At 40.2% G+C, this 69,047-nt stretch overlaps 3 protein-coding genes across 3 annotated transcripts; all 3 read right to left on the reverse strand.

The window, feature by feature from the left end:
• Positions 1 to 7,209: 7,209 nt before the first annotated feature.
• Positions 7,210 to 14,203, reverse strand: LOC139309901 (vomeronasal type-2 receptor 26-like). Its single transcript, XM_070934088.1, has 5 exons — positions 13,895 to 14,203; positions 12,468 to 13,262; positions 9,866 to 10,078; positions 8,976 to 9,102; positions 7,210 to 8,120 (listed from the first exon to the last, which is right to left on the reverse strand). The coding sequence occupies exons 1-5, from the start codon at positions 14,201 to 14,203 to the stop codon at positions 7,210 to 7,212; spliced, it is 2,355 nt and encodes a 784-aa protein (XP_070790189.1).
• Positions 14,204 to 21,370: 7,167 nt separating this feature from the next.
• Positions 21,371 to 36,131, reverse strand: LOC139309902 (vomeronasal type-2 receptor 26-like). The gene is made up of 6 exons (XM_070934089.1): positions 35,856 to 36,131; positions 33,590 to 33,787; positions 32,105 to 32,317; positions 29,132 to 29,258; positions 27,770 to 28,015; positions 21,371 to 22,275 (listed from the first exon to the last, which is right to left on the reverse strand). The coding sequence occupies exons 1-6, from the start codon at positions 36,129 to 36,131 to the stop codon at positions 21,371 to 21,373; spliced, it is 1,965 nt and encodes a 654-aa protein (XP_070790190.1).
• A 21,343-nt stretch (positions 36,132 to 57,474) lies between these two features.
• LOC139309903 (vomeronasal type-2 receptor 26-like) lies at positions 57,475 to 59,613 on the reverse strand. Its single transcript, XM_070934090.1, has 3 exons — positions 59,592 to 59,613; positions 58,759 to 59,381; positions 57,475 to 57,759 (listed from the first exon to the last, which is right to left on the reverse strand). Exons 1-3 carry the CDS (start codon positions 59,611 to 59,613, stop codon positions 57,475 to 57,477), a joined length of 930 nt encoding a protein of 309 aa, XP_070790191.1.
• Between the last annotated feature and the right edge of the window lie 9,434 nt (positions 59,614 to 69,047).

Raw genomic sequence — 69,047 nt, forward strand, 5'->3', positions numbered from 1 at the left:
CTAAGATGTCTCTCCCGTCTTCGTAGAGAACTTTATTTTTTATACAGTTTTACACAAGCAGATAAAAGGTAGCACAGTAACAGTATTCTGATTGGATAGAAGTTATTCACACCCCTCTCAAGTTGCCATCTTCTCTAGGTGAGCTTATATTAGATCATCCACATTCAAGGCAACAATGAAGTAATGCAGTAAGCAGGAAAGACCCACAGATCACCAGCCGGCAGTGTGCTGCTACAGCCTGGTACTATGACCTTTGACCCACTGACCTACATTCCACTCTGTTTTGTTTTATTTGTGAAGCCATCCTCTTACGAGGGGCCAGAAAAAGGGTTATTATCAGGAGAGGAATATCCCTGCAGTTGTTTATACAAGGCATAAACCTGACCCTGAGGCAACGTAAGAGGTGGTTTTGGGCGAAATGCAGAGATACATATGTTACAAAAAGAGGGAAGACACTGAACAAAACAACACCCACCAATTAAAATAGTACAAATGATGACTGAATAATGTAGGATGTTTCCCAATAAGCCTGTCGGTAACCAAGACCAAAGGCTTTCCCACCAAGATCCTAAAGTATCAATTTTTATATCAGAGGCCAAATTATGTAAAATGTTAAGTTGATGCTGAATCTAAAAGATGTTGATACATCTAAAATGTTAAAGCAACAAAGTTACATTTTCAGGAACTGATATAAATCAATTTGCGTTAGGGGGTGAATGATACTCAGCTTCCCCCCAATGAGCTATAGTCTTCCAATCAAAGTTCCCTTTGAACAAATACTCACTCAAATTAGTAAAGTTTTGAATTACTACAGCAGGGGTACATACAGCAATTAAACATGTAGAAAGCAAATTTTCCATATCATACACTTCAGACAAACAAAAGGCATCCATTTTTTGTAATGTTTGCAAGCTGCACCCATATGTCTTGTTTCATGTGTTGTTCGAGCGATGTTTAGATGGTATGACAGCTGCTGATGCTAAAGTACAGTTATTAACAATCAAGCACAAACAAATAATGACTACAGAATTGGCAGTTAAAACCACAAAAATGGCAGCGCACAAATTCTCGGGTGTTTGTTCCACTTGTTGCTGCTTCAGCACTGCCTGCGCTTTGGTGGTCAAATTCTTTACATCTCCCCATGTCACTGGATGATTGGCATGACAGGATCGGGTTGGTCGCCGCGCTGTCTGTAGAGTCATCTTTGCCATCTCTGGGATAGGGTTCAGGGGTTGGTGCCATGACATCGTTGGCTGGATGAACACAACGTGCTGGTACCCACAAAGGTCCTGTAGATGTAAACACAGGAGCCTAACCCCACCCCCAAATAATCAAAGGAATCGGTCCTAACCATGTTTTGTCTGGTAATGCTCTATAATATACCAGAGGAGGAGGCAAACTTGTTTTTTGTTGAAAATGCCTCTGATAAGCGGTTGAATTAGAAATTGAAAAATTCAATTGATTCAAAGTAAATAAAACTTTTGTAACCTGTTGTGTTACCCATGACAAATTTGGGACCCGAGAGCCCTCCTTTTTTATTTGTTTGTGAAGGCAGTCCTTAAAGGACCTATTAGCACATTCCACAATAGCTTGACCTGTGGAATTATAGGGAAGACCATGAGTAACAACAATATTCCAGGTTGTACAAAATTGCAAAAAAGCATGTGAAGAATAGGCAGGCCCATTATCTATTTTTAAAGAAGAGGGCTTGCCCAGAGCTGTAATGGTTGAAAAAAGATGAGAAATAACATGATTAGCTGTTTCCCCTCATTGAGGGGTAGCCCAAATTGCTCCAGAATAGGTATAAATAGATAAATGAATATATTTCCAAGGAGCTAAAGAAGGAACATGGGTAACATCCATTTGCCATAATTGATTAGAGGTGAGACCACGGGGATTAACTCCCGTGTCTCCTGAAGGGGATACCCCAGAGCATTGGGGGCAGGATGAAACAATTTGCTTAGCTTTCTCTAGTGGAATATGGCAAGCTTGTACCAGCGCCCTGGCATTTTGATGGAAAAAAGAATGGCTAAAAAATGGATCTGTAAATAAAGTAGGTAAAACATGAACAGCAGGATCAGCATGACTGTTGCCTTCAGAAAGAGGCTCAGGAAGGGATGAATGACTGCGTATGTGAGAGAAAAAATACAAATGCTTCCGGTCTTGTAGTAGTTGCTGTAAAGTGAGAAATAAAGCCATAAGGTTGGAGTCAATCCTGGGCGTGATATAAGCACCTGGAAGATTAAAAATCAGTTGACATACATACTGAGAGTCAGAGAGCAGATTGAAAGCTTGTTGAGAAAAAGTGTGGAAAGCTAAGATAGCTGCAGACAAATCTGAGCGCTGAGATGAAGACTGTACTGTAGTGTAGGAAACTTTCCAGATGTCGTCACGAGGATCCTTATGAGCAATAGCTCCTCTCGTTCGTCCTCCATCAGAGAAAACCGTAAGAGCTTGCGGTAGTGGAGAAGAAGAAAGTAATGAGCGAATAGGAAAGGAGGAAGTATTAAACAAGCAAACCTAGGATCTTTAGGCAGATGATATGAAATACAGTCTATATAGTCAGTTAGAGCACACTAAAGAGATAAATTATTCTGAAAATAAAAGTGAAAGTCAGATTTTGAGATAGGAAGAACAATATTTATTAAATCAGTTCCATTTCTTTGACAGGCTCAAGTATGCCCCAAGGTTATAATTTCAGCCATGGCTTGAATAAAGGGTAAAACATTTTTAGATGGTAATGAGACAAATAAAGCCATTCAATACAATATACTTTTTGCTGTTCTAAAGCAGCCAATACTCCTGTGGGCCGTTTACTAGTAGGCAATATTAACAGAGATAACTGACAATCTCTATGAGGGATTCAATCCACAAACTGAATACTCAAGATGTTATTAATTTTCTCAACTGTAGCAAATACTACAGATGGAACTATAATTAAATCTCCTGGCTTTTTTCCTTTAGTCACTAACTCAAATAACGGACTAAGTAAATGCATAGGTAAAGAAAAATATGGGCGGACCCAATTAATAGTACCCAATAGTTGTTGCAAATTTACTAAGGAAATAACTTTGGGTAACTTTAAACAAGGAAAAGCTGGAGCAGAAAAAGACTTATGTCCTAAGGAGTGTGCAGTTGTATTTTTTCCGGGGCAATTTACAATCCATTTACACATAAATTATTTTGTATTTCAAAAAGCCAATTAGGTTGTATTTTTTGCATTCCAATTAAAATGTCATCATGTAGATGATATACCAGGGTTTTGATCCCTGATGAAAGAGAGGGCGAGATGTTACAGACATGCCCCCCCTTGGATTTTTACAGTCTCTTTTAAAATAACCAGGTTTTCCACAATCATAACTCTTTCCTTGAGGTTTGCTGCCTGGTGATAAAACAGTTGCTAACAAATTAGTTTTATAAGAAGATGTTCCTATATCTTGACATGGTTTAAACATATCTGCCAAATCAAGATCTTTTCCCGGCCCAACAATTGCTCTTCGGCATTCAGAAGTGGCATTGTCTTTTGCCATTTGCCTCATGTTAGAGAAGGCTTGTTGACATTTGCCAGAAACAGGCACTTTTCCAAAGGCTTGATAAGCACATTCAGAAGAAACTTGCTAAGTTGCAGCCGGTAGACAAACAGAAAGCATATCAGCAATTTCTTCTATATTCCACCCCCTTTTTCTAACTGTTTCTTTAAATTCTGCCTAATGGGAGTATAACTAGCTCCTTCAGAAGGAACTGATGGTTCAATTAAAGATGGTTTTGAGGTGACAATTTTAACTTTATAATCAGGTAGAGGGCTTGTAGTTAATTGTTGCCCTTCCAAAGCAGCAGAGCCATACTTTTCTATTCCTTGATGACATTAATACCATTGATGTAATATTTGCACTGAAGCCTTAGGTTCAAGATGTAAAGCTTGCCCTATCTTTATTATATCTCTCAAACAAGGCGTCCCCTGTTCCGGATAAAAGGGACAACATTTCCCTGTCTCAACTATAAATTCCTTTTGTCAGTCTGTGCATCGTCATGCCAGACTTGTGCAATCCCCCGCACATGAACTTTCTGATATTGAGACAGATTGCAACCAACACTCACCATTAGGGATCCACATAGGATGAAGGTACCAGGGGTCTATATTTCCAGACAATGATGAGTATCTTAAGGCTGTTGCTTCCTGCGAAGGGCCGTCCCAGCCCGAGGTTACCAGGGACAATGTTTCCCTATCTCAACTACCAGTTGCTGCTGATATTGAGATAGATTGCAGCCCATCACTTACCACTAGGGATCCCGAAGGATGAAAGGCACATCAGGGGTCTATTCCAGATGATGATAAGGGTGTTAAGGATGCTGCTCCCCATGGAGGGTGTCCCTGCTTCGGGCGCCAGATGTTGTAAATCAGAGGTCCAGGCTTTTGCTCTGTTTCATGATGTCTCCCAAGATGTCTCTAAGATGTCTCTAAGATGTCTCTCCCGACTTCGTAGAGAACTTTATTTTTTATACAGTTTTACACAAGCAGATAAAAGGTAGCACAGTAACAGTATTCTGATTGGATAGAAGTTATTCACCCCTCTCTCAAGTTGCCATTTTCTCTAGGTGAGCTTATATTAGATCATCCACATCCGAGCCAATAATGAAGTAATGCAGTAAGCAGGAAAGACCCACAGATCACCAGCCGGCAGTGTGCTGCTACAGCCTGATACCGTGACCCTTGACCCACTGACCTACACAGATACACCCTTGGAGGCCCTGTTCTCTAGTGGTTATCCTTCCTGTCACGACTCATCCAGAAAATAGATGAAGATATATCAGCAACCAGGTAACTTTTGCTGTCCTTCAAGGTGATCTCTCCTCCAAAGTCTCCTGGGCAAGGTCACCCAGAGCTATGGAGGCACTCAGTCCCTTGAACCCTGTCTAAAGTTAAGACTAGGGCCTCTTTGTGATTTTCTTTTATTTTAAATCTTTGTTTATACATCTTATATCTGAGCTGATTTTAAAATTCCTGAAGTATCTGAAGTGAAATTCTATTTCCCATCTGTTCTAGACAGATTTTGGATGAGAGGTGACTAAAAGACAGGAAAGTGATATCTTGTATCATTGAGTAAATAGGGAGAAAGTTAAATAAAGTTAAAGGAGGGATTTAAAGTTTCTTTTTTCCCTTGACACTCTCTGTGTTGTCTTTCCCTATTCATGTAAGACACTAAAATCCTCTATATTTTGAAGTTTCTTGGTTTGTCAAATAAAGAGTGGGCTGTGAGGTCTGCAGGTGAGATGGTGGCAGTGCCTAAAGTGTAGCCCACATCCACCCAGAAGCTAGTTTGAGGGGACCAATTATGATTAATGGTGATCTAAGTGATATCTAGAAGGGGACAAGAGAAGGTTTTTCTTTGTCTTGAACTGTTGACTTGTCATGGGCAGGATGAAGTAGAGCAGAAGGGAGGTTCCGTTAGGTTAGTTGCCTAGCAACAGAACAAAGATCCCGATCAGTGACAGTTGGCTGCAGCAACTGTCAACTTGGAATCTAACCTGGCAGCAGCCATTTTTTTTTCTATTCCACATGGAAGATTCAGAAAAATTCAGCCCTGTCCACCATGGAGGAATTGGTTGGTGAAATGGACAGAATTTGTTGAGATGGGCAAATGGATTTCTTTTACAGGTAATCCTCAATTTCCGACCTCAATTGAGCCCAAAAGGTATGTCGCTGAGTGAGAAATTGGTTAAGTGAGCTTTGCCCCATTTTATGACTTTTCTTGCCACATGGCTAAGGGAATCACAGTCAGTTGTCAAGCATCCGAATGTAAATCAAACTGTGTGTTCAAATGCTGCAAAGATCATAAGTGTGAAAAATGGCCATAAGTCACTTTTTTTCAGTGCCATTGTAACTTTGAATTGTCATTAAGTGTTGTAAATCAAGGACTACCTGAATTAAAGGGCGATGTACCTTTATTGGTGACTGAAACACCTTTAGTGTCTTTTTGCATAAAAAGTCCACAAAAATCCTCGTACGACTTATTCTTTTAATGATTGGACAGGATAGACTATAAAAAGAAGTTAGTTACAATGTAACAAGAGAGAGAGAAAGAGAGAGAGAGAGAAGTTAAAATATAATTGTACTTATAATTACTGTGAAGAATATTGGAAGTTACTTCTTTATATTTCTATAGCTTTATTTATATCATTCTGTTTTTTTTTTAAACCAGAATTTTTTTCTTGGTGCGCTTTTAGCTTTTATTTGTTTTTTTTCTCTCTGTTTCTTTTTGGTTCTATTCTAATCAGTTCACATTAGCTTTTATTAGGAGAGCTCCACCCAGTGCTGCAAAGACCTCTACTTCTTTTTTGCCATCCAAGAGATCAACCAGCATTTCCACCTCCTTCCAAATGTCCACCTGGGTTAAATTCTTCATGACAATTATTTGAACCCCAGAAGGACTTGGGATGCTGTGCTGGACCTGCTCTCTGCTGGGGAGGTCAAGGTTCCTAACTTTAGCTGTAGAAGGCAGAAAGAGCTTTTTATTGTCCTTGAAGGGACCGAGACTGACACCTTCTCTCAGATTGCAGCCCTGTTTGCCACCTACAAAATCCTACAGGTATGTGGGATTAACATTAAGTTCTGTGTCCTACATGGCACAGGGATCGGTAGAAAGAGGTGCAATGACAGATCAGAATGAGCAGATAAGCACTCCCACCGCCCACATTTCTATCTGCAAGAGGAGAAATCATTTGCTTCTTCATAACATCTACCATCTTTATAGTAATTTATAATAATGAGCCATGATGGCACAGTGGATAGAATGCAGTATTAGGTTGATGGTGCTGAGATCTTGGGTCCAATAGGAAAAAGAATCCCAACTGCAGATAAATTAGCATACAACTAAAATAATGACATTTTTACAGCCCCCACTGCATTTATACAATTATTTCTGCCATATCAACAAGGTTCCCATTGTACAAATGTCATGTTTAAAATATTTTGGTGGGGGCATTTTCAGGGCTCAGCTAAGGGCACAGGATAGATCTGATGATTCATCTAGTCAAAGGAGCTAAGTGTCCATCTTGCAATTAGCTGGAAAAGGAAGGAGGACACTATTTTCTGACTGGCCTTTAATTTTTCCAAGCAAAATCATTGGTCCACTCATGTATGGATAACATCTTGCATCATATTCAAGGTTTCAACTCTTGGAAAATTTTGAGAGCAAAAATTCTTATGTTTCACATTTCTGCATTTGTTTTGGCCATAAGCTGCTTCTTTGTATTCAAGTCTGGCCTCAGAATGATAATGTAGCACTTGGGGATGAAGATGCAGCCCAGCAGACCAGCACTGGAGGACAAGATGGAGAAGACCTGAACGGCCACCATGTATTTCCCTTTGGTGCTCAGATAAGTGGGCACAAAAGTCATCCAGACACTGCAGAAGACCAGCATGCTGAAGGTGATCAGTTTGGCTTCGTTGAAAGCTCCAGGCAGATTCCTGGCTAGGAAAGCCAGTGTAAAGCAGATGGCAGCCAGGAAGCCCAGATAACTGAGGGTAGTGTAGAACATGACAACAGACCCTTCGTTGCATTGCAGGATGATCACTCCAGGCTGGGAGTGAAAGTCAGAGTCAGGAAATGGAGGAAAAGCTCCAAGCCAGATGGAGCAGATGATAATTTGCAGAGCAGCGGAAGAAAGGATGATGGAGTTGGCCCAGCTCTTCTTCAACCACCTTTTAAAGCGGTTTCCTGGTTTTGTGGCCAGGAAAACAAACACAACTGTGATTGTTTTGGCCAAAAGAGAAGAAATAGCCACTGAGAAGATGATGCTGAAAACCATTTGTCGGAGAAGGCAGGTGGCTTTCCTTGGTTGACCCATGAAGAGAAAAGGCGTCAAGAAGCAAAGCAGGAGGGAGACCAGGAGGGTGTAAGAGAGGTCCCGGTTGTTGGCTTTGACAATGGGAGTTTCTCGGTATTTCATGAATAAGATTAAAACAAGGCCTGTAGTTAGGAACAAGAGTAGGGCAACAGAGATGAGGATGAAGCCCAAATATTCTTTATAAGACAAGAAGGTTGTTACTTTGAGGAGACATTGAACTCGGACCTCATTTGGATATTGATCATCTGAACACTTGGTGCATTTTTCTGTATCTGAGAAAATAAAAAGACAATACTTCCTTAAATTTCTGTCCTTTACATTTCAAGGAATACCTTCTTGAGAGAACAGCAGCATTTTCCAAGATGTATTTCTTAATATCTCCTCAGGAAGAAGGTAGGAAGAACATCATTTTCTAAAACATATAAAGCTAAGGTTCTATGAAATTGGGGAAAATCTTATGACTTTTTCTTTGCTTTCCTGTGCAATCTGCAGACTTTTCATAGTAAACCAGATTATTACAGGTAAATAATCAATTATAAACAATCATATTATTTTACGGCACACTTTTGGGGTCCTTCCAGATGGTACTTCTTAGTACTCTGAGCACTGGGCTTAGAGTATGTCTATCTTCTGAAATGTAATTGGCTGGCAGAGAAAGCTAATCCTGCAAATTATCTGGAATGACTATGGGACCAGAGGTAATATTGGTGTAACGAGATGCATCAGTAATTGTCCACACCACCTCATTATGAATCAGTGATACCTTCCAGTGATCCAAAAGGGGAGGCTTATTGAAAGAGCATTGCAATAATCCTTTCAGGAAATGGACCTAAGACAATTCTCTCAGTTTCTATAAATGTTCATAGAAAGATAAATGTGGAAAGGCAGATCCAAACTAAAAAATGGAAGAGGTATTTTGTTTGGCAATAACAAAACTTGTCCAATATGCCATATTCTCCAATCCTTATCAAGGTCTCTACTATTTTTCATTTTGATAAAAAAAAGTTGTGCAATTTCAAAATATACAAAAAAATCAGTTGAAGTTAATTTTATCCTTTAACTTTGACTTTAGTGAAAATTGTGAATCCACTTCCACAAGGGCTGTCCTTTCCTCCAGTGTCACCCACCTTCCTGAGTGGAGATGGTCCCCTCCGGACAAGGAACACAGTCATAACAGCAAAATGGCTCTCCTTCTCGCTTCTGCTTGACAAATCCAAGATGACATTTTTCCACACATTTGGACTGAGGAAGAGACTAAATAGAAAAACAATGAATTCCAAAGAAAATATGTTAGCACTAACCATCCTGACATGCTGACATGCTCTTGAAATAAGAGTAAAAGTGACTGCTCAGTTTCTTGTACTGTAGTGATGTGAGATAGAGGCCTCAGAAAATGTAAATCAGGAATCTTTTGCTGCAGCACATATGAGCCACATGTGGGAATGTCTAAGGCCCAGCTAGGTATCCAAGATAAGATCCTTTCTGCTGAAGAACTACAATTAGGTAACAACAACTGCCATAGAAGAACAAAATCATATTTGTTATTAATTAAATTTGGAGCCTCCATTCCCCCCTCCCAGTGATTTAAGGTAGTTAACAAAATCAACAATTGTATTCAAGGGGTTGTAATGGGTAACTCTGGTCAGGTCTGGGTTGCTTAAAAATGTCTTTCCTTGCTGTTTAATGGGACACTGACCCAATCATTGCAAAATTCCAAAGTTTATTTCTTACTGGAACCAAAACCATTCAGTCTAAACCTGAACTCAGGGACTGGTCAACAAATATGCCTTCTTGTTTGGTATTTGAGGACAAGGAAGAAGCAAACCATAATCCCTAGCATTTGAAAGCATCTTTTATCATTTTCATGCAGTTTCTCCATTTCAATACTTATTTATTTATTTGTAATTAAATTTATATTATATTATATAGCTACAGTACATAGGCTTAGCCCAATTAAATGGGCTAAAGGGTCAAAACCCTTTGGAAAATAGAGAAAAGACATCAATATTTCTCCTACCCTGTTGTGCAACTTTAGCCATGACATATGATCTTGGTTGATAATAATTCTCTGCCTTTCCAAAGTCACCAGTTGGTCTTTCATGAGATTCTTCTTACGAAGAAACACCCAGCTAATGAGCTTCAGATCAGCCTTTACATCACCATTTTGGTCCAAGTACAATTTGAAATTGGAAAAATTGCAGAACTCATTCTTCTTCAGATAAGGATGGAACTAGAATGGGAATATCAAAGAATTTCAAAAGCAACAATTTTGGTAACTGATCACTTTTTTGTCTGTTCTAAACGGAATCTTTCTTTTACAGTCATCTAATTTCCAAATATTCTTAGTAGGGAGAACACATTGCTATCTTCAAAAAATGGAAAACCAGCAAAGTTTGTCAATTATATTTTGTCAATATATGTTCTGAAAACAATATAATTGACAAAATTTGTCAATCATAGGAAACTTTCTGAATCAGGTCACAAATAAATTGCACAAACATAATAATTATGAATTCCATGGGAACAAGCAACTAGCCTACATTAAGAGAATATCTATCTATCTATCTATCTATCTATCTATCTATCTATCTATCTATCTATCTATCTATCATCTATCATCTATCTATCTACTCTATTTATCTATCATCAAATTTGTATGCTTCTCATCTTGCAATGCAAGACAATCATGCATATCTGAAAGTACAAATATCCCATCAACTCTTTTTACACTTGAGAAGTTATGGTGGATCCTGTCTGAGTTTCCATCTCTGCCTATTATTCAGTTGTGGGCTCCTCTTCCCCTTCTATGGTTACACATTTTTAAAATATTGTGAGAATGCTGGTGATGTAACTTGATTTTAGCAAAGGATTAATGAACTAATTTGTGATGTGATAATTAGAAACCTACTTAAATGAGGAATTGATGGTATAATGGATGGTTTAACAATTAAGTGACTAAAACTGACTTTGAAATTATATTCTTTTAAAAAAGATGAAGCTTTCAAAGAAACTTTTATGATTTTGTGATAGAGAAAAGTACATAAGTAAAATCCAGTAGAAAAATATCTTATTTCAGCAACTACAACAGACTTGAGCACCTCATATAAGAACAAAGCTGAAGATAGGAGCTACAATGTTGACCTTTTATTAGCATTTCATTTGAACTTTTCCCATATAGTTAAATACATATAGTGGTCACTGATCATAATAAATTAGAATTGGTAATATATTAATTTGATTTGATAAAAATCATATAATTAATTTCATGATAATGTCATTCATGATTTTGATGAAAGGGAATTGAAAGGCTAACAATTGATAGCTGATATTAAATTTGGTGTCTAAATGTATAACTTAGAAATAGATATAAAATGATGTTTATCAAAATGAGCTGAAAAGTAATAATCCCTGAATGGAATTTAAAAGAGAAACAAGTACAAAGTCTTCAACATAGAAGAAGAAAAATGTGGTTTTACATTATATTCTGTAAACCACCTTGAGTTGCCATGGGCGAATAGCCGGCAATATAAAGTCAATAAATAAGTAAGTAAGTATGTGCATAAGTAAACAAACAAACAAACAAACAAACAAACAAACAAACAATAAATAGAAATGTAGAGCAAGAATGATGAACAATATCAAACTTGATAAAAATATTTATGAAAATGATCTCAGAATAGTAGTTGATTACAAATGTAAATGTGAATCAGCAGTGTGATGTTAATGGAAAGAAAGCAAATGCCTCCATGAGTATATCAGGAAGTGAATGTTGGGTTTTTGGGGAGAGATGGATGGAAACTAATCAAGGAAAGGAGCAATCTCAAATTAAGGAGAAACTTCCTAACAGTGAGGACAATTAACCACAGCTTCAGAAGTTGGGGATGCTTCATCACTGGAGGTTTTTAAGAAAAGAGTGGACAGCCACCTGTCTGAAATGGTATAAGATTTCCTGCTTGACCATGGGGTTGGACTACAAAATCTCCAAGGTCCCTTCCAGCTCTATTCTGATTGATTAATTGATTGTTTGATTGATTTTCCAACTAATAGAAGCTCTTAGGTAGAGAATAACTGAAAGATGTTACACAAACACTTAAGATCTATTCAATGTTATTTTAGACAGGGGTATTGGAAAAAATGAATTAGGTTACAAGAGACAAGATTCTGACTGAATAAAAGGGAAAAAGTCTTAAAAGAAGTGAAGTTTTACTGTTGAGCCAGAGAAGCAGAGAAATTCAGCCATCTCTTCACTGAATTTCTTAATGGAAGGACCGAGCAGCCATGAGTCAGAAAAGATTTAACTGGAATTTCTGCAGGGAAGAGAGGTTGGATTAGATGATCTAAGGGGCTCCTTCAGATTTATTAAGGTAAAATTCTATGATGCTAATCACAAACCCATACATGCAGGAATTTATTTTAAAATGTACACATCATTTAAATATTAGTAGTGCTTAATATCAATCTATTTGTCATAGTTCCCATTCTTGTGAACATTATTGCCTGAGTGATTAGGTTGGCAAAACGTGTTGGAGTCCTGTAACACAATTAGATTGATATGGTCTCCATCTTTTCCTTTTGAATTCCTTTACCAAAGGAACTAAGTCCTTGTTGGAAACCCATACCTGCCATGGCTGCAGCCTTGGAGTCCCCAAACTCCCTTTGCCCTCCTCCCTTCTCCTCCTGGATCTGGAGGAATACGCTGCATTCAAGGCATGATCCAGAGTCTTAATGGCACTGTAAAAATGGTGGAAATTCGTGCCCCACACCATGTTCTTTTTCTTTTGGGTCCCCAGTGGTGATTTCTCAGTACATCTTTTCCGGCCTTTGACAGAAAAGACATGTTTTGAAAAAGAACAGACATATGACTGATGCCCAGAGGGTGGATCCAGATAGAAACCACGTATAAAGGAATCCTTTATTGGCTGCTTTTTTCCCTCAAAATAAACAGTCCAGATACTATTCACGTATTTGAGAGCACTGTGTTCTCTCAGTGGATGTAGTCCAATGAGTGTTGTGATCCAGACTTTCCCTTCAATATGTCCTGGCAAACGCCTAAGTATTAAGTGAAAGGGAAGAATTCTTTCAAAAATGGCACCATATTCCATGTAGTGAATGTAGACATTGACTTGTCTCCATTTAGAGAGGGCATTGCCATGGAGTGCTGTAAGTCGGGTTGTTGAGAAATATTGTGATATAACAACACAGATTCCATTCTTGACAAGCAAAGGAGTAAAGATCCTCATGAAATTCTCTCCATTTTCTGTGTCTGAAGCAAAGAGACCAACCAGGGTCCATTTGAAATAGAGGAGCACTTGGACAATTCCTGGGTAGAGGATCCCTTTTTTGGGAAAAAGCTGGTGATAAAAGGGCAATTGACTCTTATCATGCAGCGAATCTGAAAATAATTCAAAATTGATCTGAAAAAGCAATGAAGAATTGGTACATTTGGGGTGAGATCAGTTCCAAAATATTAGCTTTAAACAAATCCAACTTGGTTCTCATAAACTTATTAGAATAGTTTATTATTGATTAGTCATTAACCCATATGAAAATAAAGAATAAAAACAATATAACATTAGGAAGACTGTGTATAACCGTGATGGTCCACCTATGGAACGTGTGCCAGAAGGGGCACATAGAGCCCTCTCTGGGGGCATGAACGCCATCTCCAGATGCTCTTCTGGTTTCCAGCGCATATGTGGTTTCTGGCATGGATTTCTGGCCAGCTGGTCTTCAGAAAATGGCCTGAAAACAGCCCGAAAAATGGCCTGAAAATGGCCTGAAAACAGCCCCCCAAACACCCAAAAAACAGGCAAGTGCATGCCGGCCAGCTAGTCTTCAGTTTTCCAGGATATTTTTTGAATAGTTCAGCTGAAAAAAAATCTTTCACAATGGTTTTATTTCTCTTCAAGCTATTTATGATGAATTTCTTCAATGGCCATGGTGAAAAGGAGTTCTTCAGTTCCAAAATGAAAATATGCTTGGATCTATCACATATCAACCCACCACCCCATTCAATTTACAAAAAATAAAACATAAACTTACAAACCTGAGGGACTTTGTAGGTGTTTCCTAATGTTGACATCTGGATGGAGATGTCATCAGCAGCGGTATCAACAAGAGCCAAAATGTTGTCCTTCCTTCCACAGCTGTAGTTGGGAACATTGGCTTCTCCAGTAGAGAGCATATCCATCAAGGCATCTGAACTCAGAAGTGTGTTCAAATAGTTGTCATGGATGTTGTAGCCAAGTGTGAGATTGTGCAGAAGCCTGGAAATATTGTTGATCACTTGAATATTAAAAATGTAGCGTAGTGCTTTAAAACTATCCAAAGATAAACTGAAGTAAAAAATGTTCATGTTAGCATCAACATCATTAATAGCAATTACAAAAATGCTTTTCCAGTTTAATCATTTTTGTCTTCACAAGCTTTCTGAGTTTTAAGCCAACACTGATCCAAAATCAAATACAAATGACCGTCACCCATCACCATTTCATTTTAATGAGTGCTGGGGAGATGAGAGGGAGATTATACATGTAACAATCACAAAGAAAGCAGCAGTTCCAAGCTTCATCTGCTGAATAACTAGCAGTTTCAATTATTAAAGTAGAACCATCATAATATGAAGAGGCTGTTTCATATGTGATCCGAAAAAGCAATTCTAAAATCAAGCCATTCTCCATTCCTATAAAGATCATTAATTGAATATGAATGAGAGGTTATAAAAATATAGAAATGGGCTAGGCAGAGGCAACTACAAACCATTCAATAACCACTTTAAACTTTAAACCAAAGTTGGCATTCAAGTCATAAAACAGGATTAGAGCAGGAAAGTGATAGAATCTGGATATCTTCAGCAGGTTTTTTCTGTCCCATTTTTGGATTTGAAATTTTCCCGTCCACAAAATAAAACAGAAGCAATGGAAATCAAAATTATTCAAGAAATTAGACAGGTTCTACAATACAGGCATGAGTGAAATAAGAAGAAATGAACGAGAGTGTTAGAACTGCAAATAGAGGGAATGCAACTCCATCACACTGAATGACTTACGAGTCAAAGTGACAACGAGGAGCTGTGTTGAAAGGCAATGTTGTTTTATGCAATATTTTTCTTCCAGTGTTGATGATACTAATGAGATGGTCTCCAGGCCTGTAATAGCTCCATGGTTTTTCTCCATCCTGGTGCTCGAAATTCAGTGGACACTTCATTCTAAGCTTCCCAGAGACTGGCTGGGACACCAGCAGGATCAACAACAGAAGGAGAAGATCCATAATTTATGGAGCTGAATCAATCCCCTTCCCGTTCCTGAAAAAAGAACAACAAGAGGAATTAGATGAATTCAAAGCACCTTCACAATATCGAAATAGTGGCTTTCCTGATTCAGACAAACCAAGATTCACCTGGAAGAGAAAGTACATTCAAGAGCACATCTCCTGTCTGTCCCAAAACATGTGCCATAATGTGTGTGACTGAGGCATTTATCCTTTTCTGAGGCAAGATCCCTTCCATGTTGTTTCAGTCTGATGTTTACCTCAGACGAGGTCTCAAAGGTCAGAATTTTGAAAATTACAGCAAGAAGCAATTTCTCCTCTGGGAATCATAAATTCTCCATTTGCTGAGGAGTAGCTGGATAAAAACATTAGTGAAAAATAACAAATCCACCCCCAAGGTCCCTGTTCTTTAATGGTTGCGATCCTTCCTGTTAGGTCTTGTCCAGAAAGTGATGCTGGATGAAGTTAGTTCAATACCCAGATAATGACTCCTGCTGTCCTTCAATATAGTAACTTGTCTCCAGAGAACATTGGGGAAGGACATACAGAGCTAGATAGTTTGGTGACATTCTAGATTAGTGACACTTAACTCTAGAGCTGCCTGTCTTCTATTGGCAAGGAAGCAATCAGTACCCTTGAGCCTGTCTCATTTAACATTTATGATTTTCTTTTCTATTGCATCTCCATGTATGAATCCTGATTGGAGCTGATTTCAAAATTGCTTGTGATCGGAGTGAAGTTTTATTTCCCATCTTTTTAAGAAATACCCATTTTTGGATGAGAGTCGATTAAGAGCAGGAAAATGACAGCCTGAGGACTCTACCACTTGTTTAATAGGGGAAAAGAATAGATTGAATTTTTTATTTTTTTTCTTGATGGTCTCTCTGTTATCCTTCTATATCCATGTTATATATTGAGAAGCTTTATGTTTTGAACTTTGTTATTTTACTAAACATACAGAAGGCTGTGAGGTCTACAGCTGTGGTGTTTATGGAGAATCTTAGTCATCCAGGTCATGGTTATCCCAAATATGCTTTTTCAAGAGGTAACTGGACTTTCTGGTTTTTCTTTGAAGTTGTTTTGCTTCTCATCAAAGAAGCTTCTTCAGCTCTGAAATTTCTTGGATGAGAAGTAAAACGTCTTCAAAGAAAAACCATGAAGTCCAGTTGCCTCTTGAAAAAAAGCACTTTGGGGACATTAATTGCAATGTAATATGTAATGTCAGAAACAAAAGATTTTGACCCTTTAATCTCTGTCTTGAAAATTCATCACTCTTTTCCATGTTTTGAAATGTCGATCTCCCCACCCCCCCTCCACTGTGATCTTTTTCTCTCTTAGATCATTAAGGATTTAAAAATTTCTAAAGAATTCAAATAATTTTTAATTTTTTTTTAAATTGAAAAGGAATTTGAAAAATTGAAAAAAGAATTTAAAATTGAAAAATTGAAAAAAAGGATTTTAAAACATTGAAAAAAATTAACAATTAAAAAAATAAAATTAAAAAATTTGAAAACATTTTTTTTTAAATTTAGAGATTTTAAAAATATAACCTTAATTCTTAGCTCTTAACTCTCTACTCCCTGGCTTGAAAATTTATCATTTTCCTCCCTGCTTTCTTGCCCTAAAAATGGTTTCCTTTCCTCTGTCAACCACCAGAAGGCATACGTGAACCAAAGTTTACATTTTCTCCAAGAAACTAGGAACACTGATAGGCTAGGTAGTGCTAGGGAAGATAGAGCTAGGGCAGTCAGTTATCTGACAAGTGACAAAGGGTATGGCTTGCCAACACTGTCAGGAAAGCATCGTCTATAACAATGTTTGTTTCAGGAGATTCCTCAGCAGAAGGCAGAAATTCCGTTCAGCATCGCAGCCCAGAGAAACTGGAACTGGAGGCTAAGAGAGAAGAAGCCACATGAAGGATGGAACTTGATCTGTGAGTTAAATGAATGGAGACTGCTCAGAAAGAGAACATCAGGAGAACAAGGAGCACCAACATCATTTAGAGTTGTTGAAGTTGCAACATCACTTCTTTCTCAATTACCATTATCCTCCCAGTACAATCCAAACCTCAGAGAAATGAAAATATTGATTCCAAAAGAACTATGAAAGCGATGAGATTGAGACCTTTGTAATTTATTTTAAAGAAATCTGTCAAACTCTTGGGATTCCAATGGCCAGGACATGGCTCATATTTGTCCTATTTTGAATGGTTGCTTAAGCCAAATATTGGCTAGCCCTCATGCTGAGGAAAATATGGACTACCAACGGCTAAAAACCATAAATATTAATTATGAATTCATTTATTCTATTGTTTGATATTATCTTAGATTTTAATTTCCTTAGTCTTACACTGTTCATAATTTTATCTAGTTTTAAACAACATAAATTGTCAAACAGTTGCAAAGGAAGCAGATAAATACAATAATAATGAATAAGTAAATATTATAAGCCTTAGAAATCATTTCACAACTTTTATCATTAGATGCTCCTTAGTGTTTAGATCTGGTCTCAGGAGGACCATGAAGCAGTTGGGGAAGAAGATGCAGCCCAGAAGACCAGCACCAGAGGCCAAGATGGAGAAAACCTGCATGGCCAACAAGGACTTTCCTTTGTTGCTTAACTTTTGATGCTTGACTTTTTATTTGGAGCCGTGTTGAAAGGCAACATTTCATGCTAGAGAAAGGGATGTTAGTGAAAAATCACAGATATATCCTTGGAAGCCCTGTTCTCTAGTGGTTATCCTTCCTGTCAGGACTCATCCAGAAAATAGATGAAGATATATCAACAAACAGGTAACTTTTGCTGTCCTTCAAGATGGTCTCTCCTCCAAAGTCTCCTGGGAAAAGTCATCCAGAGCTATGGAGGCAATCAGTCCCTTGAACCCTGTCTAAAGTTAAGACTAGGGCCTGTTTGTGATTTTCTTTTCTTTTAAATCTTGGTTTATTTACCTTAAATTGGAGCTGATTTTAAAATTCCTGAAGTATCTGAAGTGAAATTTCATTTCCAATCTGTTCTAGAAATAGAATAGTTCAGAAATATCAGAGTTTGATTGAGAGGTGAGTAGAAGACAGGAAAGTGATAGCTTGTATCATTGAGTAAATTTGGAGAAAGGTAAAGGAGGGATTGAAAGTTTTTTTTTCGTTGACACTCTGTATTGTCTTGTGTGTAAGACACTGAAATCCTCTATATTTTGAAGTTTCTTGCTTTGTTCAATAAAGAATGGGCCATGAAGTCTGCAGGGGAGATGGTGGCAGTGCCCACAGTGTGGTAGATGGTGAGACGTGATTTCTTCCCACATCCACCCAGAAGCTAGTTTGAGGGGACCTGGGATTTGAATTGGTCTTTTTTACTTAAAGTTCTGGAAGATATGAACTTTGCTGAGAATTTTATTCAAGGAATTTAGTGTCAGAAATCTCCAATCATGATTAATGATGATCTAAGTAAACCATGTGGTATCTAGAAGGAGACAAGACAAGGTGTTCCTTTGTCCTCTTTGCTGTTCTTTTTGGCTCTTGAAGTGTTGACTTGTCATGTCCCAGGATGAAGGAGAGCAGAAGGGAGGTTCCGTTAGGTCACTGATGGCTAACCTTTTTGCCCCCCAAAAGTGGGGGGAGTGCAGGGGTCGCACGTGTGTGTGCCCACACTCTTAATTCTATGTGCCCTGCCCCCGTGCATGCGCACACAACCCCCTGCACTCCCCCCGCTTTTGGCACACGGCACTGTGGGCCCGGTAGGCCCATTTTTCACTCTCCCCAGGCTTCAGAGCCTTTCTAGGAACCTGGGGAGGGTGAAAAAGGCCTTCCCCACACCCCTGGAGGCCCTCCAGAGGCCGGAAATAGTATGTTTCTTGACTTCCGGTGGGTCCAGAAAGTCCAAAAATCACCTGGCTGGATCACGTTCCCACCAATATGGCTCTGCTTGCCACCTGTGGCACGCGTGCCATAGGTTCGCCATCATGGCGTTAGGTTATTTGCCTAGCAACAGAACAAAGATCCCGATCAGTGACAGTTGGCTGCAGCAACTGTCAACTTTGAATCTAACCTGACAGCAGCCATTTTTTTTTCTATTCCACATGGAAGATTCAGAAAAATTCAGCCCTGCCCACCATGGAGGAATTGGTTGGTGAAATGGACAGAATTTGCTGAAATGGGCAAATAGATTTCTTTTACAGGTAGTCCTCAACTTACGACCACAATTAAGCCCAAAATGTATGTTGCTGAGTGAGAATTGTTAAGTGAGCTTTTCGCCATTTTATGACTTTTCTTGCTACATTGGTTAAGGGAATCACTATCATCATTAAATTAATAACATTAATTTTATTAAGTGAACAATAACTTAATTAACTTAATTAACATTAAGTGAATCTGGTTTCCCCATTGACTTTGCTTGTCAGAAGGTTGCAAAAGGCGATCACATGACCCCGGGTCCCTTCAACCGTCATAAATGTGGGTCAGTTGTCAAGCATCCGAATGTAAATCAAAATGTGTGTTCAAATGCTACAAAGGTCATAAGTGTGAAAAATGGCCATAAGTCACTTTTTTTCAGTGCCATTTGAACTTTGAATTGTCATTAAGTGAACTGTTGTAAGTCAAGGACTATGTGAATTAAAGGGCAATGTACCTTTTTTGGTGACTGAAACACCCTTAGTGTCTTTTTGCATAAAAAGTCCACAAAAATTGTCATACGACTTATCCTTTTATTGATTGGAAGCTCCTCTTTGAAAGCTTTTTCAAAGCTCCTTTTTCAAAACTCTTTTGCAAGCTCCTCTTTGAAAAACAGATTTGGCAGGGAAGCTCAGGCTTTGTTTGACACTTTTAGATATATATCATTAGAAGGAAAGTCTGGTTCAGATCCAGGCTGGGTCTCCCAAAGAGCACCACAGTGCAAATGGCTTGAGGCAGAGGCGGAGTTCATTTGACACGGTCGCTTTTATAGACCAACTTTTCTACTGTCCCCAGAAAGCACATGAACTCATCCTTCCTTCTGGGGGTTACTGGAGGGCAGAAAAGATCCAGTAGAGAGGAAGACTTTGACTTCAGTCCTGGGGGAGGTTTAATATTTATCTTTTGTCAGTCAGTAGTGGTGACCACAAGGATGGGGAGTTTATGTGAAGAAATTATGTGTCATTTAAATGAGGAACTTGTAATATCTAAAGAGGATAAATATCCATTTCCTTCCAGTACTACACAGACCTCAGGGGAATGGGAATACTGATTCCTATAGAGGTTTTAAGGAGACACGTTTGAGACCATCCAACCCTGGCCCCCCGGAGGCCCTCCTGAGGCCAGAAATGGTCCATTTCCCAACTTCAAGTGGGCCCGGAAGGCCTGTTTTTTGCTCTCCTCAGGCTCCATAGGCTTTTTTGGAGCCTGACAAAGGTGAAAATAGCCTTCCCCACCACCCACCCCCGGATGCCCTCCAGAGGCCGGAAATGGCCCATTTCCCAACTTCCAGTGGGACTGGTGGGACCAGTTTTTTGCCCTCCCAGGCTCTAGAGGCTTTCTAGGAGCTTGGGGAGAGCAAAAACGGCCTCCCTGCCCCCCAGAGGCTGGAAACAGCCCATTTCCTGACTTCTGGTGGGCTCGGAAGGTCAAAAATCAGCTTTGGATGTGGCAAAGCCAGTTCTCCTCTAGGCAGCTCCTGGAGACGGTGGGCTCTCCCTGCAGCTCCCTAGTTAAGTCAGGATAGTGACGTTTCAGGAATATCCTCCTGATATTATATATCTAGCATATATTCTTTTCCCATTCACATAGTACAATGCGGAAAGCTATCCATTTTGGGGACTAGAGTATCATGTGGCTTCTTTGGATAAGAGACCATCCTCTGGTATGAGGATGTTTTCTCTGTCTTCCCTGGATCAAATATTCACAGAAGCTATTGAGCTTTCCAGATGTTGTTTTGCTGTTGGATCATTACTTTTCAGTTATGTTCAGAAAGGCTGTTGGAGCAGTGATGTTTCAAGACCAAGTCCTGAAATTCTGAGGTCCAAATTCTATAATGGAATCTAACACCTGCAACTTAACTAGGGTAGGTCATTTAGAGTATTGCAATCAGGATGGGGTTTAATTATTCAGTTATTTTACTGTTTGAAGATTATATTGTATTTTAATTTGATTACTCTTAAACTCTTCATATTTCTATTCATTTGCTTTTTAATAACCTTAATTGTCCAATTTATGCAAAAGAAGAATACAAGCACATCAAAAACGGCAATGAAAAATGAAACGTCATGAGCCTAAAAACAGTTTCACTATTATTTCCCTACTTTTAGCATTAGGTATTCCTTTGTATTTAGATCTGGCCTCAGGAGGAGGATGTAGCATTTGGGAAAGAAGATGCAGCCCAGCACCCCAGCACTGGAGGCCAAGATGGAGAAGATCTGCACGACTACCATAGACTTTCCTTTGGTGCTCAGGTAGGCGGGCAGGAAGGAGACCCAGACACTGCAGAAAACCAGCATGCTGAAAGTGATCAGCTTAGCTTCATTGAAGGCCCCAGGCAGGTTCCTTGCCAAAAAAGCTACAGTGAAGCAAATGGTGGCTAGGAAACACATATTGCCAAGGACAACATAAAACATGGTGATGGAGCCTTCATTGCATTGAAGGATGATCTCCCCAGGCTGGGAGTGGAGGTCAGAGTCAGGGAATGGGGGAGAAATTCCCAGCCACAAGGCACAGATGACAATCTGGACATCAGAACCAGAAAGGATGATGGAGTTGGCCAAGCTCTTCCCCAACCACCTTCTCATCCTGTTTCCTGGTTTTGAAGCCAGGAAGGCCAATACCACTGTGATAGTTTTGGCCAACACAGAAGACACAGCTATTGAGAAGACAATGCTGAACACTGCTTGTCGGAGAAGGCAGGAGGCTTTCCTTGGTCGGCCAATAAAGAACAAGGAGGACAAGAAGCAAAGCAGGAGAGAGACCAGGAGGATGTAGGAGAGGTCCCGGTTGTTGGCTTTGACAATGGGAGTTTCTTGGTATTGAAGGAATATGAGTGAAACAAAACCGGTGGTTAGGAACAAGATTAGGGCAAAGGAGATCAGGATGATGCTGAGGGTTTCTTCATAGGACAGGAAGGTTATTCGTTTGGGGATACATTGGATTCGGTTCTCAGTTGGATATTGATCATCTGGGCACTGGGTGCATTTTTCAGTATCTGACAAAACAGAAAGCAATATTACTTTTATAGTCTCTCCTTTCACATCTCAAGAAAGACCTTCTTTGGATGACAACTGATACTGAGAGACAGGAACTCTATAGCAAATCATAAATAGGAGGCTGCATACATATATAAAACATTAGTCTGGCTGACCTTTTTAAAGCAAACTTTGGGCAGCTTATAGCCAGCAAACCCCTACCCCTCCAATATATACAGCTATAAAAACAACAAGAAGAAATAAAATCCAAAAAAGAAATAGTCGGAGTCACAACCACCTTAACTGATGCAACACACCACATTCTCATCCTGCACTTTATCTCAACATTTGGGAGAGGAACTTCTTCTCCAGAATTTCAGAAGGCTGGGTGCCTGTTGGAATTCAAGGAAGAAGGTGTGCAATAGGGCAGGAGTTCCAACAGAAAAAGCAGGCTTCCAAAGACCCATAAGGTGGCAATATTTTAGGGAACCAATCTGGGGCACGTCTATCATATCTGCTCTGGTTTTCATGCTGAGGTCCACGGTGAGACTCTTGAGAAGAGGGCCTCCTTCAAGACAGAAGGTGGTGTGCTGATTGCTGGAAATAGGCATTAAGTCCCCCAAGTGTGAAATTAGCTGCAATCGTTGAGCCCCACTAGAAATTCCTTAATATGTGATTCTTTCTACCACAGACTTTTTTTGATATGAAAGAAGACCTGGAATTAAAAGATATTTGGAGAATACATAATCCAAAAGAATTGGATTATACTTTTTTTTCCGACAGACATAGATCCTTCTCTAGGATTGATTTTATTTTGTTGTCAGATGATTTACTTGTTAAGACAAAAAGAACAAAGATTCTTCCAAGGACTTTGTCCGACCATAGCCCAGTATGGATAGAAATTGAGATGGGTAAGATTGAGCTCTTGGAGAGTGAATGAAAACTTGTTCAGATATGAAAAAAACATAATAGAACTTAAAAAGCACTTGAAAGAATTTTTTGAAATAAATTTGAATAAAGGTACCCCAATTGAAATTGTCTGGGACGCAAGTAAAGCTTATATGAGAGGGGTACTTATTTACATGAACTCTAAACATAGACTGTTTCGACAAAAGAAAAGATCTGAATTGGAAATAGAAATAAAGAATAAAGAACAGTTACTTATTAAAAATCCAACAGACGAAAGAATAAGCAGTGCTATAAAACTTTTGAAAGACCAATTTCAAATGCTTATGGTGGAACAAGTTGCAACAAACTTACAATATGCGAAGCATAATACATTTTGTAATGCTAATAAACCGGGCAGATGGTTGGCTTACACATTGAGGAAAAAACAAAGTATACGGATTATAGATAGTATTGATATTGGAGGGAAAGAAATTTTTCAACAAAAATTAATTAAGGAAGCTTTTGTGGACTATTATACCAAATTATATGCCAAGGAGGAGGTGCAGAACCGACTTATAGAAAAATACTTAAACGATAAAAGAGTTACAAAAATTACTGATCAACAAAAGGAAAGAATGAATTATCCTATAACAGAGGAGGAGATAATAGTAGCAATTAAACAGTTAAAAACAGCCAAAGCTCCTGGTACGGATGGTTTAACTGCAGTGTATTACAAAACCTTGCAAGCTGAAATGGTGGAACAACTTAGAGATTTATTTTGCAATATTCAACAAGGGGGTAAAATACCCCCATCATGGACAACAGCTTACATATCCTTGATACCAAAAGAACAAGTCGGTCCTAAAAAACCAGAGAATTGCAAAAGTTTTACAATTACATTTTCACCCCTTCCCCCCACCACCACCCTCCCCAAACTTCCCAACCTCCCTAACCCTCCCTAACCCTCCCCTCCCCCCAGACTTCCCTATATTATACTCATATCTGGTAAAAAAAAAAAATTAAAAAAAACCCTTAATATAAAACTTGTGTAAAAACTTGAACCCCTCCCTCCCCTTTATAATTTTTCTTTTTACCCTCATTACATTAAAATATTTCTAATACATTATTTTCAAATAAAAGCTATTTGATACTTTCTAGTTTGATATTTGTTCTGAACATATTCTATCCACTTTTTCCATTCCTATTCATAAGTCTCTTGTGAACAATCTTTTAAGTATGCTGAAATCTTCGCCATCTCTGCAAAACTGGCCATCTTCAAAGTCCATTCCTCAATAGTGGGCAAGGCTTCATTTTTCCAATATTTACCTATCAACAATCTTGCTGCTGTTATCATATACAATATCAGTTTTGTTTCACCCACTGTAAAACCCTTAACTATACCCAATAAAAACAATTGTGGAGAGAATTGAATTTTTTTCTTCAAAACATTCTGCATGACCCACCAAATTTTTATCCAAAAAGCCTTAACTTTCCTACAGGTCCACCAAACATGATAATACGTAGCATCCAAACATTCACATCTCCAACATTTTGGCTGAACATTAGGGTACATACATGACATCTTTTTGGGATCTAAATGCCATCTATAAAACATTTTATAGAAATTTTCCCTCAAATTCTGCGACTGTGTAAATTTAACATTCTGAACCCAAATTTTTTCCCATGTTTCCAACATTACTGGTTCTTCAAAATTTTGTGCCCACTTAATCATACAATCTTTAACTAATTCAGTTTCTGAATCCCTTTCTAACAAAACATTATAAAACCTTTTGATACGCATTGGACCTTTCTCTTTTATATGTCTAACCAATTCTTCCTTGTGCAACATAATACCAGTTTTTTGGTCCTCTTTCCATCTCAATTGTAATTGATTATATTGTAACCAAGTTAGATTAATCCCTTCGTCCAACAGTGTCTGCAATGTCTTCAGCTGCCATCTGCCCGCATCTGTAAAAAGAACCTCTTTATATAAAACCCCCCCGAGTGACATTATATTTGTATTCCACAAAATATGACCAAGATCCAACCATAGCGGTATTTTATAATCCCATTTGGATCGGTGCTTCTTCCAAACTCTCATCAAAGAGTCTCTAAGTATATGGCTTTTAAATACTTTATCAACTTTGTCATCATAAAATAAGTAGGCATGCCATCCAAATTCAAGATCAAAACTTTCTGCATTCAATATTCCAGCCTTTTTCCTTCCAAACCAATCACTTGTTAAAGTTAAAGCTGCTGCATCATAATATAACTGTAGGTTTGGAAGTTTAAGACCTCTTTCTGGAACATCTTGCATAATTTTCAATTTCACTCTCGGCTTTTTCTCATTCCAGACGAACTTATTCACTCCAGTTTGCCAAACTTTCAATTGTTTATCAGCTTGGCTTCAGCCATAGTGTCCGGAGATAACCTCCAATCCGACCACACGTCTGGGAGGGAGCGGGATGATTTAAAATCAGCCAGCCTGGCTTTGGAAGAGTTTTGGCTGTCTGTCAGGTTTCACTGCTATCTTAAATAAACTTCATTCTCAAACGCAAGGTCTCTAATGAATCTTTTCTTTATTTAAGAATAGAAAGAACGACATCCCTGAACTCTTTGTGCAGCCAAAACTGGCACCTCCTTCCAAACCCCTCCCTTTCCATTCTTCAACCCCAATGTCTCATTGGCCTGTGCAGATCCATCTCTCCATCCCAAGCACTTTTTATTCACAGGAATTCCCCCCTCCCTCTATCACCCAGGTAACGCTATCTACTAAAGAGCAGGAAACTAGGTAAAAGTTCATCTCAGCATTAAAGCAAAGCTTCTCCCTCTCTCATTCATGTCAGTGCTGGACGAGATCATAAATTGGAATGCTGATATCCGGCCCCTCTCCCTTCACTTCTCCAATGTAACCTGCCCCATAGGAAAAAAAACACAACAAGATAAGTATCATTATCCCCTCCTTGGATGCGAACCCCCCCCTCCCGGATTACTCGGGTGGTCTGCATGGAATTTTGCTATAAGGCGGTCAGCTTGGGTGTTTGAGCTCTTCACCCAGGAAGCCTCTGACAACGGGTAGCCCTTCCATTTAATTAAGTACTGGAGGCGCCCCCTGTGCCATCTTGAGTCAAGAATTCGCTGCACTTCGTAGTGAGTTTGGCCCCCAACAACCAGGGGCCCAGGGGGTTCACGTGGCATCGGCCTTAAAGTAGACCCCACTACAGGCTTCAGAAGGCTACTGTGAAAAACGGGGTGAATGTTCCCCAGGAGCCGTGGCAACTGCAGTTGTACTGTAACGGGGTTGATTATTTTTACTATAGGGAATGGTCCTATAAATTCCGGGCCCAATTTCTTGCTCAGGAGTCTAAATCTCAAGTACTTGGTGGAAAGGTAGACTTTCTCTCCCAGCTGAAATGGTCTTTGGGGAGTTCGGTGCTTGTCTGCCTGTTTCTTATAAGATTCAGCCGCCTTGGCCAGCGCCCTCTTAACATTCTCCCAAGTTTCTCTCAACATTGCCATCCAGTCGGTCAAGCTGACTGAGGAAGGGGGCTCCCTCGGGTACTCTGGCATGGGGACAAAATCCATACCACTCACTACTTTGAACGGGGTTAGCCCCGTGCTGCTGTGGACAGCATTATTATATGCGACCTCCGCAAAAGATAGGAGGTCTGCCCGCCTGGACTGTTGCAACCAGTAGCTGAACCGACAAGACCATGGGAGGAGATTGCGATGGACTTCATAGTAGACCTACCGAGGAGTAGTGGGAATACAGTGATCTGGACTGTAATAGACTTATTCTCCAAACAGGCACACTTCATTCCTTGCAGCGGACTGCCCTCAGCCCGCCAGTTATCCAAACTGTTCCTGAAACACATCTACCGCCTGAATGGAGTCCCCAGGAGAATCATCTCCGACCGAGGGGTCCAGTTCACAGCAAAGTTCTGGAGGGAGTTCCTATGATCCATAGGGTCATCCCAAGGCTCAGCTCAGCATTTCACCCGAGCACCAATGGGGGGGTAGAAAGACTGAACGCTATGATAGAACAGTATTTAAGATGCTATGTCGACTACCAGCAGTCCAATTGGGCAGACCTCCTATCTTTTGCGGAGGTCGCATATAATAATGCTGTCCACAGCAGCACGGGGCTAACCCCATTCAAAATAGTGAGTGGTATGGATTTTGTCCCCATGCCAGAGTACCCGAGGGAGCCCCCTTCCTCTCTGTGCTGAGCTCTGTAGGGCTGGCCTTGGTGTTGATAGTCCTCTGCCTTGTCTCTCATCCTGGGGTAGGGAGGTCCTGCCTCATCTAGGCTTCGCTGCTTGCTGGGGGGGGGAACCCATGGATGTGTCGTTGGGCTCCTCCTCCTTCTGCTGTGGAGGGGGGAAGGGCTGCGCTTTGGCCTACGGCCTCTTGGATCAACAGCCCAGACTGGTTCTCTCTTTTCTTTGGGTCTGCAAGATGACCCCTCCCCCTGAAGGGTGGCACGGTCAAATTTCTCTTTCAACTCATCTATGGGGCTTTCGAGTGGCTTCTTTAGAATTTCTTGGTGCTTGGTTTGTTTCCTGACTTGCTCCCATTCCCATAGCCAGGTCGCCCTCCCCAATTCACTTAGGGGTTTCCCTTTACCTTTCACGTTTGGAAAGGGAAATTCAGCCTCGGAGGCTTTTGGCACAATCCCCGGGTACTTATCTGTCTCCCGTTTCTTGGCTTGAAGTTCTGCTGAGGGGGAAGGCGGGGAGAGTTGAGCCTTCGTACTTTCCAAACTGGCTGGGATCATGGCCGGTTCTCCTCCCGTTGCTTGAAGCAGGCTTTCCTCCGAGAGCTTGGCTTCAGCCATAGTGTCCGGAGATAACCTCCAGTCCGACCACACGTCTGGGAGGGAGCGGGATGATTTAAAATCAGCCAGCCTGGCTTTGGAAGAGTTTTGGCTGTCTGTCAGGTTTCGCTGCTATCTTAAATAAACTTCATTCTCAAACGCAAGGTCTCTAATGAATCTTTTCTTTATTTAAGAATAGAAAGAACGACATCCCTGAACTCTTTGTGCAGCCAAAACTGGCATCTCCTTCCAAACCCCTCCCTTTCCGTTCTTCAACCCCAATGTCTCATTGGCCACCATGCAGATCCATCTCTCCATCCCAAGCACTTTCTATTCACAGGAATTCCCCCCTCCCTCTATCACCCAGGTAACGCTATCTACTAAAGAGCAGGAAACTAGGTAAAAGTTCATCTCAGCATTAAAGCAAAGCTTCTCCCTCTCTAATTCATGTCAGTGCTGGAGGAGATCATAAATTGGAACGCTGACAGGTTGCATGATTGATTGATGTATCATAGGCCTATGAAGTAAAGTTAGCTTGGATGAGAAAAAGCCATTCATCTGAAACAGGGGTGGGATCCTACTGGTTCAACAACTGGTTCGCTGAGTGCACACTGTACTCAACTGGTTTTCTGTGTTCATGTGTGCAGTTTGTAGAAAAGTGAACTTCCGCGTTGCTGAGAGCAAGGAAAACAGCTGAGGAGCGGCAATCCACTTTACCGCCCTGATCAGCTGGGCTTCGGAAACAGAAATATAGATGAGTATAATGCAGGGATGGGTGGGTGGGCCACTCCAAAGAAAGAGAAAACCAGTTTGCTCATGGCTGAAAGTTGGAGCTAATGGTTCGCCCGAACCGGTCCAAACCGGTAGAATCCCACCACTGATCTGAAACCATTTCTCACATTTCAAAGAATTCAGATGTTCCTAGTAAAAGTAAGATGACAGGACACTTCTAAACTGTTAAGTAGAAGACAGATTTCCCTTGGCATAAGTAACCTTGCAGAATCCACCATGTCCTCCTATCTCTTCCAATCTCATCCTTCAAGATCTTTTTCTTATTATTCACATTATGAAAAAAAAACAGCAACGTATTAAAAAATTAAATGTGTCTTCAACATGCATCTCGATCTAGATGCTCTGGAAGAATCCAGCATTCTTCTTCCAGAGTTACCCACCTTCCTGAGTGGAGATGGTCCCCTTTGGACAAGGAATGCAGTTGTAGCAGCAAACCGGCTCTCCTTCTCGAGCCTGTTTGACAAATCCAGGATGACAATTTTCCACACATTTGGATTGAGGGAAACTCTAAAGCAGGCAAATAAGGAATGCCAAAAGAAACATGTCAGGACTGACCATCCATGGAGAATAGAGGTCAATTTAAATATTAATCCAGTACACTATGGGCCTCAGTTAGATGAATATATAAGATTTCTAACTAATTCCAAATGACCGTAAGAATCTGTGGTTTCTTCAATTAGTTCCTCACCTTTGCTTCTGGCAGATCGCTTTGCAATAAGGTACTTTTCTACTTAATAAAGTCTGGAAGGATTGAACTGAAAAAATATTTAAGCATTAAATGACAACCAGTGGCTTCCTCCTTATAGCAATCTTAACATGCATTCCTCCATTCTTCAGGTATCCATGACATTCAGGTATGATTATCTATTCATATTAAATTGTATTTAATTTAATTGTAAATTTTCATCATTAAATTTAGCATTTTTGCTAGCACGGTGCCATGCGCTTCCATCGGCTGTCTTGTACGGCAAATATAAAAGGATACCATTGATGGAAAGGCTCTGTTCCTGCAGCTCAGGAGAGGTGGAGACTTTGGGTCACATGCTCCTTAGATGTTGCTTTTATACAGAGATTAGGAAAAAGCATATTCTGCCAATACCTGCTACTGGTAGGTATCCTGGCTGTTCCGATTCTTCCTATCTTCAATGGCTGCTTAAGGATGAACATAACTACAGTGCACTGCTTAATCTTTTCCCTTTTAGCGCTTAACCTACAACCGGCCACCCAGTTGATGGATTGCAATTGTAGCATAGTTAGATCATGTATAATTGACAGACTGGATTTTATTATAGATTTTAGTGTTATTCATTATTTTATACTATAATTTTTCATTGTATATTTACTGAGCATTTTTATTTGTTCTGCTTTCTGGTCTGAGACTGTAATAAATTGATTGATTCTAAATTTAAATTAAATTTATAAATGTATTAAAATTTTTACTCCATCAGATTGATTTTCAAAAAATAAAATTGTGATTAAAAATCCAACCTCTTACTAGTAAGAGCTGCAAAAAAAATTCTTAAGGACTATATAAAACATTGTAAAGCCCTTTGAAAGGGGTGCAAAACAGTTTTCTACTAAAGCTACAAAGCAAAAGGTGCTTCCAAATAAGGGCTGTCAACCTTAAAGGGAATGTTATTTGTTTCTTTATATATTTATTTCCTCAAGTCATGCAACTGCCATGCTAGTGAAATAAGACTAAAACTGACTGCCTAATTTCTGGAACTGTTGTGATGTAAGATCAGGGGTGGGCTGCTGGGGGCTCGCAGGAGTTCGGGAGAAGCTCTAGCAAAGATTCTGTGCAGTTCAGACAACCCCCAAATCCCATTCCGGCTGGCCCCACCCACGGCATTCTGCCACTCCCAGGAGTCCCGATTCGGCCTGTTCGGGATGCAGGTATTTGCAGGGCATGCACGAAGGCTCAGGGAGGGTGAAAAATGGGCCTCTGGAGCCTGGGGAGGCCATTTTCACATTCCTGGAGGATCGAAAAAGCCCCCCCCCAGTTGTGGTGCAGGAGGCTGACTACGCCACAACCACCATGATCACACCCACCCAGCAACAGGGCAGAGAACCTCTTAGTAAAATTTTTGAAGCCCACCCCTGTGTAAGATGGACATGAGATCATGAGAAGGTGAGCCTCAAACAGGGTAAGTCAAGTACTTTTTGCTGCCGGAAGTGGGACATGAGCCTGACTCTTGTGACAGAAGGAGATGTTTCTAAGGCCCAGCTAGATATCCAAGAAAAACCTTTTTGTTTAATAACTACAATTCTGTGACATCAATTGGCATAGAAAGACTAACATACATTTATTATTAATTAAATCTGGAGCCTCCTTTTTTGCCCAGAGAGACTTTAGTATCTAACAATCAAGGTAAAAATTGCATTCAAGAACTTTTCAGATGGAAGTGCCTTCTTACAAGCCAAAGGCCTAATCTAAGTACTGGTAGCATTTCCTTTCAAATTGTCACTCATGACTTCTGATATGAGGAAGAACTTTTCTTTGGATTAAAGTCTTATTTCAATTCTTCTGGGTAAGGGCATTATCTCATATCACAACAGTCATTATGATTTCATGTGAACTGAAAGCCTTGGACCCCCTTTTTAGGAACAGAAGTCAGGTTGCTCTATCCATGTGTGGGGAAAGAGAGGAATGCATCACTCTGGATAACTCTGGGCTGCTTAAAATATTACTGTTGTGGCCTGTTAGCTGCCAGTCCCTCCAGCAGCCAAATCAGAGGAAGAGGAGGTGTGGGAGTCAGGATCAGCATCAAGGCAGCCTGAGAGTTCCAAGAGGGAAGAGGGAATGGAGCTGGCAGAGAGAGAGAGAGAGAGAGAGAGAGAGAGAGATAGAGAGGGGGGGGGCAGAGCCTGGGCTCTCCATTGATTCTCAGATGGAGAATCATAAGCCCCCAGGTCTAGAGGTAGCTGATGATGATGATGATGAATAGATGGGTACAGTGCCTGATGCACAGATGCAAAGAGATGAGCGGCAATTGGCCAGGTGTTGGTGGTGCCAAGGAGGCATAATTACTACTGGTTCGGTGAACTGATGCCAATAATCCCTAGCGGTTCCCCAGGACCTGTCTGAACCAGTCTGATTTCACCCTGGTTTTGACTGAATTTCATTGGATTCAGTCTGACACCAAATTCAGAAACTACTAAACGAAATTGCCTCCTTCTTTGCCAAGGAACAAGCAAAGCTATCAGAACCACAATCCAAGCACCTGATGGCCCCTCTCATCAGTTTCACGTGGCTTCATTTCACCATTAAGCCATGGTGACTATGCTTAGCTTGCTTGAAAAAGGTGTTACATCTTTGGACAATAGAGAAAAGACACCGGTATTTTTCTCACCTGGTTGAGCGACGTTAGCTGTTGAAGAGCATCTTGGTTGACAAAAAGTCCCTTTTTTTCAAAACTCCCCAGTTTGCCTTTGAGGAAGTAATCTTTGGGGTCAACCACCCCGCTCACAATGTCCAGATCTGCGGCTATATCTCCATTTTGATCCACATACAGTTTCCAAAGGGAAATATTACAAAATACACTCTTCTTCATAAAGGGATGAAGCTAGAATGGAAAAGTCCATGTATTTTAAAAGCAGAAACCTTGGTTTCTTATCCTACATCGTGGATGTCAAACTGAATCACGTCATGTGATGTATTGTGACGTATCATGACATTTTTTGCCTTTGCTGAGCTGGTGTGTGTGTGTGTGGCCTTGTACGTGATGGACATCCCTGTCCTACATGGTCTATTCACATTTGAATCTTTACAGCTTTAGCAGTTGTAAATATGTTTAATTAGAACAGGTGTTATTTCCACAAGTGAACAAAAAAAAAAAAATCAGTAAAATTTGTTAATCACAGACTGACAAAATATTATTGAGAAAATATATTTAACACAATTGGCCAATTATAGGGAAGATTCTAGAGTAAATGACAAATAAATTGAACAACAGGGGGAGAAAAAGACATTTGTTATGGCCTGTCAGCCACCGGCCCCTCCAGCAGCTGAATCAGAGGAGGAGGAAGGTCAGCATCAAGGCAACTTGAGAGCCCTGAAGGGGAAGAATATTTTCAGTCTCTAATATAAAGATATATTTGCATCATTTTTGCTGTTGGGAACTTTATGCTCCAAGCAATTAGAGTGGCCAAACCTGCCGATCTTTTGTGGCACAAGGAGGTTGAGACGATTCCCTCCCCTCTTCCTTTGAATTCCTTCTCCAAAGGAACCAAGATCCTTGTTGGGATCCAATACCTGCCATGGCTGCAGCCTTGAAGCCCTCAACTTCTCTTTGTCCTTCTTTCTTCTCCTCCTGGATATGGAGGCATATGCAGCATTCAAGGCGTGGGTCAGAGTCCTCACGATACTGAAAACTTTTACTTTAGTTACAATCTTCATGCTGCTTATTTTATCCTCCATTGGTGCTTTCTGGGTGCATCTTTTACGACCTTTGACAGAAAAGGCATGCTTTGAAAAAGAACAGTGCAAAGACTGATCTCGATATTGGGGTTCTACAAAGTGGAACTTGTATACGGCATTATCTTTTGTCACTTTTTTTTCCTGTAAATGAAAACTCCATACACTATGAATGTACTTGAAATATATGTTCCTTCGCATGTAATGTTTCTCAAAGATTGTGAGGATCCAGACTTTCCCTTCTATAGGTCCAGACAACTGCCTAAATGTTAAATGGAAAGGAATAATTCTCTCCAAAAGAGGAACATGTTCGATGGAGTGAAGAAAGACATTGACTTGTCTCCACTTAGAGACGGCATTCCTGAGGGGTGCTGTACGCTGAGTCGTTGAGAATCGTTGTGATATAACACAAATTCCTGACAAGCATCCGAGTAAAAGTCCTCATGAAATTCTCTCCATTTTCTGTGTCTGAAGCAAAGAGACCAATCAAGGTCCATCTGAAATGGAGGAGCAGTTGGACAATGCCGGGATATTGGATCCCTTCTTTGGGGAACATCGGGTGGAAAAAGGGGAACTGACTTTTATCATTCAGAGCCTCTGAAACAATTTCATAACTGGTCTGAAAAAAAGTTATGAAGAATTCTGTGTTATATTTGGGGTCAGATCAAGTCCAAATGTTAGCTTTTAATCCATCCAACTTGGTTCTTATGAACATATAAGAATAGTATGTGGTTGATCAGTTATTAGACCCCATATGAAGATACATAATATAATAAGCAGAACCATATATAAAATAGAATAAAAACAAATTAATAAAAAGAAAAGAAAAGAATAAAGACTACAAATAATATTTCTGTATCATCACTACAAGTTACCATCATGAGATCCACATATGGGGATACCAGCTGAACTCTTTTGTTCAAATACAGTTTCATATTATAAGTATGTTTTAAAATTCTGATTGCAAAGAAAATATATTGGTTTAATGCAAAGATTCCAAAAGGTCCTTCATCTAATGTGCGGTTTAAGATACTGGTCTCTCTCTTTCATATACATATTAATATAAATATGGTATATTTCATATACTAGAACTACGCCACTTATGGTCCGACCCAAATGTAGTACACAAAATTATCCACTACAATGTCCTATCTGTCAATGACTACTTCAGCTTCAACCACAACAATAAACGAGCACAGAATAGATACAAACTCAAGGTAAACCGCTCTAAACTCGATTGCAGAAAATACGACTTCAGCAACAGAGTGGTCAATGCCTGGAGTGCACTACCTGACTCTTTTGTTACATCCTCAACATCCCCTAATTTTAACCTTAAACTGTCTATTGTTGACCTCACCCCATTCCTAAGAGGTCTGTAAGGGGTGTGCATAAGTAAGATAATTCACTGGGATTTTTTCCCTGAATCTAGAATATGTTACCATTGAAAAATATTATTTTGGCTAAAATAATCTACAAAACAAGAACTTTCAATCTTTGCTCCATTTTCCTTTTACACAGAAGACAATTTGACTAGACACAGAGCCTCTGCTAACTTTCTCAAATGTGTAGCAGAAAGCCCCAAAGCAATGGGGATGGTGTCATGAGAGGATATGATTGCTTTGATCCTTCCCAACTCTGGATCGTAAGCCATAGGAATGACATCTGAAATGACCACAGTGGAAAGCAGTTCTTGAATTCCATAATTCATATCTCCTCAACCCTTATTCTTAATACTGGTATACCACAGGGTTGTGTGTTGAGTCCCTCACTCTGTACTCTTTATGTACATGACTGCATTCCCACTCATGCCAGTAATTCTATTATTAAATTACAACAGTGGTGGGATTCATCTCTGGGGAGATGAGTCTGCCTATTGAGATGAGGTACACCGGTTGCTTTCATGGTGTGGAGACAATAATTTGGTCCTTAACACCAATAAGACCAAGGAGCTTATAGTGGACTACAGAAGGAATAGATCAGATATCCAAGCCTTGGTTATCAATGGAGACCAAGTAAAGCAAGTGGCCAGTTTTAAGTTTTTGGGTGTTACCATAAAAGAGGACCTGACCTGGGGAACTCATATTGCAGCACTGGTCAAAAGCACTGGTGAAAAATTGGTGACCTTCTGCACCATAGAGAGTATTTTAACCTACTGCATCTATGTATGCTTTGCCAATTGAACAGTGGCAGATAGGACATCACTCCAGAGGGTTAGCATCATTGCCCAGGATATTATTGGTTGCCCTCTCCCCTCTTTGGAAGAGCTTTATAGCTCCCGCTGCCTTAAGAAAGTTCAAAACATTCTTAAAGATCCATCTCATCCTGGGCGCCCCCTTTTTCCCCCAAACTATAACCATCTGGCAGATGGTACAGGATAATAAAAAGAAGGACAAAGAGGCTGAAAGACAGCTTCTATGCCAGTGCAGTAACTATATTGAATTCTATTTTATAGTGTTATATTAATGCAGTATCAGTGGATTTCAATTCAATTGTATAGAATGTGAAGGATGTGTGTTTTTGTTTTATTTTTATAGTTTTCTTATGTATGATGAACACTGAAGACGGCATTTAATTTCATTATACAAGGTTCAATGACAATAAAGTAAACTAACTAACATAAACAAAATGGTTGGATCTATTGTTCCATTCACTTGACCAGATAGAGAAACACAAACACACACACATACCTGTGCCACTTTGTAAGTGCCTACTAAGGTTGACATCTGGATGGAGATATCACTGGCAGCTGCATCAAGAAGAGCCAAAAGGTTGTCCTTCCTTCCACAGCTGTAATTGGGAACATTGGCATCTCCAGTAGAGAGCATGTCCAGCAAAGCTTCTGAAGTGCCAATTGTGTTAAAATAGTCATCCTGGATGTTGTAGCCAATGGTGACATTTTGCAGGTACGGTTGATTCTTGTTGATCTCTTCAATGGTCATAATGAAGCGGAAGATTCTAGCCATATCATTAAATGTCTGACTGTAAAATAATGTTCAAGTTTATTTATTACCCTTTAGATCCTTACGCTAATACTGATCCATAACCATGGGCAAATAATAGTCAACCATTTTATTATTGTTCAGACGATGGGATTGAGATTAACCACCACCAGGGTTAAAAGTTACAAATATATCATTTTGTAGTAGTGCTGATTTTCATTAACTCGGTTTCAAACTAATTGAATCATTAGAGTAGAACCATCATAAAAAGAAGATGCTTGTTCATAGGTGGCTAGGAAAAGCGATTCTGCAAAAAACTCATCCTCTCTTTCTATAAGAATGAGGGAATGGCTATCAATGAGATGTTATAAAAGAATGGAAAAGGGCTGGTCAGAGGAAACTACAGCTCTTTCCATCATCAATCTTGAATTCTTTCAGGTGTTTTCCTTGCCCCATCTATGGATTTGAGTTTCTTCTGCAAAAGAAGACAAAAGAGGGAAGCCATGGAAATCAAAAGGATTCAGGAAATTAGGCAGGTCCTGTAACATAGGAGTCAGGGAAATAAAAAGAACAGAAGTGTAAATGCAGGGAATGCAACTCCATCACACACATTAATGACTTACGAGTGAGACTTTTTATTTGGAGCCATGTTGAAAAGCAACATTTCACGCAATATTCTTGTGGCACAGAGGACTACACCAATGAGATGGTCTCCTTGCCTATAATAGCTCCATGGATAGCTTTCATCCCGGTGCTCCAAACTCAGCGGGCAGTTTGGTCTAAGCTTCCCAGAGACTTGCTGGGACACCAGAAGCATCAGAAGCAGAAGAAAGAGGTCCATAATCCACAGCGTTGAATCAACCCCTTTCCTATTTCTAAACAAGAACAAGAAGAGTTAGAAGAATTCAAAACACTCTACAAGATGGAAATGCCAGGTTCTTTGCCAATTTAGATAGATACAAACTGATTTTTGTCTTGAAAGGAAAGAAATGTATATTCAAAAGCACAGTCCCTGCCTGTCCCAAAACTTGTGCCACACAGCCTGTCATCTGATGCATATATTCTTTCCTGATGCAAGACCTTTGCATGTTGCTTCAGTCTAATGTTTACATCAAAGGTAGTCACTGGAGAAGCAGCAGCAGATGTCCCAAACCCAGAATTGTGATCATTACACTAAGAAACAACTTCTCCTCTTGGGATCCTAAACTACTTCACGGTCCCATCTGCAGAGGAGAAGCTGGAGAAAAGGATGTTAATGAAAAATCACAGATACACCCTTGGAGGCCCTGTTCTCTAGTGGTTATCCTTCCTGTCAGGACTCATCCAGAAAATAGATGAAGATATATCAAGAACCAGGTAACTTTTGCTGTCCTTTTGCAAGGTCACCCAGAGCTATGGAGTAGGGGTGAAATGTTCCCGGTTTGGACTGGATCGCCTGATCTGGTAGCAATGGTGGCTGGTAGTTCAGAGAACCGGTAGCAAAAATCCCTGTGTCCCACCCCCCCACCATGCCCAGCTGAGGAACACGATCATCAGAGGCTTTTTTAAAAAAAACTTTTAAAAGCTTTTTTTCTACAACTTCTTCCGCCGAAAAAATGATTTTAAAAGTAAAAAAAAAAAACCTCTGATGATCGCGGGGCTCAGCTGGGATCTCAGAGGCTTTTCAAAGCATTTTTTTCTTCAACCTCTTCAGCAGAAGAGGTGATTTAACACATGCTTTGAAAAGGCTCTGACGATCCCAGCTGTGTTCCTGATCGGCAGAGGCTTTTCAAAGCATTTTTTTGCAATTGCAGAAAAAATGCTTTGAAAAGTTAAAATAAAAAAAAAAAAGTTGGCAATGTCCACCCAGTTACATTACCCCCACCACTAAGCCACGCCCACAGAACCGGTAGTAACAAATTTTACATTTCACCCCTGTTATGGAAGCAATCAGTCCCTTGAACCCTGTCTAAAGTTAAGACTAGGGCCTGTTTGCAATTTTCTTTTCTTTTAAATCTTGGTTTATTTACCTTAAATTGGAGCCAATTTTAAAATTCCTGAAGTATCTGAAGTGCAATTTCATTTCCCATCTGTTCTAGAAATAGAACAGATCAGAAATATCATATTTTGGATGAGAGGTGACTAAAAGGAAAGTGATAGCTTGTATCATTGAGTAAATAGGGAAAAAGTTAAGGGAGGGATTGAAAGTTTTTTTTTTCCTTTGGCATTCTCTGTGTTGTCTTTCCCTAATAATGCAAGACACTGAAATGCTCTATATTTTAAAGTTTCTTGGTTTGTTAAATAAAGAGTGGGCTGTGAGGTCCGCAGGGGAGATGGTGGCAGTGCCACCAATGTGGGGGATGGTTAGACGTGATTTCTTCCCACATCCACCCAGAAGCTAGTTTGAGGGGACCTGGGATTTGAATTGGTCTTTTTTACTAAAAGGTTTGGAAGAAATGAACTTTGCTGAGAATTTTATTCAAGGAAATTAGTGTCAGAAGACTCCAGTTATGATTAATGATGATCTAAGTAAACCATGTGGTATCTAGAAGGAGACAAGTCAAGGTGTTCCTTTGTCCTCTTTGCTGTTTATTTGGGCTCTTGAAGTGTTGACTTGTCACCAGGATGAAGGAGAGCAGAAGGGAGGTTCCGTTAGGTTAGTTGCCTAGCAACAGAACAAAGATCCCGGTCAGTGACAGTTGGCTGCAGCAACTGTCAACTTTGAATCTAACCTGGCAGCAGCCATTTTTTTTTTCTATTCCACATGGAAGATTCAGAAAAATTCAGCCCTGCCCACCATGGAGGAATTGGTTGGTGAAATGGACAGAATTTGCTGAGATGGACAAATGGATTTCTTTTACAGGTAGCCCTCAACTTACGACCTCAATTAAGCCCAAAATGTATGTCGCTGAGTGAGAAATTGGTTAACTCATCTTTGCCCCATATTATGAATTGCCGCATGGTTAAGGGAATCACTACCGTCATTAAATTAATAACATAGTTGTTAAGTGAATCTGGTTTCCCCATTGACTTTGCTTGTCAGAAGGTTGCAAAAGGCAGTCACATGACCCCGGGGCCCTTCAACGGTCATAAATGTGAATCAGTTGTCAAGCATCCGAATGTAAATCAAAATGTATGTTCAAATGCTGCAAAGGTCATAAGTGTGAAAAATGGCCAGAAGTCACTTTTTTCAGTGCCGTTGCAACTTTGAATTGTCATTAAGTGTTCTAAGTGAAGGACTACCTGAATTAAAGGGCAATGTACCTTTATTGGTGACTGAAACACCTTTAGTGTCTTTTTGCATAAAAAGTCCACAAAAATCCTCGTATGACTTATTCTTTTAATGATTGGACAGGATAGACTATAAAAAGAAGAAAGTTACAATGTAACGAGAGAGAGAGAAAGAGAGAGAGAGAGAGAAAGAGAGAGAGAGAGAAAGAGAGAGAAAGAGAAAGAGAGAAAGAGAGAGAGAGAGAGAGAGAGAGAGAGGTTAAAATATAAAAGTAGTTATAATTACCGTGAAGAATATTGGAAGTTACTTCTTTATATTTCTATAGCTTTATTTATATCATTCTGGTTTTATTAAACCAGAATTTTTTTCTTGGTGCGCTTTTAGCTTTTATCTGTTTTTTTCTCTCTGTTTCTTTTTGGTTCTATTCTAATTAATTCACATTAGCTTTTATTAGGAGAGCATCCACCCAATGCTGCAAAGACCTCTACTTCTTTTTTGCCATCCAAGAGATCAACCAGCATTTTCACCTCCTTCCAAATGTCCACCTGGGTTAAATTCTTCATGACAATTATTTGAACCCCAGAAGGACTTGGGATGCTGTGCTGGACCTGCTCTCTGCTGGGGAGGTCAAGGTTCCTATGTTTAGCTGTAGAAGGCAGAAAGAGCTTTTCATTGTCCTTGAAGGGACTGAGACTGACACCTTCTCTCAGATTGCAGCCCTGTTTGCCACCTACAAAATCCTACAGGTATGTGGGATTAACATTAAGTTCTGTGTCCTACATGACACAGGGATCGGTAGAAAGAGGTGCGGTGACTGAGCAGAATGAGCAGATAAGCACTCCCACCGCCCACATTTCTATCTGCAAGAGGAGAAATCATTTGCTTCTTCATAACATCTACCATCTTTATAGTAATTTATAATAATGAGCCATGATGGCACAGTGGATAGAATGCAGTATTATGTTGATGGTGCTGAGATCTTGGGTCCAATAGGACAAAGAATCGCAACTGCAGATAAACTAGCATACAACTAAAATAATGGCATTTTTACAGCCTCCACTGCATTTATACAATTATTTCTGCCATATCAACTAGTCAAAAGAGCTAAGTGTCCATCTTGCAATGAGCTGGAAAAGGATGGAGGACACTATTTTCGAACTGGCCTCTAATTTTTCCAAGCAAAATCATTGGCCCAATTCATGTATGGACAACATCTTGCATCATATTCAAGGTTTGGACTCTTGAAAAATTTTGAGAGCGAAAATTCTTGTTTCACATTTCTGCATTTATTTTGGCCATAAGCTGCTTCTTTGTATTCAAGTCTGGCCTCAGAATGATAATGTAGCACTTGGGGATGAAGATGCAGCCCAGCAGACCAGCACTGGAGGACAAGATGGAGAAGACCTGAACGGCCACCATGTTTTTCCCTTTGGTGCTCAGATAAGTGGGAACAAATGTCACCCAGACACTGCAGAAGACCAGCATGCTGAAGGTGATCAGCTTGGCTTCGTTGAAAGCTCCAGGCAGATTCCTGGCTAGGAAAGCCACTATAAAGCAGATGGCAGCCAGGAAGCCCAGATAACTGAGGGTAGTGTAGAACATGACAACAGACCCTTCATTGCATTGCAGGATGATCACTCCAGGCTGGGAGTGAAAGTCAGAATCAGGGAATGGGGGAAAAGTTCCAAGCCAGATGGAGCAGATGATAAATTGGATAGCAGCAGAAGAAAGGATGATGGAGTTGGTCCAGCTCTTCTTCAACCATCTTTTAACGCGATTTCCTGGTTTTGTGGCCAGGAAAGCAAACACAACTGTGAATGTTTTGGCCAAAAGAGAAGAAATAGCCACTGAGAAGATGATGCTGAAAACCATTTGTCGGAGAAGGCAGGTGGCTTTCCTTGGTTGACCAATGAAGAGAAGAGGAGTCAAGAAGCAAAGCAGAAGGGAGACCAGGAGGGTGTAAGAAAGGTCCCGGTTGTTGGCTTTGACAATGGGAGTTTCTCGGTATTTCATGAATAAGATTAAAACAAGGCCTGTAGTTAGGAACAAGAGTAGGATAAAAGAGATGAGGATGAAGCCCAAATATTCTTTATAAGACAAGAAGGTTGTTACTTTGAGGAGACATTGAACTCGGACCTCATTTGGATATTGATCATCTGAACACTTGGTGCATTTTTCTGTATCTGAGAAAATAAAAAGGCAATACTTCCTTAAATTTCTGTCCTTTACATTTCAAGGAATACCTTCTTGGGAGAACAGCAGCATTTTCCAAGATGTATTTCTTAATATCTCCTCAGAAAGAAGGTAGGAAGAACATCATTTTCTAAAACATATAAAGCTAAGGTCTATGAATTTGGGGAAAATTATGACTTTTTCTTTGCTTTCCTGTGTAATCTGCAAAATGTTCATAGTAAACCAGATTATTACAGGTAAACAATCAATTATAAACAATTATATTATTTTACGGCACACTTTTGGGGTCCTTCTAGATAGTACTTAGTTCTCTGAGTACTGGGCTTAGAGTATGTCTATCTTCTGAAATGTAATTGGCTGGCAGAGAAAGCTAATCCTGCAAATAATCTGGAATGACTATGGGACCAGAGGTAATATTGGTGTAACGAGATGCCTCAGTAATTGTCCACACCACCTCATTATGGATCAGTGATACCTTCCAGTGATCCAAAAAGGGAGGCCCATTTAAAGAGCATTGCAATAATCCTTCCAGGAAATGGACCTAAGACAATTCTCTCAGTTTCAAAGAACTTAAATGTTCCTAGAAAGATAAATGTGGAAGGCAGATCCAAACTAAAAAATATAAGAGGTATTTTGTTTGGCAGTAACAAAACTTGCCCAATATGCCATATTCTCCAATCCCTATCAAGGTCTCTACTATTTTTCATTTTGATAAAAAAAAGTTGTGCAATTTCAAAATATACAAAGAAATCAATTGAAGTTAATTTTGTGTTTTAACTTTCACTTTAGTGAAAATTGTTCTGGATGAATCCACTTCCACAAGGGCTGTCCTTTCCTCCAGTGTCACCCACCTTCCTGAGTGGAGATGGTCCCCTCCGGACAAGGAACACAGTCGTAACAGCAAAATGGCTCTCCTTCTCGCTTCTGCTTGACAAATCCAGGATGACATTTTTCCACACATTTGGACTGAGGAAGAGACTAAATAGAAAAACAAAGAATTCCAAAGAAAATATGATAGCACTATCCATCCTGACATGCTGACATTCTCTTGAAATAAGAGTAAAAGTGACTACTTAGTTTCTAGTACTGTAGTGATGTGAGATAGAGGTGAGGTTATGAGAACGTGTCCCTCAGAAAGTGTAAATCAGGAATCTTTTGCTGCAGCACGTGTGAGCCACATGTGGGAATGTCTAAGGCCCAGCTAGGTATCCAAGAAAAGGTCCTTTCTGCTGAAGAACTACAATTAGGTAACAACAACTGCCATAGAAGAACAAAATCATATTTGTTATTAATTAAATTTGGAGCCCCCATTCCCCCCTTCCAGTGATTTAAGGTAGCTAACAATTAATATCAACAATTGTATTCAAGGGGTTTTTAGATGAAGTGCCGTCTTACAAGCCAAAGCCCAAATCTAAGAAATATTTCCTTTTAAATTGTCCATCATTACTTCAGATATTAGGGAAGGCTTTTCTTTGAGTCAAAATCATGTTTTATTACTTCAGTTTCCTGGGTCAGGGCATTATCTCTCAGCAGTCCAATCATTTTGACACCATGTCGACAAAAAAATTCTTGGACGTCCTTCATAAGAGCAGAAGGCCTATTTCGCTATCTCAGAGGAGTGAGAGATTGTAATGGGTAACACTGGCCAGGTCTGGGTTGCTTAAAAATGTCTTCCCTTGCTGTTTAATGGGACACTGACCCAATCAGTGCAAGATAAATCCTAATTCCAAAGCTTATTTCTTACTGGAACCAAAACCATTCAGTCTAAACGTGAACTCAGGGACTGGTCAACAAATATGCCTTCTTTGAGGACAAGGAAGAAGCAAACCATAATCCCTAGCATTTGAAGGCATCTCTTATCATTTTCATGCAGCTTCTCCATTTCAATACTTATTTATTTATTTATTTATTTATTGGTAATTAAATTTATATTATATTATATAGCTACAGTACATAGGCTTAGCCCAATTAAATGGGCTAAAGGGTCAAAAGCCTTTGTAAAATAGAGAAAAGACATCAATATTTCTCCTACCCTGTTGTGCAACTTTAGCCATGACATATGATCTTGGTTGATAATAATTCTCTGCCTTTCCAAAGTCACCAGTTGGTCTTTAATGAGATTCTTCTTACGAAGAAACACCCAGCTAATGAGCTTCAGATCAGCCTTCACATCACCATTTTGGTCCAAGTACAATTTGTAATTGGAAAAATTGCAGAACTCATTCTTCTTCAGATAGGGATGGAACTAGAATGGGAATATCAAAGAATTTCAAAAGCAACAATTTTGGTAACTGATCAATTTTTTGTCTGTTCTAAATGGAATCTTTTTTTTACAGTCATCTAACTTCCAAATATTCTTAGTAGGATGAACACATTGCTATTTTCAAACAATGGAAGAGAAAACTTCAGCAAAGTTTGTCAATTATGTATTGTCAATATATGTTCTGAAAACAATATAATTGACAAAATTTGTCAATCATAGGAAACTTTCTGAATCAGGTCACAAATAAGTTGCACAAAGATAGTATTTATGAATTCCATGGGAACAACAAGCAATTAGCCTACATTAAGAGAATCTCTCTCCCTCTCTCTCTCTCTCCCTCCCACCCTCCCTCTCTCTCTCTAATCTATTTATCTGTCATCAAATTTATATGCTTTTCATCTTGCGATGCGAGACAATCATGCATATCTGAAAGTATGAATATCTCACCAACTCATTTTACACTTGTTATGGTGGATCCTGTCTGAGTTTCCCTCTCTGCCTATTATTCAGTTGTGGGCTCCTCCTCCCCTTCTATGGTTACACATTTTTAAAATATTGTGAGAATGCTGGTGATATAACTTGATTTTAGCAAAGGATTAATAAACTAATTTGTGATGTGATAATTAGAAACCTACTTAAATGAGGAATTGATGGTATAATGGATGATATAATAATTAAGTGACTAAAACTGACTTTGAAATTATATTGTTTTAAAAAAGATGATGCTTCCAGAGAAATATTTATGATTTTGTGAGAGAAGTACATAAGTAAAATCTAGTAGAAAAATATCTTATTTCAGCAACTACAACAGACTTGAGCACCTCATATAAGAACAAAGCTGTAGATAGGAGCTACAATGTCAACCTTTTATTAGCATTTCATTTGTACTTTTCCCATATAGTTAAATACATATAGTGGTCACTGATCATAATAAATTAGAATTAGTAGTATATTAATTTGATTTGATAATAATTATATAATTATTTTCATGAAAATGACATTCATGATTTTGATGAAAGGGAATTGAAGGGCTACCAATAGCCCTTCAATTGGTAGCTGATTTGATTTGATAATAATCATATAATTAATTTCATGATAATGTCATTCATGATTTTGATGAAAGGAAATTGAAGGGCTACCAACTGATAGCTGATATCAAATTTGGTGTCTAAATGTATAACTTAGAAACAGACATAAAATGATGTTTATCAAAATGAGCTGAAAAATCAATGTCAATAAATAAGTAAGTAAGTGCATAAATAAGCAAGCAAACAAACAAACAAATAATAAATAAATAAATAGAAATGGAGAGCAAGAATGATGAACAATATCAAACTTAATAAAAATATTTACGAAAATTATCTCAGAATAGTAGCTGATTACAAACTAAATATGAATCAGCAGTGTGATGTTAATGGAGAGAAAGCAAATGCCTCCATGAGCATATCAGGAAGTGAATGTTGGGTTTTGGTGGGAGACCACAACTGCTCCTTGCAGGCACTACATTTGGAAAAAAAATATTTCAGAAAAATTGAATTAGCTTTAGGGAACAGTAATGAATCCAAGGAAGACAAAAAGAACCATGTTGGTCTACTAGAGCAAAAAATCAGGAGGAGTCTGGGAACATTTTTTCTGTTACTGTGAGCGGGACCTTCGAGTCCTAATGGATGATCACTTAAACATGAGCCAGCAATGTGTGCCAGCAGCCAAAACAGACAATGCAATCCTTGGCTGTATAAACAGAGGCATAGAATCAAAGTCATGTGAAGTATTAGTACCATTTTATAAATCCTTAGTATAACCACACCTGGAATACTGAATCCAGTTTTGGTCACCATGTTACAAAAAAGATGTGGAGACTTTTGAAAAATTGCAAAGAAGAGCAACTGAGTCCTGGAGACAAAAACATACGAAGAATGATTGCAGGAATTGGGCATGGCTAGTTTAGAGAAAAGAAGGACTAGGGGGTGACACAGTGGCAATATTTGAGGGGCTGCCGTAAAGAAGAGGGGATCAACATATTTTCCAAAGAAGGCAAAGCAAGAAACAATGGATGGAAACTAATCAAGGAAAGGAGCAATCTCAAATTAAGGAGAAACTTCCTAAGAGTGAGGACAATTAACCAGTGGAGCAACTTCAGAAGTTGCGGATGCTTCATCACTGGAGGTTTTTAAGAAAAGAGTGGACAGCCACCTGTCTGAAATGGTATAAGATTTCCTGCTTGACCATGGGGTTGGAGTACAAAATCTCCAAGGCCCCTTCCAGCTCTATTCTGATTGATCAATTGATTGTTTGATTGATTTTCCAACTAATAGAAGCTTTTAGGTGGAGAATAACTGAAAGCTGTTACACAAACACTTAAGATCTATTTAATGTTATTTTAGACAGGGGTATTGGAAAAAATGAATTAGGATACAAGAGACAAGATTCTGACTGAATAAGAGGGAAAAAAAATCTTAAAAGAAGTGAAGTTTTAGTGTTGAGCCAGAGAAGCAGAGAAATTCAGCCAGCTCTTCACTGAATTTCTTAATGCAAGGACTGAGCCCCATGAGTCAGAAAAGATTTAACTGGAATTTCTGCAGGGAGGAGAGGTGGGACTAGATCCGTGATGGTGAACCTATGGCACGGGTGCCACAGGTGGCACGCGGAGCCATATTGGTGGGCACGTGAGTGTTGCCCGCACTGGCCAACTGATTTTCAGGCCTTCCAGTCCCACCGGAAGTCGGGAAACTGGCTGCTTCTGGTCTCCGGGGGATGGGGAAGGCTGCTTTTGCCCTCCCCAGGCTCCTAGAAAACCTCTGGAGCTTGGGGAGGGGGAAAAATGGGCCGACTGGGTCCACCATGCCATCGCGTGCCAAAAGCAGGGGGAAGTGTGGGGGTGTCACATGCGCATGCGCGGGATGGCGGGGGCATTGAATTATGGATGTGGGCACACGCACACGTGACCCCCCCTGCTCCCCTCGCTTTTGGAACGCAACGGCAAAAAGGTTAGCCATCACTGGACTAGATGATCTAAGGGGCTCCTTCATATTTATTAAGGTAAAATTCTGTGATACTAATCACAAACGTGTAAGGATCTATTTAAAATGGACACATCATTTAAATATTAGTAGTGCTTAATATCAATGTATCTGTCATAGTTCCCATTCTTGTGAACATTATTGCCTGAGTGATTAGACTGGCAAAACGTGTTGGAGTCCTGTAACACAATTAGGTTGATATGGTCTCCATCTTTTCTTTTTGAATTCCTTTACCAAAGGAACTAAGTCCTTGTTGGAACCCCATACCTGCCATGGCTGCAGCCTTGGAGTCCCCAAACTCCCTTTGCCCTCCTCCCTTCTCCTCCTGGATCTGGAGGAGTACGCCGCATTCAAGGCATGGTCCAGAGTCTTAATGGCACTGTAAAAATGGTGGAAATTCGTGCCCCACACCATGTTCTTTTCCTTTTGGGTCCCCAGTGGTGATTTCTCAGTGCATCTTTTCCGGCCTTTGACAGAAAAGACATGTTTTAAAAAAGAACAGACATATGACTGATGCCCAGAGGGTGGATGCAGATAGAAACCATGTATAAAGGAATCCTTTACTGGCCGCTTTTTTTTCTCAAAATCAACAGTCCAGATACTACTCACATATTTGAGAGCACTGTGATCTCTCAGTGGACTTAGTCCAATGAGTGTTGTGATCCAGACTTTCCCTTCAATGTGTCCTGGCAAACGCCTAAGTATTAAGTGAAAAGGAAGAATTCTTTCCAAAACGGCACCATATTCCATGTAGTGAATGTAGACATTGACTTGTCTCCACTTAGAGAGGGCATTGCCGTGGAGTGCTGTAAGTCGGGTTGTTGAGAAATATTGTGATATAACAACACAGATTCCATTCTTGACAAGCAAAGGAGTAAAGATCCTCATGAAATTCTCTCCATTTTCTGTGTCTGAAGCAAAGAGACCAACCAGGGTCCATCTGAAATGGAGGAGCACTTGGACAATTCCTGGGTAGAGGATCCCTTTTTTGGGATAAAGCTGGTGATAAAAGGGCAATTGACTCTTATCATGCAGCGAATCTGAAAATATTTCAAAATTGATCTGAAAAAGCAGTGAAGAATTGGTATATTTGGGGTGAGATCAGTTCCAAAATATTAGCTTTAAACAAATCCAACTTGGTTCTCATAAACTTATTAGAATAGTTTATTATTGATTAGTCATTAACCCATATGCAAATAAAGAATCAAAACATAAAATAAAATATAACATTAGGAAGACTGAATATAACCGTGATGGTCCACCTATGGCACGTGTGCCAGAGGGGGCACACAGAGCCCTCTCTGGGGGCACGAACGCCATCACCAGCTGCATGCATGTTCGTTCTGGTTTGGGCACTCGGTGCCGAAAAGGTTCGCCATCGCTGGTTTGTAACAATAGTATAAAACCCATAAATTTAGAAGAATAAGAATAAAGAATGTCAATCATATTTTTGTATCACCCCTACAACTTTTGGCATCAGACCCACAGGTCCATAGGTGAATTAAAATGTTTTGTTCAAATAAAGAGCCATCTGGAATGTATTTTGATAATTTTGACCTAACAGGAAATATGTTGCTTTAATGTATAGATCCAAATAGGTTGTTTGTCTAATATGCGATCCAAGATACTGATCTCTTCCTTATACAACTGACATTTAACTAATATATGTGTTGTTGTTTTTTTCTCTCTCTTTCTTTCTGGAGCTCGCCTAATACGAGCCCAGTGCTCAAATCTTGGTTGAGTAAATATCATCTTAAGATGTTTAGATATTTCTGTATTGAAATATTTGCATATTTGGAAGTACATTTGTAGAAACACATCTATTTCAATGCACCACCCTTATTGAGCATAATTGTGTGTCTTTCTCTGCTTCAATATCTGATGTCTTTGCATCAAACTGTTTAGTTTGTTCTCCTGTTGCACAAAAGACAGGAAGAACACAGCTTCTAATGTAATTTGTCAGTTGTACAATTCAAGAAATCTTTAATTTAAATTTTGTCTGCTCTAAAAGACACAATTTGGGGAGACTGCCAGTTTCCATAGAGTTATATACTGCTTTACAATGTTTTACAGCCCTCTCTAAGCAGTTTACAGAGTCAGCATATTGCCCCCAACATTTTGGGTCCTCATTTTACCCACCTGGGAAGAATGGAAGGTTGAGTCAACCTTATATCTCTGCCTCTGCCTCTGCTTCTGCCTCTGCCTCTGCCTCTGCCTCTGCCTCTGCCTCTGCCTGCCTATCTATCTATCTATCTATCTATCTATCTATCTATCTATCTATCACCAATAATTGGGCACTAGACCTAAGAGAGAATCTTGAGGTACCTCACTGCATTCTTCCTACCATGTAGATTTAGTTTCATAGAGGATAACAGGCTAAGGGCTCTTGGTCAGATAAAACTATTTGTTCTTCAGCAAGAAATTCATGTACCTACTCTCAACTCTCCTCAAGAGGATTCCAGCATATATATTTAGCCACAATATCTATTAGCCCACTCGACTTATATTGGAATTGCTTTTTATTCTGTTTTTAATGAATCAGCCAATAGAGGACACCACTATTAGGGATATTTTTTGAATAGTTCAGCTGACAGAAAATCTTTCACAATGGTTTGATTTCTCTTCAAGCTATTTATGATGAATTTCTATAATGGACATGGTGAAAAGCAGTTCTTCAGTTCCAAAATGAAAATATGCTTGGATCTACCACATATCAACCCATCACCCCATTCAATTTACAAAAATAAAACATAAACTTACAAACCTGAGGGACTTTGTAGGTGTTTCCTAATGTTGACATCTGGATGGAGATGTCATCAGCAGCTGTATCAACAAGAGCCAAAATGTTGTCCTTCCTTCCACAGCTGTAGTTGGGAACATTGGCTTCTCCAGTAGAGAGCATATCCATCAACGCATCTGAACTCAGAAGTGTGTTCAAATAGTTGTCATGGATGTTGTAGCCAAGTGTGAGATTTTGCAGAAGCCTGGAAGTATTGTTGATCACTTGAATATTAAAAATGTAGCGTAGTGCTTTAAAACTATTAAAAGATAAACTGAAGTAAAAAATGTTCATGTTAGCATCAACATCATTAATAACAATTACAAAAATGGTTTTCCAGTTTAATCATTTTTGTCTTCACAAGCCTTCTGAGTTTTAAGCCAACACTGATCCAAAATCAAATACAAATGACAGTCACCCATCACCATTTCATTTTAATGAGTGCTGGGGAGATGAGAGGGAGATTATACATGTAACAATCACAAAGAAAGCAACAGTTCCAAGCTTCATCTGCTGAGTAACTAGGATTCAAAATCTTTCAATTATTAAAGTAGAACCATCATAATACGAAGAGGCTTATTATTTGATTTCAATTTTGATTTCAAAATCAAAATTAGACAGGTCCTACAATACAGGCATGAGTGAAATAAGAAGAAAAGAACGAGAGTGTTAGAACTGCAAATAGAGGGAATGCAACTCCATCACATTGAATGACTTACGAGTCAAAGTGACAACAAGGAGCCGTGTTGAAAGGCAACATTGTTTTATGCAATATTTTTGTTCCAGTGGTGATGATACTAATGAGATGGTCACCTGGCCTGTAATAGCTCCATGGTTTTTCTCCATCCTGGTGCTCGAAATTCAGTGGACACTTCATTCTAAGCTTCCCAGAGACTGGCTGGGACACCAGCAGGATCAACAGCAGAAGCAGAAGATCCATAATTTATGGGTCTGAATCAATCCCCTTCCCGTTTCTGAAAAAAGAACAACAAGAGGAATTAGACGAATTCAAAGCACCTTCACAATATTGAAATCGTAGTAGCTTTCTTGATTCAGACAGAGACAAATCAAGGTTCACCTGGAAGAGAAAGTACATCCAAGAGCACAGCTCCTGTCTGTCCCAAAACATGTGCCATAATGTGCGTGACTGAGGCATTTATCCTTTTCTGAGGCAAGATCCCTTCCATGTTGTTTCAATCTGATGTTTACCTCAGACAAGGTCTCAAAGACCAGAATTTTGAAAATTACAGCAAGAAGCAATTTCTCCTCTGGGAATCCTAAATTCTCCATTTGCAGAGGAGTAGCTGTATAAAAACATTAGTGAAAAATAACAAATCCAACCCCAAGATTCCTGTTCTTTAATGGTTGTGATCCTTCCTGTTAGGTCTTGTTCAGAAAGTGATGCTGGATGAAGTTAGTTCAATACCTAGATAATGACTCCTGCTGTCCTTCAATATTATTTTATTTTATTTTATTTTATTTTATTTTATTTTATTTTATTTTATTTTATTTTATTTTATTTTATTTTATTTTATTATTTTATTTTATTTTATTTTATTTTATTTTATTTTATTTTATTTTATTTTATTATTTTATTTTATTTTATTTTATTTTATTTTATTTTATTTTATTTCAAATTTATATACCGCCCTTCTCCCGAAGGACTCAGGGCAGTGTACAGCCACAAATAAAAACATAAAATACAAACATTAAAAACAATTAAAAGGATATATATCAATTTGGCCCCATTTAAAAAGTGACAAACCAATTAAAAAACATTAAAAAAATTTTTTTTAAGCCAGCCCGGCTTGCTGGAAAAAGAAAGTTTTAAGGGCACGGCGGAAGGCACCGAGGTCTTGGATTCTCCTTATCTCTGGGGGCAGCTGATTCCAGAGGGTAGGTGCCCCCACAGAGAAGGCCCTCCCCCTGGGGGTCACCAGCCTACATTGTTTGGCTGATGGCACCCCGAGGAGCCCCTCTCTGTGGGAGCGCACAGGTCGATGGGAGGTCATTGGTAGCAGCAGGCGGTCTTGAAGATAACTAGGTCCTATGCCATGGAGCGCTTTAAAGGTGGTAACCAAAACCTTGAAGCGCACCTAGAAGACCACTGGGAGCCAGTGCAGCTCACGCAGGAGAGGTGTTATGTGGGAGCGCCATGCAGCTCCCGTTACTACCCGCGTGGCCGCATTCTGGACCAGTTGGAGCCTCTGGGTGCTCTTCAAGGGGAGCCCCATGTAGAGAGCGTTGCAGTAGTCCAGGCAAGAGGTGACGAGGGCATGAGTGACTGTGCACAGGGAATCCCGATCAAGAAAGGACCACAACTGGCGGATCAGGCGAACTTGACAAAAGGTCCCCCTGGCTACAGCCGTCAGATGTTCCTCCAAGGACAGCTGCGTATCCAGGAGGACTCCCAATATAGTAACTTGTCTCCAGAGAATATTGGGGAAGGACATACAGAGCTAGATAGTTTGGTGACATTCTAGATTGGTGACATTTAACTTTAGAGTTGCCTCTCTTCTATTGGCAAGGAAGCAATCAGTACACTGGAGCCTGTCTCATTTAACATTGGTCGGGCCTATTTATGATTTTCTTTTTTATTGTACTTCCATATATGAATCCTAATTGGAACTGATTTCAAAATTGCTTGTGACCGGAGTGAAATTTTATTTCCCATCTTTTTTAGAAATACCCATTTTTGAATGAGAGTTGATTAATAGCAGGAAAATGACTTTTTCAGCTCTGAAGTTTCTTGGATGAGAAGTAAAACGTCTTCAAAGAAAAACCATGAAGTCCAGTTGTCTCTTGAAAAAAAGCACTTTCGGGACATTAATTGCAATGTGATATGTAATGTCAGAAACAAAAGTTTTTGGCCCTTTATTCTCTGTCTTGAAAATTCATCACTCTTTTCCCTGTTTTGAAATGTCGATCTCCCCGCCCCCCCCCACTGTAATCTTTTTCCCACTTAGATCCTTAAGAATTAAAATATTTCTAAAGAATTCAAATAATTTTTATTTCTTTTAATTGAAAAGGAATTTGAAAAATTGAAAAAAGAATTTTAAAACATTGAAAAAAAATTAACCATTAAAAAAATAAAATTAAAAATTTGAAAACATTTTAAGATTTAAAAAAATATAACCTTAACTCTTAGATCTTAACCCTCTACTCCCTGGCTTGAAAGTTTATCATTTTCCTCCCTGCTTTCTTGCCCTTAGTCAGTTCTCATCCAAAATTCTATATTTCTAGAACAAGTGAATTTTATTCTACACTACAATGGACAGTTTGGCAGTCAAAGATAGGTGTGCAATTATAATTTTGAGGTGGTTACTTTAATAGGCATGACTTTCTATTGTCCCCAGAAAGCACGCAAACTGAGCCAGTCTACTGCATTATTGAACATTCCAGGATACCATGGAGCCCTCTTCTTCTTCTTTTTTTAAAAAAGATTTCCTTTCCTCTGTCAACCATCAGAAGACATACATGAACCAAATTTTACATTTTCTCCAAGAAACTAGGAACACTGATAGGCTAGGTAGTGCTAGGGAAGATAGAGCTAGGGCAATCAGTTAGCTGACAAGTGACAAAGGGGATGGTTTGCCAACACTGTCAGGAAGGCATCGTCCATAACAATGTTTGTTTCAGGAGATTCCTCAGCAGAAGTCAGAAATTCCATTCAGCATCTCAGCCCAGAGAAACTGGAACTGGAGACTAAGAGAGAAGAAGCCACATGAAGGATGGAACTTGATCTGTGAGTTAAATGAATGGAGACTGCTCAGAAAGAGAACATCAGGAGAACAAGGAGCACCAACATCATTTAGAGTTGTTGAAGTTGCAACATCACTTCTTTCTCACTTACCATTCTCCTCCCAGTATAATCCAAACCTCAGAGAAATGAAAATATTGATTCCAAAAGAACTATGAAAGCGATGACATTGAGACCTTTGTAACTTATTTTAAAGACATCTGTCAAACTCTTGGGATTCCAATGGCCAGGACATGGCTCATATTTGTCCTATTCAGAATGGTTGCTTAAGCCAAATATTGGCTAACCCTCACGCTGAGGAAAATATGGACTACCAACGGCTAAAAACCATAAATATTAATTATGAATTATTAATTCATTATTAATAATTATGAATAATTATGAATAATTATTAATTATTGTTTGATATTATCTTAGATTTTAATTTCCTTAGTCTTACACTGTTCATAATTTTATCTAGTTTAAAACAACATAAATTGTCAAACAGTTGCAAAGGAAGCAGATAAATACAGTAATAATGAATAAGTAAATATTATAAGCCTTAGAAATCATTTCACAACATTTATTAGATGCTCCTTAGTGTTTAGATCTGGTCTCAGGAGGACAATGAAGCAGTTGGGGAAGAAGATGCAGCCCAGAAGCCCAGCACCAGAGGCCAAGATGGAGAAAACCTGCATGGCCAACAAGGACTTTCCTTTGTTGCTTAACTTTTGATGCTTGACTTTTTATTTGGAGCCATGTTGAAAAGCAACATTTCACGCTGGAGAAAAGGATGTTAGTGAAAAATCACGGATACACTCTTGGAGGTCCTGTTCTCTCGTGGTTATCCTTCCTGTCAGGACTGATCCAGAAAATAGATGAAGATATATCAAGAACCAGGTAACTTTTGCTGTCCTTCAAGATGGTCTCTCCTCCAAAATCTCCTGGGTAAGGTCATCCAGAGCTAAGGAGGTAATCAGTCCCTTGAACTCTATCTAAAGTTAAGACTAGGGCCTGTTTGTTTTCTTTTTCTTTTCTTTTTTTAAAATCTTGGTTTATGTACCTTAAATTGGAGCTAATTTTAAAATTCCTGAAGTATCTGAAGTGAAATTTCATTTCCCATCTGTTCTAGAAATAGAACAGATCAGAAATATCATATTTTGGATGAGAGGTGACTAAAAGACAGGAAAGTGATAGCTTGTATCATTGAGTAAATAGGGAGAAAGTTAAAGAAAGTTAAAGGAGGGATTGAAAGTTATCTTTCCCTTGAGATTCTTCGTGTTGTCTTTCCCTAATCATGTAAGACACTGAAATCCTCTATATTTTGAAGTTTCTTGGTTTGTTAAATAAAGAGTGGCCTGTGAGGTCTGCAGGTGAGATGGTGGCAGTGCCTACAGTGTAGCCCACATCCACCCAGAAGCTAGTTTGAGAGGACCAATTATGATTAATGGTAATCTAAATAATATCTAGAAGGGGGCAAGACAAGGTTTTCTTGTGTCCTCTTTGGTGTTTATTTTGGCTCTTGAACTGTTGACTTGTCATTGCCCAGGATGAAGGAGAGCAGAAGGGAGGTTCCGTTAGGTTAGTTGCCTAGCAACAGAACAAAGATTCCAATCAGTGACAGTTGGCTGCAGCAACTATCAACTTTGAATTTAACCCTGCAGCAGCCATTTTTTTTTCTATTCCACATGGAAGATTAAAAAAAATTCAGCCCTGCCCACCATGGAGGAATTCGTTGGTGAAATGGATAGAACTTGCTGAGTTGGGCAAATTGATTTCTTTTACAGGTAGTCCTCAATTTATTATTTATTTATTTTATTTACACAAATTTATATGCCACCCTTCTCCCTAAGGATTCAGGGCAGCGAACACAGGTTAAAAACATACAATAATAAAAGAAAACGTAATTAAAACCAATTTAAAACAGCGACAATAAATAAGAAAACCAAGGAATCAGAATCAACCCATTTGTAGAAACAGCCAAGTCTTTAGGTCTCGACGGAAGGAGCGGAGATCAGGCGCCATCCGAAGCTCGGTGGGTAACTCATTCCAGAGGGCAGGAGCACCCACAGAGAACACTCTACTCCTGGACGTCACCAACTGACATTGTCTGGTCGACGGTACCCTGAGAAGGGCAGCCCTATGTGAGCGTACAGGATGGTGGGAGGTGGGTAGGAGATGGTCCTGCAAATACCCCGGACCTAAGCCATGTAGGGCTTTAAAGGTAAGTACCAGCACCTTGAAGCGGATCTGGAGGACCACTGGTAGCCAGTGCAGCTCACGTAGGAGAGGTGTTACATGGGAGTAATGGGGAGCTCCTGTAACCACCCACGCGGCTGCAGTCTGGACCAGCTGGAGCCTCCGGGTGCACCTCAAGGGCAGCCCCATGTAGAGGGAGTTGCAGTAATCCAAGCGAGAAGTAACCAGGGCATGAGTGACCATGCGAAGGGCATCTCGGTCTAGGAAAGGGCGCAACTGGTGCACCAGGCGAACCTGGGAGAAAGCCCCCCTGGTCACGGCCATAAGTTGGCCTTCCAGAGACAGCTGGGAATCCAGGAGGACACCTAAGTTGCGGGCCCTTTCAACGGGAGCAAGCACCTCCCACCCCCATCAAAAGTGATGGGACTTCTAGAGCACGAGATGCCAGCATCCACAGCCACTCAGTCTTGGAGGGGTTGAGTCTGAGCCTGTTCCTACCGATCCAGGCCCATACCACCTCCAGGCAGTGGGACATCATGGAAATGGCATCCCTGGGGTGGCCCGGGGTGGAGATATATAACTGAGTATCATCAGCGTATTGATGATACCTCACCCCGAAACCACGAATGATCTCACCCAGCGGCTTCATATAGATGTTAAAGAGTAGAGGGGAGAGAACCAACCCCTGAGGTTAGGGGCCTCGGGGTGGACCTCTGCCCCCCCCGCCCATACAAACTGCGAACACTGTAGAACAGTGCCTCCTACCCCCAATCCCCCAAGTCGTTGCAGTAAGATACCATGGTCGATGGTATCGAAAGCCACTGAGAGGTCAAGTAGGACCAGATGGAGGAACAACCTCCATCCCAGGCTCGCCAGAGATCATTCACTAGAGCGACCAATGCCATTTCCATGTTGTGCCCACACCGGAACCCCGATTGGCACGGGTCTAGGAAATCCATTTCCTCCAGGAACTGTGGGAGCTGTTGCACCACCACGGACTCAAGAACCTTCACTATGAAGTGAAGGTTGGAGACAGGCTGATAGTTATTAAGTGAGTCTGGATCCAGGGCAGGCTTTTTGAGGAGGGGTCGAACCACCGCCTCCTTAAGAGAGGCGGGGACGACGCCCTCCCTCAAAGAAGTGTTGACAATAGCCTGGATCCAGTCTCCAGTCACCTCCCGGGCAGCCGAAACAAGCCAGGAGGGACACGGATCCAACAAACACGTGGAGGCACCCAGTCTACCCACAATCCTGTCCACTTCATCGATGGAGACAGGGTCAAACTCAACCAAGATACTACTCTCAAGACTTGCCCCAGTCTCCTGGATGGATTCTGCCCAGTCAGAGTCCAATCCGATCCGGATCTGTGCGATTTTATCTTGCAGAAACTGTACAAAATCCTCAGCTCTGCCCTGTAAGGGGTCTTCCCTCGCTCCCTGATTGAGGAGAGAGCGGGACACTCTAAACATGGATGCTGGGCAGTTTTCTGCAGATGCAATGAGAGCGGCAAAGTGATCCCGCTTCGCCACTTCCATCGCCACAAGATCAGACCTAATATAGGTTCTTAACTGTGTTCGATCAGATTCAGATCGGGAGGACCTCCAACACTCCTTTAGGCGTCTTTTTTGACGCTTCATTTCCTGGAGCTCCATGGAGAACCAAGGAGCCACCTGGGATCTGCCTCGGATCAGAGGCCGCAAAAGTGCGATTCGGTCCAAGGTCCTGACAGCCGCCCGTTCCCAGAATGCTACCCGTGCTTCAGTCGAATCACGGGATTGGGAAGCAGGGAATGTCCCAAGCTCCATCAGGAATCTCTCAGGATCCATCAGGCACCTGGGGTGGAACCATTTTACTGGTTCCGCCTCCCAGCGGTGGGGGTTGGTGGGTTGAAAGTCCAATCTAAGGAGGGAATGGTCGGTCCATGACAGAGGGGCAACGGACAGTTCCCCCCTGCCCCGGCTATTTATCCACTGCCCAGAGAGAAAAACCAGGTCAAGTGTGTGTCCACCCTATGAGTTGGGCTCTGAACCACCTGAGTCAGGTCCATGGCCGCCATGGAGGCCATGAACTCCCGAGCCATCTCAGACGTCTCGCCGATCGATGGCAGATTGAAATCTCCCACAACCAGGAGGCTGGGGAGTTCCACTGCCACTTCGGCCAAGACATCGAGCTGTCCGGGCAGGGCAGTGGCCACACAGCTGGGAGCTAGGTATGTGATCAACAAACCCGACTGAACTCCAAGGTCCCACTTCAATAGGAGAAATTCACACCCGCCGATCTGAGGGACAGTGACCTCCCTATGACTAAGACTTTCTCTAATAACCACCACCACCCCACCACCCCTTCCCTGGCATTGCGGCTGGTGCAGTACACGAAAGCCTGGGGGCATAAATCAGAGAGAGGCACTCCCCCCCTCTTGCCCCAGCTATTATGACCTCAATTAAGCCCAAAATATATGTTGCTCAGTGAGAAATTGGGTAAGTGAGCTTTCATTTTCAATTTCAGCTGTCAAGCATCCGAATGTAAATCAAAATGTATGTTCAAATGCTGCGAAGGTTATAAGTGTGAAAAATGGCCATAAGACACTTTTTTCAGTGCCATTGTAACCTTGAATTGTCATTAAGTGTTGTAAGTCAAGGACTACCTGAAAGAAAGGGCAATGTACCTTTATTGATGACTGAAACACCTTTAGTGTCTTTTTGCATAAAAAGTCCACAAAAATCCTTGTACGACTTATTCTTTTAATGATTGGACAGGATAGACTATAAAAAGAAGAGAGTTACAATGTAACGAGAGAGAGAGAGAAAGAGACAGAGAGAGGTTAAAATATAATTGTACTTATAATTACTGTGAAGAATATTGTAAGTTACTTCTTTATATTTCTATAGCTTTATTTATATCATTCTGGTTTTTTTAAACCAGATTTTTTTCTTGGTATGCTTTTAGCTTTTATCTGTTTTTTTCTCTCTGTTTCTTTTTGGTTCTATTCTAATTAATTCACACTAGCTTTTATTAGGAGAGCATCCACCCAATGCTGCAAAGACCTCATCTTGCATCATATTCAAGATTTCGACTCTTCGAAAATTTTGAGAGCAAAAATTCTTATGTTTCACATTTCTGCATTTGTTTTGGCCATAAGCTGCTTCTTTGTATTCAAGTCTGGCCTCAGAATGATAATGTAGCACTTGGGGATGAAGATGCAGCCCAGCAGACCAGCACTGGAGGACAAGATGGAGAAGACCTGAACGGCCACCATGTATTTCCCTTTGGTGCTCAGATAAGTGGGCACAAAAGTCACCCAGACACTGCAGAAGACCAGCATGCTGAAGGTGATCAGCTTGGCTTCGTTGAAAGCTCCAGGCAGATTCCTGGCTAGGAAAGCCAGTGTAAAACAGATGGCAGCCAGGAAGCCCAGATAACTGAGGGTAGTGTAGAACATGACAACAGACCCTTCATTGCATTGCAGGATGATCACTCCAGGCTGGGAGTGAAAGTCAGAGTCAGGGAATGGGGGGAAAGTGCCAAGCCAGATGGAGCAGATGATAATTTGGATAGCAGCAGAAGAAAGGATGATGGAGTTGGCCCAGCTCTTCTTCAACCACCTTTTAACTCGATTTCCTGGTTTTGTGGCCAGGAAAGCAAGCACAACTGTGATTGTTTTGGCCAAAAGAGAAGAAATAGCCACTGAGAAGATGATGCTGAAAACCATTTGTCGGAGAAGGCAGGTGGCTTTCCTTGGTTGACCCATGAAGAGAAAAGGAGTCAAGAAGCAAAGCAGGAGGGAGACCAGGAGGGTGTAAGAGAGGTCCCGGTTGTTGGCTTTGACAATGGGAGTTTCTTGGTATTTCATGAATAAGATTAAAACAAGGCCTGTAGTTAGGAACAAGAGTAGGGCAACAGAGATGAGGAAGAAGCCCAAATATTCTTTATAAGACAAGAAGGTTGTTACTTTGAGGAGACATTGAACTCGGACCTCATTTGGATATTGATCATCTGAACACTTGGTGCATTTTTCTGTATCTGACAAAATAAAAAGACAATACTTCCTTAAATTTCTGTCCTTTACATTTCAAGGAATACCTTCTTGGGAGAACAGCAGCATTTTCCAAGATGTATTTATTAATATCTCCTCAGGAAGAAGGTAGAAAGAACATCATTTTCTAAAACATATAAAGCTAAGGTCTATGAAATTTGGGGAAATCCTATGACCTTTTCTTTGCTTTCCTGTGCAATCTGCAGAATTTTCATAGTAAACCAGATTATTACAGGTAAATAATCAATTATAAACAATCATATTATCTTATGGCACACTTTTGGGGTCCTTTGAGATGGTACTTCTTAGCACTCTGAGTACTGGGCTCAGAGTATGTCTATTTTCTGAAATGTAGTTGGCTGGCAGAGAAAGGTAATCCTGCAAATAATCTGGAATGACTATGGGACTAGAGGTAATATTGGTGTAACAAGATGCATCAATAATTGTCCACACCCCCTCATTATGGATCAGTGATACCTTCCAGTGATCCAAAAGGGGAGGCCCATTTAGAGAGCATTGCAACAATCCTTCCAGGAAAGGGACCTAAGACTCAGTTTCAAAGACCTTAAATGTTCCTAGAAAGATAAATGTGGAAGGCAGATCCAAACTAAAAAATGGAAGAAGTATTTTGTTTGGCAGTAACAAAACTTGCCCAAATGCCATATTCTCCAATCCCTATCAAGGTCTCTACTATTTTTCATTTTGATAGAAATATTGTGCAATTTGAAAATATACAAAGAAATCAGTTGAAGTTCATTTTGTCTTTTAGCTTTCACTTTAGTGAAAATTGTTCTGGATGAATCCACTTCCACAAGGGCTGTCCTTTCCTCCAGTGTCACCCACCTTCCTGAGTGGAGATGGTCCCCTTTGGACAAGGAACACAGTTGTAACAGCAAAATGGCTCTCCTTCTCGCTTCTGCTTGACAAATCCAGGATGACATTTTTCCACACATTTGGACTGAGGAAGAGACTAAATAGAAAAACAAGGAATGCCAAAGAAAATATGATAGCACTATCCATCCTGACATGATGACATGCTCTTGAAATAAGAGTAAAAGTGACTACTTAGTTTCTAGTACTGTAGTGATGTGAGATAGAGGTGAGGTTATGAGAACGTGTCCCTCAGAAAGTGTAAATCAGGAATCTTTTGCTGCAGCACGTATGAGCCACATGTGGGAATGTCTAAGGCCCAGCTAGGTATCCAAGAGAAGGTCCTTTTTGCTGAAGAACTACAATTAGGTAACAACAACTGCTGTAGAAGAACAAAATCACATTTGTTATTAATTAAATTTGGAGCCTCCATTTTCCCTATCCCCCAGTGATTTCAGGTAGCTAACAATCAATATCAACAATTGTATTCAAGGGGTTTTTAGATGACATGCCCTCTTAAAAGCCAATCTAAGTAATATTTCCTTTTAAGTTGTCCATCATTACTTCAAATATTGTTTTATTACTTCAGTTTCCTGGGTCAGGGCATTATCTCTCAGCAGTCCAATCATTTTGATACCATGTTGAGAAAAAAAATTATTGGACTTCTGTCATAGGAGCAGAAGGCCTATTTTGCTATCTCAGAGGAGTGAGAGATTGGGTTGCTTAAAAATGTCTTTCCTTGCCCTTTAATGGGACACTGGCCCCAATCAGTGCAAGGTAAATCCTAATTCCAAAGCTTATTTCTCACTGGAACCAAAGTAGTAAGTAGTTCATACCAAATTTTGACTATAGGTTTAGCCCCGCCCCTTTGTGACATTTTATTTACTTTTTTACCCCCTTTTTTAGCCCCTCCCCTTTGTGTGACATCTTTGTTTATGTTTTCAGCACCACCCCCTTTTGTGATGTCACAACATCCCCACCCCTTTTGTGATGTCACAGCACCCCCAGCCCCTCCTTACCTTGGAGGACTATGACGTCATAACCAGTGCCCTTTACCCACAAGCCCTTTTTATCGGAAGTACTTTTACATCATGGTGAGCCACTCCCACTTGACCCATAAACCTTCTCACCGGTAGTGTGGAGACAATACCACACACCACCACCACCCCTCTCTGAACCGGGGGGGCCTTTCACCCAGAACTGTTGAAACAGCAAACACGTCTGACCCAGAAGCCCTTTCAGCTTGATACATTAATTATGCATATGAGGCTCTTCTCATTGGTCCATATTTGCAGAGGCGGAGCTTGACAGTAGCAGCCTATGAAGTTGTTTCTCTGATTCAGAGGCGCTTCCCATTGGCTGAAAGAAAATGATTGACAGGCCGAGCACATGGAATAGGCTAACCCGCCCTGAAAGGCTTCCCATTGGCTGAAAGAAAATGATTGACATGCCGAGCACATGGAAGAGGCTAACCCGCCCTGAAAGGCTTCCCATTGGCTGAAAGAAAATGATTGACAGGCCGAGCACATGGAAGAGGCTACCCCGCCCTGAAAGGCTTCCCATTGGCAGAATCAAAATGATTGACAGGCCGAGCACATGGAAGAGGCTAACCCTCCCTGAAAGGCTAACCATTGGCAGAATCAAAATGATTGACAGGCCGAGCACGCGGCCTTCTATTACAAAAAAGCAGAAGCATTTCTGAGCTTCAAACCCCACAATAATATATTTACGCAGACCAAGAAGTAAAAAGCATTATCAAAAAGCAGACTTGGAGCCTGTTTGCAGTTGTAAAAGTTTGGAAGCTGAACACATCCTTTTCTTTGTTCTCAGAGGATTTTACTTTTGCAGAGGTGTAAAAATAAAATTACTATTTTTTGCAAAGAAAGCCCTTTTTGTATGCAAAATGTTTTTATTTTTATATATTTCCGAAAGGTTTGGGTAACGGGTGGGGCTAGAAGGCTGGAAAAATAAAATTAAGAGAAAGAATAAAGAATAAAAACACGAGGTTATGCGCAGGCTCTGTATGTTACAAGAGGCCCCAGGGCGTGTTGGGGCATGCCCCAGGGAGGGGTGGCCTGCGGTCATGCGCTGTGTATATGGTTGCTAGATAACGGGAGGGCGATGAGCGTGACGGCACGTGCGACAAGTTTGTTTATGGCATGTTCTGACAGGTCCCAGGCGTGGCCTGTGGTTCACAGCCTGATAAAAGAGGGCCTCTGCAGAAGGGCGACAATTCAGCCGCTTAAAGCCGAGGCCTTGTTTAATAATATGGGGCAAGACGAAGGAAATAATAAAAAGGATGATAATGTAGAGTCAATTGATGATTTATTTGATGTGAACGTGACACCAGAACTCCCAAAGAGGGCACGTCGAGTTAGGAAACATTGTAAAAAAGTTAATATTGAGAATGAGCAAGAGTTGACGCTTAAGATTTGTTATTGCCGCTTCTGCCAGTCACCAAACGGTGCGTATATATAGGCATTGAAAATTAAAAAGTATTATGAGTTGGAAACAAAATATGTAACGTGTTATTTCTTCTTTCAGAACTGAATGTTCACCAGAATACAGGCCTTTTGCAAATTGTCAAGAGCTGTGTTGTGAAAATTTTGCATCATTGTTTACTGGGATGTTTGAAGAATGAAGATCAATTAGATGGAATGGATGAAACTAGCATTGTTAAAAGAATGTGCCTTCAAATATCTATACCCCAAATTGTCTGGATGATCATTTATATTTCAGATAAAATGAACAAGTTATATTTCACAAGGGATACATTGGATGAAGTCAAAGAATGTATACAAAACATTGAGAGGATGAAGGACCCGCTGGTTTTAATGACAAGAATAAGAGATGAGACTCCAAGCTCAATCAAGAGATTGATATGTCAAAATGTATCAGAAATTGATTACAAGAAAATGTTAATGTAAAGGATGTGAATTTCTAATAAAGCATGTATACTGAAGAACTTTGAAAACTGTTGTTACTTCTGGTTGGTAAAGGGGTATTTAGAAGTATGGATAGGTTGTCAAGGATGTGGGTTTGGGGAGGGGGGGGGGGAGTTTGACTGTTTTTGCAAAAAATAGGGGGGGGGGTGGATGGGTGGATGTGGGTGGGTGGGTTGGAGGGTATTTTATGTTAAGGCTTCAGGACAGCCAATACGCATGTTGAACTAAAGATGACATCAAGAACATTGGGCGTTGGAGTCTTAGCTGGTTGAAACTGATAAGAAGGTAGTGGTCAGCGTGGCATAGTTACCCTTCCCTATTGACCGGTGAAGAAGTCAGCTTCAGGATGACCGACGCTGATGTAAGTGTTTCTATAACTATGAAAGATATAGCTTAGCGCTGATATATTATTATATAACGATTTATATGTATTAAAAAAGTCAAATTGGCTTTATATATATGATATATATTTTGTGATTATTAGGATGATGCAACTGACTCCCAATGTGTAAAGGCCGTTGAAGGTATTATTTTCCTTTTACCATGCAAATATTATAGGGGGTGGGTTGTCCTTTTTTTTTTTTTTTTTTTTTTTTTTTGTGGCAGTGCATATTCCAGTAAGATTCAATTTTTCTTTCAGATTGTGAGGAAGATGAGCTGTTTGGGACATTTACAATGCCCACAGACTCACAATGGAATTTATATATCAGGGGTGGCAATTTAAGCCCCTTAGGATGCCCTACAGAGATGATATTAGGAGGTATGTCATTTAATCTGCAGATATTACTATTGGATAAATAGTCGTGTCTGTTAGGGAATGTTGATCTATCATCAAAAATAATGTGTAAGGGTTGGGGGTGACCACCTTATTCAAAGTATATATGTTTAGTATACTTTGGGTCTTTAGTATACTTTAGTATACTATGGGTTCTCTACCTTTTCTGTAACAAGAAGGATACCTATATGATTCTTTGTTTATTTCAGATAGGGGTGATGTTGTTGTTGTTGTTGATGATGTTGATGATGATGATGATGATGATGATGATGATGATGAAATGTTTGCGGCTTTTACAATGCCCACGGACTCTCAATGGGCTGCATATAACAGTGGTCATGGTGAATCCACATTACAAAGGGCACAAGAAAACAAATTAGAAGGTATGGCATTTTATTTTGCAGGCATAATTATTGTATAAAAGCTGTAACGTGTTAGGGTCTGTAATAAGTGACTGTCCCTAAGTAACAATATGTGTGATGGAGGGGTGTGCATGTGGGGGGGGGGGCGTGTGTGTATGTGTTATGTGTTATGCTATAGGCCGTATTATTTATTGTAATAAATGTGAGAACCTTTTACCTTATTGCTGTACATTCCTTTCAGAATGGTGGAATGGGCAGATGCATGCCAAATTCCCAGGATGCAGTGCTTCACATCATGGTCAAAGGGGTGGGAACCAGCAAGCAAGCATATCACATGCGCCTGTGGAGGAGCAGCTGCCAGAAATGGTGCAGCAGATTGCAACAGCACAGGGGACTGAAGAAATGGAAATGCAAGGTCTGAACTTATATTCACATATGGCTTTTAGGGAAAACCAGCAATTATGTATTTTGGGGGATGATATTCAATATGTTTTTGTGCTATAATAAGTACTAATCCTAAATGTTAATTATTTGTGGACCTACAGATAGAGACAGTGAACATGGATCTGCAGAAGGACCATGTCCAACAGGAACACAAAGCATTGGTCAGAATATTGAACTACAGGAAGCATCCCCATGCAATGCCAGGGCTGTACAAGAACAGGAAATTGAACCCCGGCCATCCACATCTCGCGGCATACAAGGTTAATTAAAATGTACAAGAACTGGTAAATAGTGTTATATGTATTCATTAAACAGTGACAGACCTTCGATATGTCTTTTTTATTTATTTAGAGCCTGTATGTAAAAAGTCTAAAAGGGGGCCTGAGGAGCAGCATCCAACATCTGCATACAGTGACATCTCCAGTGAAGAGGGTGATATGTCAGAAACACAATCAGCAGAGGAATGGGGCTCTTTGGAAGGTTCTGAACCGCTAAGTACACCTGAAGCACCGCCCGTGTACCTGGAGAGAGTTCAATCATGGCAGAGACCCCTGCAACATTACAGAGCAATAGAGTACTATGAACGTTATAGATTTGTAAATATGGAGCATGTTCAATCATTTACGCTTGCTATAGATGTTATTCATAATGAGATACAGAATCTTTTGAACCGTATTTCCAGGGATATAAGTCCAAATGATTTTGTACAATTGCGGCTGGATGCTGAGGAATTAAGTAGGCCCCTCTTTAGTGTTAGAAGGCATCTTGAAGAGTTAGATGCTGATGAGTTCCTTAGTTATGTAGAGAGTTTATTACAAAGCAATGTGGAGATCTTATGGAGGAACTCTTTGGAATTAACAGTCACGATTGTGAAGAACCATGAGGGGGGCGGTCTTAGGAAATTAGGAACTGTTCTATTCAGTAAGATTTTAGAGAAGAAAAGACAACACCTGATTGATTTCAATGTGGAGGGGGTTTTTTTGTGTTTTGCAGGCAGCCTGCTATCATTGTTAGATAACGAAATGTCTAGTAAACAAGAAATTATTACCAGAGCCATAGACCTCCACAACACACTTGGGATATCTACATCTCACAGAATTGATTTTTCACAGATACACTTATTTGAAGACCACTTTGGTATAACTATAAAGATTGTGTTTTATCACGAAGGGGGTTGGAGATTTTTTGTAACTGGAGGGACCCTAGAAGTAAGAGTAGTGTTTATGCTGTTACACGACAGTCATTACTATGGGATAAAAAACATCAAAGGCTTCATGGGGGTACGTTACTTCTGCATATTGTGCCATACAGCGTATCATCACAAATTTAGACATGATTGTCAATATTTTTGTCGAGCTTGCACGGGTTCAGAATGCCGCGAAGTGGCTGGGGGAAGGGTGAGGTGCCGTATATGTAAACTGCTTTGTCGCTCTAATGCCTGTCTTGAAAGACACGAGCAGCTAGCTGTGGAAGGAAAAATTGGTTGTGAGGATAATGTGTTTTGTTCCAAGTGTGGTATCTATGTGCCGGCACCACATGTCGAATGTAAGAAAACAAAGTGTGGGCAGTGTGGTGCCAAAGTAGACAGCCTGACAGGTCACTTATGTTATCTGAAAAGGCTTTTTAAGCCAGTTGTAGGTTACATGTACATTGTGTATGATTTTGAATGTTGTCAAGAAACTGGGGCTCACATACCGAACTATGTCTATGCCATGGACATGCTGGATGATGGTGATGTTAGGAAGTGGGAATGGTACGGTGATAAGTGTCTGGAGGAATTTGTGAAAACTTTTGTACAGCCTAAGTTTAAAGGGGTCACATTCATAGCTCACAACTCCAAGAGTTATGATGGATACCTAGTCCTCAGGCAGCTCATTCGTGAAAAGGTAAAGGTACAACTCTTAACTCAGGGTGGTAAGCTGCTATGCATAACCCTACCACACTTTCATATACGTTTTATCGATAGCCTTTCTTTTTTACCCATGAAATTGAGTAAATTACCCAAAGCTATGGGCTTTCAAGGCTCCAAGGGTTATTTCCCTCATTTGTTCAATACTGCAGAGAATCAAGATTATGTGGGGACGTTGCCGGATATCAAATATTATAGCCCTGACACCATGATGCCTGGGGAAAAAGAGGAATTTGAGAAATGGCATGCTGCTAATAAAGGTACAACATTTAACCTCAAAAAAGATCTTGCTTACTACTGCAAACAAGATGTTAAGATACTGAGAGATGCTTGTAACAGGTTTAGGGAGCAAGTGATGGAAATGACAAAAAGGGAGTTTTTCACAGGCCGTGGTGGCGATATTCTTGAAGAGTCCGAAATTCGTTGCATTGATCCTTTTCAATATGTAACATTAGCATCTATTTGTATGGCGCAGTACCGTTTCATGTTTTTGAAGAAGGATAACGTAGCATTAGCACCTCTGGACAATTACCAGAAGTGCAAGAAAAGCTATTCTGCATGCTCTGTACAATGGCTGATGTATATAGAGCATACCGAGGGTATAAACATCCAACACGCTCTGCAAGGCGGAGAAAAGCAAGTAGGTATTTACTTTTTGGATGGGTTTGCTGTCATAAATGGGTCCCCCACCGCTTTTGAATTTTATGGTTGTTTTTTTCACGGATGCCCTATATGCTACAAGGCTCAAGACTTCAACAATCTGCTTGATTCAACCTACGGCCTGTTGTACTCACGCACTAGGGCGCGAGAAGAATACCTGAAGAGCCTGGGGTATGTAGTACGCATCATCTGGGAACACGAGTGGAATGATATGTTGAAGAACAACGAGGGATTGAAACATTTTCTAGTAGATAGTAATTTTCCAACACCCTTGAACCCCAGAGATGCTTTTTTTGGGGGCCGAACAAATGCTACATGTCTGTACTATAAACCAAAACAGGGGGAGCAAATCTTATATTATGATTTTACAAGTTTATATCCCTTTGTGAACAAGAACAAGCTGTACCCGACAGGGCACCCAGAAATAATATACCAAAACTTTGGGGATATAAAACAGTATTTTGGATTTGCTAAAGTTAAAGTGTACACACCAAGGGGTCTCTACTTTCCAGTGCTGCCATATAAGTCTGGTGGCAAATTAATGTTTAGTCTGTGTGCAACTTGTACAGAAAAACAACAAGTCACAGAGTGTCTCCACAATGATGAAGAAAGAGCCCTAACTGGAACGTGGTGTACTGTAGAATTGAATGTCGCTGTGGAGAAAGGTTACAGAATTGCAGAGATCTATGAAGTTTGGCATTTTGAAAGGAAGTCAAAAACCTTGTTTTCTGGTTATATTAACATGCATCTCCGTCAAAAACAGGAGGCTAGCGGCTACCCCGTCTGGTGCAAAACAGAGGAAGATAAAGAGCGTTACGTTCGGGATTATGAAAAAAACGAAGGGGTCCGTTTACGCAAGGAGCACATTGAAGTCAATCCTGCTAAAAGACAGATTGCTAAACTGTTTTTAAACTCCTTGTGGGGTAAATTTGGCCAGAGTACCACTCAACTGACTACATCGGTGGTGACAGAGCCTGAGGAATTATTTAAGTATCTTTTTGTCCCCCATTACGAAGTGTCCTCTTGCGAATTTGTGGATGATGAAACAGCCCTTGTAACATGGAAAACAGCCAAAAAACATCCTACTAAGTCAACGTGTACAAACTTGTTCATTGCTTGTTTTACAACTGCTTATGCACGGCTAGAATTATACAGGTTATTGGATCGTTTGGGGGACAGATGTCTCTATCACGATACTGATTCTGTCATTTTTATTAGCAGAGAGGGGGCGTGGTCACCGGCATTAGGTGATTATTTAGGGCAGCTGACAAGCGAGATTCCTCCAAACACTTCCATCACCGAGTTTGTGGCGGTTGGTCCAAAAACCTATGGTTATGCTTTGTCAAATGGTTCTACTGTGTTAAAGGTGAAGGGTATAACGTTAAACAGTTCCAACTGTGTTAAGGTTAACTTTGAAAGTCTGAAAGATCTGATTGATGAATATTGCCAATCAGAAGGTGAGGAAAAGAAAGAGATCAAAATCCAGCAGCCGGGAATTGTTAGGATTAAGAAACAGTGGGCTCTGGAAACCCGGGTAC

Source organism: Pituophis catenifer, unplaced genomic scaffold, assembly GCF_029215685.1.
Source record: "Pituophis catenifer annectens isolate HBS135680 unplaced genomic scaffold, rPitCat1.0.hap2 SCAF_2, whole genome shotgun sequence".
Lineage (NCBI taxonomy): Eukaryota > Metazoa > Chordata > Lepidosauria > Squamata > Colubridae > Pituophis > Pituophis catenifer.

Coding starts and splice junctions, on each gene's coding strand:
- LOC139309901 (XM_070934088.1), bottom strand. CDS start 14,203: ATGAACATTTTTTACTTCAGTTTATCTTTGGATAGTTTTAAAGCACTA. Junction 10,079..12,467: donor CAAGGCTGCAGCCATGGCAG/GTATGGGTTTCC, acceptor TTCCCATTCTAG/TTCCATCCTTATCTGAAGAA. Junction 8,121..8,975: donor GACCATCTCCACTCAGGAAG/GTGGGTGACACT, acceptor TTATTTTCTCAG/ATACAGAAAAATGCACCAAG.
- LOC139309902 (XM_070934089.1), bottom strand. CDS start 36,131: ATGGCTAGAATCTTCCGCTTCATTATGACCATTGAAGAGATCAACAAG. Junction 32,318..33,589: donor GGACTTTTACTCGGATGCTT/GTCAGGAATTTG, acceptor TTTCCATTCTAG/CTTCATCCCTTTATGAAGAA. Junction 28,016..29,131: donor GACCATCTCCACTCAGGAAG/GTGGGTAACTCT, acceptor GCTCCCTCCCAG/ACGTGTGGTCGGACTGGAGG.
- LOC139309903 (XM_070934090.1), bottom strand. CDS start 59,613: ATGCTGCTGTTCTCCCAAGAAG. Junction 59,382..59,591: donor GCTGCTGTTCTCCCAAGAAG/GTATTCCTTGAA, acceptor TCCTAACTACAG/GCCTTGTTTTAATCTTATTC. Junction 57,760..58,758: donor AAGGGAAATACATGGTGGCC/GTTCAGGTCTTC, acceptor CTCCTATTGAAG/TGGGACCTTGGAGTTCAGTC.